At 34.8% G+C, this 72,089-nt stretch overlaps 2 protein-coding genes across 7 annotated transcripts; one reads left to right on the top strand and one right to left on the bottom strand.

Annotated features, from left to right (window-relative positions):
- The first annotated feature begins 31,820 nt into the window (after positions 1-31,820).
- LOC132303412 (sphingosine-1-phosphate lyase) lies at positions 31,821-39,250 on the top strand. 4 transcript variants are annotated; one of them, XM_059800647.1, is made up of 15 exons: positions 31,821-32,254; positions 32,393-32,438; positions 34,661-34,812; positions 34,923-34,982; positions 35,146-35,370; positions 35,465-35,606; positions 35,823-35,873; positions 35,956-36,047; positions 36,689-36,815; positions 37,566-37,581; positions 37,985-38,092; positions 38,213-38,267; positions 38,349-38,495; positions 38,687-38,765; positions 38,904-39,250. In XM_059800647.1, exons 1-15 carry the CDS (start codon positions 32,055-32,057, stop codon positions 39,024-39,026), a joined length of 1,623 nt encoding a protein of 540 aa, XP_059656630.1. In that variant the 5' UTR covers positions 31,821-32,054; the 3' UTR covers positions 39,027-39,250. The 4 variants fall into 4 exon arrangements, with proteins under 4 accessions (XP_059656630.1, XP_059656631.1, XP_059656633.1 ...); XM_059800648.1 differs by having other exon boundaries at positions 32,174-32,299; XM_059800650.1 differs by lacking the exons at positions 31,821-32,254; positions 34,661-34,812 and having other exon boundaries at positions 32,420-32,438.
- A 4,139-nt stretch (positions 39,251-43,389) lies between these two features.
- On the bottom strand, positions 43,390-47,105 carry LOC132303411 (protein LAZY 1-like). Of its 3 annotated transcripts, none has more exons than XM_059800645.1 (5): positions 46,892-47,076; positions 46,737-46,803; positions 45,687-46,459; positions 44,104-44,362; positions 43,390-43,561 (listed from the first exon to the last, which is right to left on the bottom strand). In XM_059800645.1, the coding sequence occupies exons 1-5, from the start codon at positions 46,895-46,897 to the stop codon at positions 43,542-43,544; spliced, it is 1,125 nt and encodes a 374-aa protein (XP_059656628.1). In that variant the 5' UTR covers positions 46,898-47,076; the 3' UTR covers positions 43,390-43,541. The 3 variants fall into 3 exon arrangements, with proteins under 3 accessions (XP_059656628.1, XP_059656627.1, XP_059656629.1); XM_059800644.1 differs by having other exon boundaries at positions 45,687-46,483; positions 46,892-47,072; XM_059800646.1 differs by lacking the exon at positions 43,390-43,561 and having other exon boundaries at positions 44,165-44,342; positions 45,687-46,483; positions 46,892-47,105.
- Positions 47,106-72,089: the final 24,984 nt, after the last annotated feature.

The following is a 72,089-nucleotide window of genomic DNA, read 5'->3' as shown; positions in this document are numbered from 1 at the left end:
AAATGTGCGAGACTTAATCCCTTGTAGGATATAAAGAAGCTCCCAATGCATGCCTTGCATACATGCTTCAACTGTAGAAATTTTAGACAAACGATCCTTGCAGTCAAGACTTAGAGCTCGCCAACGGTTGATGTAGTTAACCACGAGTTCACCCTTCATCTGTTTTGTATTTATAAGCTCTAATATACTTACAGTACGACGAGTGCTGTAGAAACGGTTGAGAAATTCTCGTTCCATCTGTTCCCAACTGTCAATACCTCTAGCTTTGAGGTCTGTGTACTAATCAAATGCACTCCCTTTGAGGGAACGAATGAATTGCTTGACAAGGAGATCTCCGTTTGTACCAGCATTGCCGCAAGTTTCTACAAAGTGTGCGATATGTTGCTTGGGATTGCCTTTTCCGTCAAATTGTTGAAGCTTTGGAGGTTGATACCCAACCGGCATTTTTAAGATGTCAATTCTTTATGTGTAAGGCTTTGAGTACATACGATCACTTTGAGGATCGCCACTGTATTGTTCTCTTATGCAATTTACTATCATATCTTGAAGTTGTTGGACAAAAAGTGAGATGACGAAGGCAGCATCAATTATTGGATTGGCGGACACGTCATTTTGATCATCAATTAGAGTGTTCTCTGGCATGGAATTAGAATGAGAAATTCGGCCTTTGCTTGACTCAGCATTATCGTCACACAATTTTAACTTTTTTGTCAGCGAGGCAATTTTCAGATCTTGCTCCTTGAGAGAATGTTGTAATCTTTCAATTGCATGGACCATAGTCGTCAATTGCTCTTCGTACGAGGTAGTACTCATCATCATGACTGGCATAGTGATGGAGTCAGAAAAAATCTTTTGCCTTGGGTGAACCAGCCTTGAACTTAAACTTGAACTTGTGGCTGGAACAACCTTTAAGGTTATAGGAACCTTCCTCCTTGCCCCCAACGAGGTGAAGGCAGTATGAGTTTGAGTTGTTACTTTGATAGAGTTAGCGGAATCGATTATCATTGCATCGTGCTGTCTTTTGGCAGGAAGGGATGATTTGACCATGCTCTACATCATTGAACTTGCAGAGTTGTTTGTACCACTTGACGAAGTTGCAACCTTCTTGCCACATTTTGTGGTGGTAATGATGTTATCTGTTATGACTGCGATGTCCTTGGTGGTTTTCTTGCTCTTCGTCTGAATCTTGTTAAAAGTTATAGAATATGATGATTAATTTGTTGAGGATTTGATGTAGGAGAAAAAGATGAGAGGCAGAGGATGTCCCACCGGGCGTGCCACAAATTTGTACACACAAATTTTATAGTCTGCAATAAAAACAAAATTGGGAGCAAATAGAATATTTTATTAATTTATAAAGATGGAGTACAATCCTCTGTAATAATATTCCAAACAATAAGGTCCTCTGATGCGATCTCCTTTTTGGTTGGTTGGATCCAAGGGCTGCACGAGCTTAATCTTGAATCACCGTGAAATTTGGATGAAAAACGGCACGTCTTTGGCTGTGCTTGTTATTGATCACCATGGAATTTGGAAGAAGAACGGCACGATTTGATGTGCTTGTTGTTCTTCGCCTTCAGAGAGGATTTGTTTAATTTGATAAAGAACGACAAGACTTTAGATGTGTTTGGTATTCTTCGCCTTTAGGTTTGCCCTCTGAATTTCTAGACTCTGAATTTGTGTTTGAATTTCTGAACTTCTGAATTCTGAATTTGTGTCTGAATTTCTGGACTTCTGAATTCTGAATTTGTGTCCTTTGTTGAATTTGAGGAAGAACGACACGTCTTTAGATGTGCTTGTTATTTTTCATCTTCAAAGAGGAGATAATGTGTCAAATTTGGTGAAGAACGGCACGACTTTAGATATACTTGGTGTTCTTCGCCTTCAGGTTTGCCCTCGGGATTTCTGGCCCTTTGGATTTCTAAGTCTCTGGATTTCTGGACTCTGAATTTTTGTATCCCTTCCTTCTTCCCCAGGTCTCTATTTATAGGCTTCTGAAATTGATAGGATGATGACACGTGTCATCTCCTGATAAGGATAAAATTATAACTGGCCGGGCCGGTTATATTATGATTATCTTTAAAAATAATTATTCTAAATATATTTTATTAGGAATAATTATCTTTTTTATTTAACCATCTGGGCTGGGCTAATTAAATAATTTAAATGGACCAAACTTGGGCCAATTAAATAACTTAATTAAACATTAGACCCGTATTTAATGGGTCCATTTATCAAAACCAAAGCCTACTAAATTTTAGTGTCTACAAAATCTAAATAATTATACTTTTGATTAATCATACTAGTGTAAAAAAGGAAAAAAAATTAATAATATTCCCACTAATTCTAAAAGTGTAAGAAATTTTTTAATATATATATATATATATATATATATATTTCCTAGCATAAAAAAAAAAAAATCATTAAAGCATAATAATTCATGCCTCATTAATAGTATAGATAATGATATATAAATGTATATATCATATATGACCTAATATTTTATGAAAAAAGTTGAGGAAGACCACAAGAACATGTTTTTTAATCTGATTAATTACACTATTTGATTGTTCAGATTCTTCAACATGTATATATTTAAACCATAATTTTTATATTAAAAGGATATTAAAATTATTTTTTAACTCAAATTAATTATACTTTTTATTCTTCATATTCTCACTATAAAAAAAGGGAAAAAAATTATAATATTCCCACTATTTAAAAACAAACCTGTTCCTTTCCAAAAATTTCCTGCCAAAAAATTGTAGAGCCTAATTCACATTATTCCCAAAAAAAAAGAAAAAAGAAATCGTCCTACCAACTTTGTTTAAAAAAATAAAAACACACCCACACACACACACACACACACACATACAAAAAAAAAACGTTAAAAGGAAAGAAAAAAATTGTACCATTTTTAGTTTTTAAAACACACGTCCACCCAACTTCAAAACACACGTCCACCCAACTTCAAACATTTTCTCTATTTCCACATATTTTTTCTTATTTTAAATTTAGAAAATTTATTAACATATATATCAACTATATATAATGGTTTATAATGCCTCTAGAAAGGTTAAAACAAAAAAGAAAATAAATGTAAAAGGCAAACAAAAAAAAGTACCATTTTTGTTTAAAAATAAAATAAAATACACGAAAAAAAAACAAAAAAGGAAAAAAAAAAAATGTACCATTTTTGTTTTTAAAACAGACATCCATCCAACTTCAGTTTCATAATGACTTCTATTTTCAATATAATATTCTTATCTATCTATACTACTTATAAAAAATTAATTATTTCAATACATTTTTAATACTATTTTAAAATTTAAAAAATATTATTAATAGTATTTTTAAATTATGTGATGGTTCACTGTCTACAAAGTTTTCTAACATTTATTTTTCTTAAATTATGTGACGGCTCATTACCACGAGGTGTGTCCCGTGACTTACTTGAACCTTCATGTTTTTGTTTATTTGGATATAAAATAATTTCACTAAATACTTTACATTAAATTTATTTTTGTTAATAATTATTATAATTGTATTAATTAACTGTTATACATTTACACTTATTGGAATTTCTAACTGTTCCATCATTATGAAAAATAATCAATATTTTTATTATAAAAGTGTAAGAAAATTTTTAATTTCTAAACATTGGTATTTCTTAACATTTTTAGATTTTTTAAAAATATAAAATAATTTCACTAAATACTTTACATTAAATTTATTTTTGTTAATAATTATTATAATTGTATTAATTAACCGTTATACATTTACACTTCTTGGAATTTCTAACTGTTCCATCATTATAAAAAAATAATCTATATTTTTATTATAAAAGTGTAAGCAAAATTTTAATTTCTAAACATTGTATACCAATTTATTTAAATTAAACACTAATTTATATTCATATTAATGTAATTGTGAACTTTACATCTTCCTCTAATAAAAAACTATTGTGAACTTAATCTTTTTAAATAAAGACTTTTTAATTTCCTTCTATCAATGTCAATGTTGTACAAAGAAGGGTAATAAACAACTTTCTCTCTATACTATAGTATTTCCCTATATCAATGCCAATGTTGTCAGTTTTGTACACACTAAAATCAAATTGAAATATACTTAAATCATCAAATAAACACCATTACGAAATATATGAAGTATAAATCGAAATTGAAACGAATTTCTTAACATTTTTAGATTTTTTAAAAATACGAAATAATTTTCATTAAATACTTTACATTATAATATATACTTATATACTATTTAGAATTTCAATAGCCACATATGATTAAATGAATCATCTCTAAATTCCATTAGTCACATATAATTAATGAGTGTATATATATTTTTGTTATTTTAATACAATTTCAACAAATTTGAATTAGAGTATTTATTTAATGGTTAAAATAAAGAGTTAATAGAAGTACTTTTTATAACTAAATACACACATGCCGGAATCAATATTCAGAAAAAAGAAAAATATTTTTCATCCCACTTCTTAAAAAGCAACCCATTTTCCATCCCAAAAATTCCATGCCCTAATCCACAATTTCTAAAAAAAAAAAAAAAAGTCCCATTTTTTTGTGTAAGAGTTTTCTTTTCTTTTTTTGGATAATTATACATAAGAATTTTTAGTAAATACAAAAATTAATTATTTTCAATAGTTTCCAAATACAATTATTATGTTGTTGGTCACGAATTACAATTCATTTTACTCCTTTTTGAGATCTTCACATATTTAATTAATAATTTCTTATACTATATTTAAAATTATTTTAACTATTTATTTACACTATCCATATAAGTGTAAGATTTTTTATTCCTTTTATATACTTTTCACTATTGATATTAATTGCAATTAATTATAGTTATTAAGATTATTTCCTTATCCTATACACTCCAACACCAACACTAAAGTTTCTTACGTTTATTGTGAACACTCCAAAGGACCCAAGGCTTTGGGCAAAATTAAATTATAGTTCTTATAATAATTGAGTGTATATATTTTTTATTATTTTTATATATTTTCAACAATTTTAAATTAAAGTATTTTTTTAAAGAGTAAAACAAATAGTTAATAGAAGTAGCTTTTATAACTAAATACACAAATACGGAATTAATATTCTGAATAAAGGAAAAAATGAAAAACATTTTTCGTATGCCCTAATCCACATTATTCCACAAAAAAAAAAAAAAAAAAAAAAAAAAAAAAAAAAAAATCCCATTTTTTGCGTAAGAGTTTTCAGTAAATACAAAAATCAATTATTTTTAATAGTTTCCAAATACAATTATTATTTTGTTGGCCATGAATTGCAATTCACTTTACTTCGTATTTAATTAATAATCTCCTATATTGTACTTAAATTTATTTTTATCTACTTATTTACATTATCCATAAACCTGTAAGATTTTTTTATTCTTTTATATACTTTTTCACTATTTATATAAATCGCAATTAATTATAGTTATTAATATTATTTCCTTATCATATACACTCCAAAGGACACCAATACTAAATTGTTTGTTGTGGACACTCCAAAGGACACAAGGCTTTGGGCAAAATTAAATTATAGTTACTAATATAATTTTATTCTCCTAAACCATCTTAATCCATAGACGTTTCCTCTCCTCCTTGAAGGATATCTTCAAAGGACACTAAACTTCTGCAAAACTAAATTATTGTTATTGATATATATATTTTATTTTTATAAACATATGGCAAAACAAGATGGACGTTGTTGGAAAAAAAAAAAAAAAACGGAAATTTGTCGGGGAGCGGTGTAACGTATGGTTTAGATGCAAATCAAAACAAGTACAGTACTATTATTATTATTTTTGGTCTTAATTGACAGTAAAGAAAAAGTAATATGATCCCTTCTCAATGATTAATTCTAAGACATTCAGCGCTAAAAGATAGATTCAATATATTATTCATTACTTTATCAATTTTTAATATTAATTTAAATTGTTTTAATTGTAGAGATTATTGTTATGAAAATTATAAAATCACTGAATTTTATATGGTGCTTGTTGGGGAAGAAATTCACACGGTTCGATACGACACCGTTTTTCTGCAAAGAAGAGAGTAGAAGATCGATGAATCTTGACGGCACTAGTGTGGTGCCTGCCAAGAGCTCTCCGATAATAAAGTCAATCACCAGAGGTCTAAAAGAAAGACAGGAATTTAGTGATCGTTTTTTGTCATACATTTATTGACTGGTAGGATCTTATTCTTATAGTTGCTTTCCCTCAGTTCATTTGGGGGATCAGAGGAGATCCACTTGTGCGAGATCAGAGGAGATCCGTTTGTTTCCGGATTTGTCGGGATATGATTTAACCCTTTTGACTTCCTCAAATTGTGTCAAGGTAATCCTTACCCTGTTGAACCACGTCATCTTTCATTATCCTTGATAATGAAATATTATCATTCTTATCCAATGGAAACATTATCGTTCGAAAGTTGAAGAAGTCTGGTGGCTGATCAACACTTAGTTGCCTTTATCGTTAGGTTAAGTTAGGTTAGGTTTATTTTTCCCTATCAGTTACCCCCATTCCCAAGCTTGCTCGTCTAGCTTTGGGAATGTGATTTTTTTTTTTGCCCTGGGCACTAGTCCCTCGGGAATAGTGCCCATGGGTACTGCTCACTGGAACAAATTTTTTTTTTTTTTTTTTTTTTTTTTTTTTTTTTTTTGCCATGGGCACTGTTCACTGGAACAGTAATATATTTTTTTTTTTTGGGCCTTGGGCACTGTTCCCTTGGGAATAGTGCTAAAGGGTACTGTTCACTTGAACGGTATTTTTTTTTTTTTTTTGGCCTTGGGCACTGTTCACTTGAACAGTAAATTTATTTATTTATTTATTTTTTACCTTTGGGTACTCTTCCCTTAGGCAATGTTCCCTTGGGTATTTTTCCTCTGAGTAATGTTTCCTTGGGTAATCTTCTCTTGGGTACTCTTCCCTTGGGTAATCTTTTCTTGGGCACTTTTCTCGCGGGTAAGTTTTTTTTTTTTTTTTTTAGTACCCTTGGGTACTCTTCCCTTGGGCACTCTTCCCGTGGGTAAGTTTTTTTTTTTTTTTTTTTTTTTTTTTTTTTTGTACCCTTAATTACTCTTCCCTTAGGTAATCTTCCCTTGGGTATTATGATACTCCTCGACTCCGAGACATAGGTTGATCCGGCCCAAGCCCAAACCTGAGGGAATACCAAACAATTAATATTTAAATGAACACGAAATACAAAATGAATTACTAAACAGATAGATAAAGGCTGAAAGAATTCTAAAATATAATCCTCAAAACTTAAACATTAAAATCCAATAGTCAAAACCTCCATAAATATCTTCCAATAAAACAATTCGGGAATCCATCTAATGGACCCCTAATAAAATCCCAAACTCAAAAGTAAACAACTGAAATAAAATCTAAAGCTAAACCATAAAGAGAAATCCTACGTCGTCGGAAGAATGAGTGATCATCTCTGCTAAACATAAACAAGCTCTAAGCCTGGAACTGACGAACACCTGAAAAATAAGAGTGGGTTAGGCCCACGAGGAAGTTCTATACTACTACAATCCAAACAGAGATCCGATACGCATGTACATCCTAAACAACTCAACAATAGCTATATAGTCCGTACATAGATATATCCACACTAAGGGACTCTCACTGGACTACAAAGGGGGTCTCAACCTGAATAAAATGCAACATGTAAAACGCCCCTGAGTGGGCATGAGTACCTAAGACTAACAGGGTATACCTCTACCATCATAGCCAACTACGCATTCTACTGCATATACGCTCCCTAACCGTCGATCCTGAGACTCAAGCTCATATCGAAGTACCATAATCATATATATATATATAAATGATATCCTATCCATCCATAAGAAATCCAGTAAGTCATTCAGCTTGTTCAGCTGATCTGACTTAAGTATAAATAGTAAGTAATCTAGTTAGTCATTCATCTTTGTTAAGCTGATCTGACTTAAATATAAGTAAGATTTATTTTATAATCTATTCCCTTATTCCAGAATATGTAGGACTTAACATTTTGAGCTAATCCATCCCTAGACATGCCCGTCCCATACCAGTGCATGAAATCCATAAATTCAACAGTTGATACTACAAATAATGAATGTAAACATCAATTGTTCCACACTAAGCATGATAGACAAATATAAATTAACATGCTTATTTGATACTATTCCGCAAAATCTAATGATTGACAATACTGATAATATAAGTAGACAGCAATCAATCCATAATAAGCACAGTAGGATTAAATAAATTAACATGCTTATTTAGCATCCCAGATACATAGCAAAACTATATCATACATAACTAAGTTGATAAAACACGGGTAACAAATTGAACCATCCACATCCAACAACAATATGCAATTTAATTAGGAAATTCATATTGCTCAAGATACTAATTCCAGGTGATTTATTATGTATTATCATGTCCTCTGAATTTTAATATAACTCTAGACATCATTTAAATCTCCTACTACAGACCTAATTACCCCTGGAACACCAAAAGTCCAACAACAGTAGACAAAACTCACCGAAAACATAAAAAAATAAAAAATTCAGCAAGGGAGCCGGCTCCCTAACAAAGGGAGCCGCCTCTACCCACATGGAGCCAGCTCCCTATACTAGGGAGCCGCCTCCCAAGACCCTAGAGCCGCCTCTACACAATGGGAGCCGGCTCTCTCCCTCCTCTACTTCATCTTCCACTCCTCCGGTGACTTTCCCACATCCAGTTCCTAATAGTCATAGCTAAGTCCCAGATAGTCCCAGCAAGTTTAATAGTCCATAATGTATCACTAAAATTTACTTTAAATAGAGAATCATGCAAGAAATCATGAATTCAAGCAATTTAAAAATTATTAGCACAACTACTGTTATGATCCGGTTATAACATGCATAACATATAAGTTATTTTTTTAACATACAATTAATCCTGGAATTATTTAGGCATGTAAAGAACACGAAGCCTAAGGGAGAGAGTTAGATATAAAACTTGCCTTTAGGTTTCAGTTCGAAACCTTTCACCGTCGTCTCTGAGTTTCCGGCAAATTCCTAGACTACCGTTCAACCCCTTTGTTGCTCTTGGTTCAACCCAGAAGCAATCCCTTCCTTCCTCCTTAAGCCTCTCTGTTTTTCTCTCAAACCCCTCTCTGTTTTCCTCTCAAGTCTCTCTCTGTACGTGACTAAGGTTTTGTTGATTTCTCAACCCTAAGCCGACGTCTAATGCTATATTTATATAGGCTTAAGGAAAACCTAATTCCAATTTTAAGAGGAGACAAAGTCGGCTAACCCGTGAAGAAAATAAAACCCTAAAATTAAATAAAACATTTAATTCATAATTAAAATAAGTCCACCTAAGCATAAAGGTAATTAAAACAAATAAACCAAATAATTCAATTAAACAAAAACAACAATTACACATTTAGGCAAATAATCAAATTAAATAAAAACCACAATTAAACATTTAGGTAAAAATAAAATAAAAAAATAAAATAATAATTAAAATGTCGAGACTATCCTTTTAAAATTAGAAGTATTACAGGTATTTTTCCCTTGTGTAATGTTCCCTTGGGTAATCTTCCCTTGGGTAATCTTCTCTTGGGTACCATTTTCTTGGGTAATCTTCCCTTAGGCACTCTTCCCACGGGTAAGTTTTTTTTTTTTTTTTTTTTTTGTACCCTTGGGTACTCTTCCCTTGGGTAATCTTCCCTTAGGCACTCTTCCCGCGGGTAAGTTTTTTTTTTTTTTTTTGGTACCCTTGGTCCCTTTAATGAAAAAACCTTTAGCAAGGTGTAGTCGGTCTCTCGTCCCTTTAATAAGGGAAGTAGATTAATACGAGTTTAATATTACCACATAGGTAAGTAACGGAAAACGTAATATTTTATTGTGTAAAAACTGAGGGTCATCTATCTCATTGGTGATGGTGACTTTATTGGAAAACAAAATAACACGTGAGGGAGCTACACTCCATTTAAAATGATAAACTGATATGCCCCCAGTCTTTATTTTGAATGACTTGATAAGGCTAATTCCAGCAGTGAGACAATTGTTAGTCGATATACTTATCTGAGTCCTTCTCTCGATATGTCTTATCGATTTGGTTGAAGAAGGATCTCTTATAGTTGCTATCATTTTCATCCCTGGTAAGAGGGGCTGACCTCTTCTTGTCCTCTCGTTCCTTTCCCTTCCGTGCATTCATGATGACTTCAACGTTCATGTGTTTTTGTGTTCTGTTCAACAACTCTGTTATGCTGTGTGATACCCCTTGATTCTAGAGCCACGGGTGATCAAGTCCGAGCACAGAATACACGAGATATCAAACAATTAATATTTGAACAAGCATTTGAATATAAAAAGAATAATAAATAAATAAATAAATAATAAGCTGAAGGGAACTAAATAATAAATTCTTATTTAAAAATCTCAAATAAAAATAATAATAATAAATCTCATAATAAAATCCTCCAATCCTCTGATACCAGTAATTAATTAAACTACAACTCGGGAATCCATACTGTGGATCCCTACTAATATCCCAACTGAAATAACTGAACTGAAACAAAACTAATAACTAAAACATAAAGAAGAGTCCTACGTAGAGTCAGAAGAATGAATGATTGTATCTGCTCGGCACGAACAATCTCTAAGACCAGAACTGACAAACACCTAAAAAATAATGGTGTATCAGGCACACAAATAAGTTCTAATCTACTACATCCCAAACAGAGACTCGATCCACGTACACATCCTAATTAATTCAACAATAACTAAATAGTTCATATATAGATATACACACACTAAAGGAACCTCACTAGACTATAGAGTTGTCTCAACTTGAATAGTAGGCAACATGCAAAATGCATATATAGTGGGTATGAGTACCTAGACCTACCAGGGTACACAATTACTATCTAGCTACACATCCCTGGCAATATACGCACCCTAACCACTGATCTTAAGACTCAAGCTCATATCACGACATATAATTATATATGTAAAATCCATCCTATCCAACCATCAAAATAAACTATCCAGTTATTATTTTAATAATATGTCATCCAACAATTCCGTTGACCTGACACGCATAAGTAGGACTTAACATTATGGTTAATCCGTTCCCTTATTAAAAATAGGTAGGAGTTAACTCTTAAGTTAATCCGTCCTTAATATGCCCCCATCCCATAATGGCGCGTTAATTCATTTCATAATCAAATAAAAGTTTCCAATCCCAGAATAATGTAAATAGTATTTACATCTAATAATCCAAATAAATATGATATAAATCATATACACATTCTTTGCATTTACTTGAGCAAAAATATTAATTCTAAGTAGCATGCATTTAATTTACATAAAAAAAAAATTTTTAACATGCATCTCAATTAATTATATTCCCCACAATCTGATTAAATTCATTTAAATTCAAATAATTGATTTAAATAATTTAACCCAATCCTATTTAATTAATTTAACCTTTTAAATTAAATTTCATATCAGTTAATATTTACAAACTAATGCAGACTGATCCAAACTGATATTAACCATACCAAAAAAAAAAAAAAAAAAAAAAAAAACCACACACCAAAACGAAATTTCATTTAATATTAATAACTGATGCAGCCTTTGGCTTTTGTTTTTCCTTCCTCGTTCGGCGTGCCTATGTGTTATCACATATACACCAAACTGATCCAAATATTATTAACCATATCAAGAAAAGAAAAAAAACAAAACAAAATTTCAATTAATATTAACAACTGATGCATGTTTATGAGAAATCCTCGTTCGACGTGCATGGAAGGAAACACCAGATTTCGTACATGCATATAACTTGTTCATACTAATTTGATTCATGCTAATGCTAAAAGAAATTCCTCGTTCCGCGTGCATAAGAAAACATAAATCTGATTTCATCTAAACCATATAAACTGTTTCCTGCTAAAAATAACACACTGAACTAAATTTAATTTCATCTAATTTATACAAACTATTTCATGCTAAACCCATAATATATTACAACACATGATTAAAACACAAAATATTACAACACATGAAAATTTAATTTATCAAAATATGAAAATTATCACAAACCCATTATTAAAACACATGAACTGAAATTTCCAAATAAATCCATGTAATTAGATTTAATTAATTTATTTTTTTAAAAAAACCTAGAATTAATCTAACATGCATAGGGTATGAATCAAAGGAGAAGAGAAGAATTAAAACTTATCTTTAGGGATTTGATAAAAACCCTAAACTCTTTCTTCATTTTTCTCTTCCTTCTTCTTCTCTCTAAAATATATTATGTGAATATTTTCTGACGACTTTACTAACCTATAGTTATATACTTATAGGCTAAATAAAATAACCTAATCATTTTCATAATCCAAGTCAAACTATTAAAAAAATAAATAAATAAAATTTAAATACTAAAAAGGTAACTAAAATATATGTTACGTATAATCTATGTATATTCTTTTTTATATATAAAATATTAATATACATCAGATTATTACTAAAGGACTTTTCTTATATATATATTTATATATATAAATATATATTTATTTATTTATTATATATACCTATACAATTATCCATGGGTAAATATCCGTACATATTAAACCCCTTAACCAAGTAGTGTATGGGACCCAATTGGTTTGTCCATTACTACTATTCATATCCAATTCTTTTTTAAAAAAATAAAAATAAAATAAGATAAAAATAAATATAAAATAATTAAATTCCGAAACAAATACAGACCCTCACATACAATTTAATTTAAACAAAGAAATTGAATACACGTTTTAGCACACAATTTTATTGAAACAAATAATTCAATTAATACATAAATAATTAAATCAATTAAACAAGTAAATCATTAGCCAAGAAATCAAATAAATAATTAAAATGCAATTAAAAATAACTAAAATAATATCGAGACTATCCTTTTAAAACCAGGGGTATTACATTCTTCCCCCCTAATAAAAGGTATTCCGTCCTCGAAATTCGCCCTTACCTTCTTCCATAGTATCTGAAAACTGTGAGCGAATGACACCTCTCATTCCCAAGTAGACTCAGTCTCATTATGGTGACTCCACTGGACACGTACTAACGATATGACCTTATTGCGAAGAACATGATCCTTACGGTCTATAATGCGACACGGTGGGTCCACATATGTTACATCCGGTTGCAACTCAATCTCACCCACACCTATATACTGATAACAATCCTCATCTCGCTAAAATTTCTGCAACATGGAAACATGAAAAACATTGTGGACTTAATGCAAGTGGTCCGGAAGTGCTAACCGATAAGCTACAGCTCCAATTCGATCCGTAATCATGAAAGGACCAACAAATCGTGGTGACAATTTCCCTTTCTTCCCAAAGCGTATTATTCCCTTTAGGGGAGACATTTTGAGTAAAAACTGATCTCTAATCTGAAACTCCAATGCACAAGTACGACGATCTGCATAACTCTTCTGCCTTCTCTGGGCAGTGCGCATACAATCCCTAATAATAGCGATATTTTCAGAGGTGTCCTTAATGAACTCAGAACCCAAAAATCTGCTCTCGTCAACCTCCATCTAACAACAGGAGATCTACATGGTCGACCATATAATACCTCAAACGGTGTCATACCAATAGTCTTTTGAAAGCTATTGTTATATGCGAACTCCACAAGTGGCAAATACTTCTCCCAGTTGCCCTTAAAGTCCAGGACACAAGAACGAAGAATATCCTCCATTATCTGATTAACCCTCTCGGTCTGTCCATCAGTTTGAGGATGATAAGCAGTGCTAAGATGTAACTCTATACCTAAGGCCTGCTGAAAAGTCTTCTAAAATCCTGACACAAAGCTTAAATCCTTATCCGATATAATAGATAACGGAATGCCATGCAACTTCACAATCTCTGTAATGTAAAGTCTCGCCAACTATTCCGAAGTGTAATCAGTGCAAATAGGCAAGAAATGAGCTGATTTTGTCAACCTATCAATGATGACCCAAATGGAATTGTGATTCTTAAATGAATTAGGCAATCCCTCCACAAAATCCATAGAAATACTCTCCCACTTCCACTCCGGTATAGGCAGTGGCTGTAGAGAACCTGGCGATCTCTGGTGATCGATCTTAACCATTTGGCAAGTACTACACTTAGAGACAAAGATAGCAATATCCTTCTTCATTTCTGCCCACCAAAACTGTCGTTTCATATCCTGATACATCTTGTCTCCTCCTGGATAAACGGAAAACTCAGAATGGTGAGTCTCAATCATCACATCCTTCCTCAAATCATTAGCAGAATGTACTATTAAACGCCCTTTATACCTCAAGCCTCCATCAGTCCCCACATGATAAAATGGAACCACCCCGGATGCTATCTCTGCAACCTTATCAATGCACTGCTGATCTGTGAGTTGTGCCTTCAGTACCTTGTGAATGATAGAAGGAATAACTACCATACAAGCCACAAAAGTATCAGACAACTCATCAACTGTCTTCAAAGCATCCCACTAAGTGGCAAATAATGCAGAAAGGCTAGCATAGGGTCGACGACTGAGTGCATTTGCCACCACATTCGCTTTTCCCTAAATGGTACTGTATAGAGAAATTATATTTTTTCACAAACTTTAACCATCGACGCTATCTCATATTCAACTCCCGCTGAGTGAACAAATACTGCAGACTCTTGTGATCACTAAATAATCTGAAAGACTCTCCCAACAGCTGGCAAAAATCACAGCTGCCAACTCCAAATCGTGTGTTGGATAATTAAGCTCATGAGGCTTAAGCTTACGAGATCTATATGAAATTGGGGGTTCCTCCTGCATCAAAACACACCCAAGACCTTACAAAGAAGCATCTGTGTAGACAAGAGACTCTATCCCGCTCTGTGGTATAGACAGAACTGGTGCAGAAGTCAACTTGCTCTAAAGCTCATCAAAAGCTTTCTGACAGTGTTCATCCCATACGAATCGTACACCCTTCTTAGTCAAATAAGTGAGTGGTCCTGCTATCTTCGAGAACCCCTGAATGAACCTACGATAGTATCTTGCCAATTCGAGGAAACTCCAAATCTCTGTAGGTGAAGTAGGCTGTCCCCACTCTATTCCTACTGAGACCTTGGCTGGATCTACCACTATCCTCTTCTCTGACATTACATAACCCAGAAACTTTACTTCTCGCTGCTAAAATTCACACTTCTCAAATTTAACGTATAACTGGTGTTCATGAAGCGTCTGCAACATTATGCGAAGATGTCGAGCATGATCGTCCTCCGACTTAGAATATATCAAAATATCATCAATGAATATGATAACAAATTGATCTAAGTAAGCCCTGAAGACTCTATTCAATAAATCCATAAAGACTACTGGTGCGTTATTCAATCCGAAAGGCATAACACGAAACTCATAAGAACCATATCTAGTGAGAAATACTGTTCTAGGAACATCTTGTTTCCTAACCTGAAGTTGATGATATCCAGAACACAGATCAATTTTAGAAAAATAGGTAGCTCCCTTCAATTGATCAAAAAGATCATCGATCCTGTGTAAAGGATACTTGTTACGAATAGTAACCTTGTTCAATTCCCTATAATCTATACACAGGCGAAGTGAACCATCATTCTTCTTCACAAACAAAACTGGCACTCCCCAAGGTGAAGTACTCCTACAAATAAAACCCTGACTGAGCAATTGCTGAATCTGATCCCCCAGCTCTCACATCTCCACTGGTGCCATCCTGTATGGTGTTCTAGAAATAGGCGTAGTGCCTGGAACTAAGTCAATCATAAAGTCTAACTCCCGACTAGGTGGCACCCTGGAATCTCTTGAAAAATATCCGAAAATTCCTGTACAATTGGTATGTTATTTAATGACACAGTAATCTCCTCCTCCATATAGAACAAGTAAGTGCTAATAACCCCATTAGAACGTGCCATAGCGATGACGTACATATCCTGACCAGGTATGGTGAATACAATAAATCTATCATAACAATTAACTTGGGCATGGTCATGAGATAACCAGTCCATCCCAAGTATCACATTATAAGTGTGCATGTCCAGGACCAATAGATTGGCTAGAAATCTGAGTTTACCAATATCTAGTGTCACAGGCTCATCACTCTCATGTAAAATGGTAGTATTACCTAAAGGTGTAGAAATACCATGAGGTCTATCGCATATTCGCGTCGTCATCCCAGATAATACAACAAATGATTTAGAGACAAATGAATGTGTAGCACCCGTATCAAAAAACACAAGACCTGTGTAGCATAAATAGGAAACATACCCTCAACAGCCTGAGGTACCTGAACATCCTGTGGCCTGGGGTTATACACCCTGCCATAATGCAACTATTGCTATGCCTGTCCTTGTGGCTGCGGCGGTGCTGGTAAAGCTGGTAAGGTCTGTCCCTAAATGCGCGGAATCTATGGAGCGGGTAAAGGTAATGGTGCCCTCTGTCCCTGTTGTACATTCTGACCCTGTCATGCTCTAGGACACTGCCTGGAAGTGTGTCTAAGCTCTCCACAAATATAGCAAGTATCCTTGAAACTACCAAACGGCCTCCTCTGCTAGTTAGCCTGTGGCTGAACCTGTATTGTCTGTGGTCCCCCATCCTGCTGCCTCTGAATAAGTGCCCTATTCCTGTGAGCATCTGAACTACCCTTGTGCTTCTTCCAAGGCTGTTGTCTCTGGAATTTGCCTTTATCATTGTGTCGGTGTCTATTGCCATTCCCTTTCTCAGCTGACTGATTAGCAGAGTTCATGTCACCCCGCTTCTCACCCCTAGCCTGTCTGAAATTCACAGTCAACTGATACTGCTGCAGAGTGGCGTCGACCACCTGAGCATAAGTAGTGTAGGCCGGACTACCTATAATAGCTCGCTTAATAGACCACATAAGTCCCTTAACAAAACTATTACGTTTCTTCATCTCTGTATCCACCTCTTCTGGAGCAAAAAAAGATAAACACGTGAACTGCTACTCATACTCTACCACTATCATGTTCCCCTGCTATAGATTAAGGAACTCTATCTTCATAACTGTCCTGACCGCATATGGAAAGTACTTCTCATTGAAGCGAGTACTAAACTGCTCATAGGTTAATGAAGTCCTCTTATCCGCGGTGGTAATTGACTCCCACCATTGGAGTGCATCACCGACCAGCTTGAAGGTAGCAAGCATCTGCTTCTGAACCTCTGTGCACTGAACCATGCGAAGTTATCGTTCGATGTCCTTCTTCTACTGGTGAGCTGATTTCGCATAGGTGGAGCTTGAGAACTCAGGTGGGCTCCCCTTTGTGAAAGAATTCCTAGCCTTTTACCAAGGATCAGTCTGAACCACTGGTGCTGATATAGGTACCGGTTGTACCTGATGCTGATTCCGAAGTGCAGCTGTTACTCCTACTTCTATAGCCCGAGCAATAAGGTCATTAAGATGAGGAGGATACTCTGGATCTCTAACCTGATCCTGAGCTTGCCGAACCGCCTCGTGTTCCACATGCAAGTGACCATCATTGTCCTGAAACCCAGGCAATTGCTGCTTTTCCACCATTTGCTGACGCCGTAGGAGATATTGCTGCCTACGTGCCGCTCTCATTTGCTTCCTATTTCCTTGCATGTTCTGTCCTCTTCTAGCGTCAACTATTCTGTTAACACAGAAAGACAGACATCAACACGATTTAAACTGAACTGTAAAGGAATACAATGAATCATAAACTTAAGCTCTAAATAAGAGAATACGCTACGCGGAAGTTTTAATACGATAGATCCCTAGAGACACTTGAACCCGGCTCTAATACCAACTGTGATACCCCTCGATTCTAGAGCCACGGATGATCAAGTCCGAGCACAGAATACAAGGGATATTAAATAATTAATATTTAAACAAGCATTTGAATACAAAAAGAATAATAAATAAATAATAAGCTGAAGGGAACTAAATAAAAAATCCTTATTTAAAAATCCTCAAATAAAAAAATGATTAAAAATCTCATAATAAAATCCTCTAATCCTCTGATACCAGTAATTAATTAAATTACAACTCGGGAATCCATACTATGGACCCCTACTAATATCCTAACTGAAATAACTGAACTGAAACAAAACTAATAACTAAAACATGAAGAAAAGTCCTACGTAGAGTTGGAAGAGTGAATGACTGTCTTTACTCGGCAAGAACAATCTCTAAGATTGGAACTGACGAACACCTGAAAAATAATGGTGGGTCAGGCCTACAAATAAGTTCTAATCTATTACATCTTAAACAGAGACCCAATACACGTACACATCCTAAATAATTCAACAATAACTAAATAATCCATATATAGATATACACACACTAAAGGAACCTCACTAGACTATATAGTTGTCTCAACCTGAATAGTAGGCAACATGCAAAACGCATATATAGTGGGCATGAGTACCTAAACCTACCAGGGTACACAACTACACTATATCTAGCTACACATCCTTTGCAATATACGTACCTTAACCACTGATCCTAAGACTCAAGCTCATATCATGGCATGTAATTATATATGTAAAATCTGTCCTATCCAACCATTAAAATAAACTATCCAATTATTATTTTAATAATATGTCATCCAATTATTTCGTTAACCTGACACAAATAAGTAGAACTTAACACTATGGTTAATCCGTTCCCTTATTAAAAATAGGTAGGACTTAACTCTTAAGTTAATCCGTCCCTAATATGCCCCCATCCCATAATGGTGCGTTAATCTATTTCATAATCAAATAAAAGTTTCCAATCCTAGAATAATGTAAATAATATTTACATCTAATAATCCAAATAAACACGATATAAATCATATACACATCATTTGCATTTACTTGAACAAAAATATCAATTCTAAGTAGCATACATTTAATTTACATCATAAAAAAAAATTAACATGCATCTCAATTAATTATACTCCTCCACAATCTGATTAAATTCAAATAATTGATTTAAATAATTTAACCCAATCCTATTTAATTAATTTAACCTTTTAAATTAAATTTCATATCAGTTAATATTTACAAACTGATGCAAACTGATATTAACCATATCAAAAAAAAAAAAATAACCAAAACGAAATTTCATTTAATATTAACAACTAATGCTGCCTTTGACTTTTGTTTTTCCTTTCTCGTTCGGCGTGCCTATGTGTTCTCACATATACACCAAACTGATCCAAATATTATTAACCATGTCAAGAAAAGAAAAATACAAAACAAAGTTTCAATTAATATTAACAACTGATGCATGTTTTTGGGAAATCCTCATTCGACGTGCATGGAAGGAAAAACACAGATTTCGTACATGCATATAACTGGTTCATACTAATTTGATTCATGCTAATGCTAAAAGAAATTTCTCGTTCTGCGTGCATAAGAAAATATAAATCTGATTTCATCTAATCCATATAAACTGCTTCCTGCTAAAAATAACACATTGAACTAAATTTAATTTAATCTAATTTATACAAACTATTTTATGCTAAATCCATAATATATTACAACACATGATTAAAACACAAAATATTACAACACATGAAAATTTAATTTATCAAAATATGAAAATTATCACAAACCCATTATTAAAACACATGAACTAAAATTTCTAAATAAATCCATGTAATTAGATTCAATTAATTTATTTTTTTTTAAAAATATGGAATTAATCTAGCATGCATAGGGTATGAATCAAAGGAGAAGAGAAGAATTAAAACTTGTCTTTAGGGATTTGATAAAAACCATATACTCTTTCTTCCTTTTTCTCTTCCTTCTTCCTCTCTCTAAAATATATTACTTGATTATTTTCTAACCCCTTTACTAACGTATAGTTATATATTTATAGGCTAAATAAAATAACTTAATCTTTTTCTCAATCCAAGTCAAACTATTAAAAAAATAAATAAATAAAATTTAAATACTAAAAAGGTAACTAAAATATGTGTTACGCATAATCTATGTATATTCCTTTTTATATATAAAATATAAATATATATCAGATTATTACTACAGGACTTTCATTATATATATATATATATATATACACAACTATTCATGGGTAATTATCCGTACCTATTAAACCCCTTAAACAAGTAGTCCATGAGACCCAATTGGTTAACCTATTACTACTATCTATATCTAATATTTTAAATAAAAATAAAAATATATAAAACTAAAATAGGATAAAAATAAAAATAAAATAATTAAATTCCTAAACAAATACAGACCCTCACATACAATTTAATTTAAATAAAGAAATCGAATACACGTTTTAGCACATAATTTTATTTAAACAAATAATTTAATTAACATATAAATAATTAAATCAATTAAATAAGAAAACCATTAGCTAAGAAATCAAATAAATAATTAAAATGCAATTAAAAATAACTAAAATAATACCGAGACTATCCTTTTAAAATCAGGGGCATTACATGCTAGTTAGAGGTTCTTTTGATAAGGCGAACAAGAATCTGGAGGTTAGGAGTCCTCCTATGAAAGCGGTCAAAGCCACCTTGATGTCCACCTCTTCTACCTGCAACATCTCTGTGTTGAATCGAGTGATGTATTCCCGGATCGACTCTCCCTTCTGTTGCCTCACAGTAAGCAGGTAGGTGGCCAGCCTCCTCTGCCTCTGACCTGCAATGAAGAGGTTCACAAATTGCTTACTCAATTCTACGAAAGTCTTGATGGTTCCTGACTTCAGCTTGTTGAACCAAACTCTTGCCGATCCCTTAAGTGTAGTGGGAAAAGCTCGGCACATGATTTTATCTGGCACGGCGTGTAAATGCATAAGAGCTTGAAAGGTTTTGGTGTGTCATCAACCCAATCCAAAGTTTGTGCAAAATAGAGTGTTGTTGGACTATGGTGAGTGTGGCTAAGTCTTACATTTATAATTTGCCACTACTACCTTTCACTAATAATATAGCTAGGGCGAGTCGGGATCATCCCAATGGATTAGTGGGTCATATTAGGTTGTGGAATTGAGATTAGGGTTAGTAGGTCGACTGATCAAAAGATTGGCTGGTGGTTGAATTACACTAAGATACAATTTAAACTAAAATAAACAATTAATTGTAATGGAGAGAAAATAAGAGAGAGATCTTGGGGTTTAGAGATCACCACTAAGCATAACTTTTCTACACCCTTAATGAATGATTAATGAGGAGGAAAACATGTATTGCAACATAGTGTGTGTGTATGTGGTTGTTTCAACAAGCATGGATGACAAATTAAGCATATATTGTTTAAGCAACATGGTGGATAGCACAATATATCAAACTAAGTGTGAAACCCCTCGGATCCGAGACATGGGTTGATCAGGCCCAGGCCCAAACCGAGGGAAATATCAAACAATTAATATGTAATACGATTACAGATGACAAAATGAATTTAAGAATTAAAGTTTAAGCTGAAAGAAACTAAAATAAAATCCTCAAATATAAAAGATGAATAATCCAACTTCAAAACCTCCAAGGGTACAACTCGGGAATCTATCTCTAGTGGACCCTTAATAAAAATCCCAAACTGAACGAAAATAAAGAACTGAAGATACAATCCAAATCTAATATCTGAAAAGAAGTCCTACGTCGTCGGTAGAATGGAAGATCGTCTCTGCTCAGCCCGAACAAGTCCTAAGACTAGAACCGTCCGATACCTAAAAAATGATAAGTGGGTCAGGCTCACTAGCAAGTTCTATACTACTACAACCTAAGCAGAGACCCAATACGCATGTACATCCTAACCAATCCAACAATAATTAAATAGTCCGTAGCTATATATATATATATATATATATATATATATATATATAATATTACACTACTAGACTCTTACTGGACTATAGGCCCGTCTCAACCTGACTAGTAGGCACCGTGCAAAACGCACCTGAGGTGGGCATGATTACCTAGACCTAGCAGGGTACACATCTAACCATCATAGCCAGCTATGCATCCCAATGCATATACGCTCCCTAGCCAACGACTCTGAGATTCAGGCTCATATCGTGGCACCATAAAAATATATTTAAATTCCGTTCCAAACCAAAAGTGTCACTCAACTATTTAGTGATCTGACACAACATACGGGTAGGACTTAACCTTTATAGTTAATCCATCCCTCAATCCAGAGTAGGTAGGACTTAGCATTTTTGAGCTAATCCCCCTAGTATGACCCCGTCCCATACCGGTGCATACAATCCATCCATCCAGTTGATAATATAAGTGACAGTAAATATCAACATATCCAATCTAAGCATAACAAGAATATTTAAATAGTATGCTTGTTTAATACATCCAGTATATGATTCCCTGACAAGTTTTAAATACAGAGAATAAATATAACCATCCTGTAACTCACAAGAAGCATAAAATAATGTTAACAGTAATTGCATGCTTCCTTGTAATACTTCACAACATCCCACAAGTTGACATAAACAATTCTTGGTCAACATCAACTAGTTTCTTATTAAGCATTAAGTGAAATTATATTAGTCGACAAGCTTAATCCCATATCACTGTTTCATGATTTAAACATAAACTTCTTAATTCAATTGCTAAGCTTAAAAACAAGCAACTTGAATTGTCTGTAACAAAGTCGTCACACAAATTTCCTTAAGCGTTGTAAACATCAATTAATTCCCCGTTAAGCATAACTGACATTATATAATTTGAGATGCTTAATCCAATACCACGGTCATATGATTTACACATAAAATTCCTAATTCAATTGCTACCTTTAAAATAAGCAACTTGAATTATCCGCATCACCGTAAAACTAATCACTTCCTAAGAGTCTCCGGCTGTTCCTTATTTAGCTTCTTATGGTATATTATGAGTTACCACGCCTTCTTAGAATTTATCAAGAGTTTATTCATTACAAAATACCCCTAGAACCATTCCTAAAACCTTCTGGAACTTCAAAATTCCAAATACAGTAGCCTAGATTTGTAGGGAAAACAAAGAAAAAAAAAAAACTGGAAACATTGGAGGAGCCGGCTCCACACAAAGTGGAGCAGCCTCCAAATAATGGTGGAGCCGCCTCCACTAAATCCTAGAGCCGGCTCCACTTAAGGTGGAGCCTGCTCTACGTTGTGGTGCACTTGTTCCTCCTCTGTGCGTCGTCTCCTTCCCCTCCAGCAGTATTAGACTGCTTTGTTCCACCAAACCAACCTCTCTACTGGTTAAAACTAAGTCCCAAGATGCTCTAAAGTTATTTAAATTTCATTACTTTCCAACCAAAAACAACTAGAACAAGAATTAACAAAAGTAGTCAAAAACAGAAGGGAAAACATATATAAGAACAGATACTGTTATGAAATAATATATTTGTGCAACCAAATTAATTTAACTTAAATTCTTCCTGGAACTGAATTAGGGATGCAAAGAACACAGGCCAAAGAGATTGAGTAAATATAAAACTTGCCTGTGAGATTCGGTTCAAAAATCTCAACATCCTTCCTCTAAGTGTTTCCAGAAATCCTTCAGTTTTGTCCCAGACTTCTCTCTATGTTTCTTGTTTCCAGTATGCCATGAATAGGGTTTTTAAAACCCTAGGCAGATGCTCATTACATATATTTATAGGTTTTCACAAAACCCTAATCCATGTCTAATTCGGTCCATAAGCAAATCTAGGATATACAATGTCGACTGCTTATGAAAAGTATAAACCCCATGAAAATATATTCAAGTTGCCAACTAACTAAAACCAACTAAATGTAATTTAACTAATCTAATTAAATTTAATTTTAACTTAACACAATTAAATCCATAAGTAAGACAATTAAATAAATTAACTCAATTACATGCAAGTAACCTAAACCAGTAATCAAATGCAACAATTAAATCCATCACCAATCTAATTAAATTAAAACAAAACAAATTTATTAAACAATTAAAGCCAAAATAAAAATCCAATTAATAAAGTCAAATAATACAAGTAATTCAAGTAAGTCAAATAAGTCAATAAAGAATTTCAAAATTCAATTAAAATAATAAATTAAATACCAAGACTATCCTTTTAAAATTATGGGTATTACACTAAGCCATTAATTCTTTCTTTAAGCTCATAATCCAAACACATCACAAGGTTAGAGACATATGCTACTTACTTTCATAAGTATGAAACATCAAACAACAAGCATGGATTGTCCTCCCATTTTAACATCTAAACTACAACTACACTACAATTAAGCTAATGACATGAAATTAAACTAAGTAAACTAAGGGAGAGGCACAATCCATCAAGAAATAAGTATGAACCATTAAATAAACCACAAGAGCATTCCATTAAGCACTATGTCTTGACAATCTCTAGATCTATAGTATTAATACACATAGACATGCATCAATAACACAAGAAATAGAGACAAACACATGAACATCTATTATAGCATACATAGACATATGGATAGAATGAAATGATCAATTGGAAGCATTAAACCACACAAATCATTGAATAAACAAGATCTATATATATAAAAGTGTCAAAACATGTATCACAATACAAATCTCCTAAAAAATACATAAATCAAGATGTATAAAGCATGCTTAGGGCTAACTCTAGCCCCAAGAGGATGTCTAGCCACTCATGGATGGTGTCCTCCAACCCTCAAGGGCTAACTCCATGGTAGAGATTGTTCCTCTTCTTGGTTGATGGAAGAATTCCAAGCTTGTGTCTCTAGCCTCCTCCTTTCTTTTCTTCCTCACTAAGAATATGTAAATTGTGTCTCTAGTGTATGTATCTAGTCTATGTCAAGAATGGTTCATATTCCTTATATAGGTAGGTTAAATGTCACCCCCAATGGGCTGGGCTCGTACACCAATATTCCTTCCAATGATTAGATATGAGACAACTTTTAATGAGCTGAAAATTGGATTTTCTCGGGCTTGAGGAAGTTCAATCGATTGAACTTGTGGTGAGATCGATTGAATATGGCTGAGATCTATCGAATTTAAGCTGGATCGATCCTCTATGGTGGCGCCTTTTTGGATAAAAATAAATCTGAGATATTTTGAAGATATTTTTGGGAAAGGTAGGGTGGTACAACTGGATAAGATGGAATCTTTTCGATCGATCGGAAGAAAGTTGGATCGATCGAACTTTGTGGGATCTTTGGATAAAGATAAAAGAGTTTGAATCCATCTTGAAATGCTGAGATCGATGAACTTTCAATCGATCGAATATTTTCTAAGATCGATCGAACTTTTTTCCACCACTTGCTTCCTTTTGCTCCCACTTTGCTCCTTTATTTGATTCATCTCAAGATTGCTTCAATTATTGTGATACCCCTCGGATCCGAGATACGGGTTGATCAGGCCCAGGCCCAAACCTGAGGGAATATCAAACAATTAATATTTTATAATGAACACGGAATACAAAATGAATTAAGAAATGAAATTAAAGCTGAAAGGAACTAAAAATAGAATCCGCAAAATATTGTAATTATTAAAATCTATCAAACCCAAACTCCAAAACTGCATCAATTTACAACTCGGGAATCCATCTCTAGTGGACCCCTATTAAACATCCAAACGGGAGATAAACCAACTGTAAAAAACATCCAGAAATAAAACTATGGAGAGAATCCTACATTGTTGGAAGAGTGAATAGAGACCTCTGCTCAGCACGAACATGTCTAAGCCTGGAACTGTCGTGTACCTGAAAAAAAAGAAGTGGGTCAGGCCCACGCGCAAGTTCTATACTACTACAATCCAAACAGAGGCCCGATACGCATGTACATCCTAAACAATTTAACAATAGCTAATAGTCCGTAAGTGTATATATATAGTCACACTAAAGGACTCTCACTGGACTACAGACCGATCTCAACCTGAATAGAGGTAACATGCTAAAAACGCACACGAAGTGGGCATGTGTACCTAAACCTAAACAGGATACACCTCTAACCATCGTATCCAGCTATGCATCCCAATGCATATATGCTCCCTAACCATCGATCCTGAGACTCAAGCTCATATCGAGGTACCATAATAGTAATATATTTAAAATTCATTCAAAATCCGATATAATACTAAGTTTAAATATTAATAGTATTCCACATCCAGTAGTTGATATCACAGACATTTGGGGTAAATATCAACAAGGTCCATGCTCCAAAAATTGATACTAGCAGTACTAATGAAAGCATCAAAACAAAACTTCAGCATATACATAGGCATGCTTAATCTTTAATGTTTCACACACTCAGTAGAGTGCTAAGTATGTTTAAATCTTAATATCACTCAACTCCAATGCATCCAAAACCAATATAATTCAGACACATGATCATGTTATATGGTGACACATGTAACAATTATATTATTTGTCTCTCAAGAATACAAAACATAAAGGATTAAACCAATCTAACTCTTCCGACTCCAACTACAGTGTTTTAAATTGTTTAAAACATATACTGTTCAAGTGACAACCATAGTTAGGTTATTAACATGCCCCCTGAAGTCTTAGAATTGTCTCCAAGTACCATCCATACACCTCACACACAGCCCTAAACCCAACTGGAACCACAGAGAACCTACCACTGCAACTAAAACTGCCTGAAAACGAAAAAAAAATTAAAAATTGCATAAAGGAGCCGGCTTCCTAAAGTTGGAGCAGCCTCCTTTAGCATTGGAGCCGGCTCTAAACTAAAAGGAGCCGCCTCCAACTAACAAAGAGCCGGCTCCCTCTTAGGGAGAGCCAACTCTCTCCCTCTCTACTTCGTCTTCTCCGATTCCAACATCCTTTGCACCTTCTGCACCCTACTGCTATGGTTTCCAGAAGTTATAACCCAATCCCAGAATGTTCCCAGTCCATGTTTAAGTCTTAATTAAATTCCATACATAGGTTTAGACAGAGAATTATGCAAGCAAAAATTACGTTTTAACAGTTTTAGCAAGCATGCAAACATATTGTTATAATTCAAGTTGTAGCATAAATAGATAACGTTTTCATTGCTTTAATCAATCCTAGAATTATTTAGGAATGTAAAGAACACGAAGCCTAAGGGAGAGAGTAAGGATAGAACTTGCCTCCCACCGACGTTCGTTTATATTTTTCGGTGAAACTCTCCTCTGTTTGCTCTCTGTTTTCCTACCGTCTCTAAAACTACCTCAGACTTACGATGTTGTAATCCTCTTCTTAAAACCCTAGGCAGACCCCTAAGTGAGTATTTATAGGCCACACAAATCCTAAGTTCCCTCAACCCTAATTGGATATGCTCGGCCCATAACAGAAGTTTCAAGTTTATACCATGACGGCTACTGTGTATACCTAATGGAACGATACAACAGTCACGGTTGTTTTTTTTTTTTTTTAAAAATAAATTAACCATTTTACTTTAATTACCAATTAGACTTTATACCAATTAACCAAATAAAACTAAGTAAAACATTTAACAAATAATTAAAAATTAAATAACACACGTAAGAAAATAAAATTAAACAAAGTCAACAACCAGGTCAAACTATCAACGAATTATAATTAAACCAATTAAACATTAAATAAAACAATAAATGAAATGAAAACAATTAATCAAAAAATACCGAGACTATCCTTTTGAAAATTAGGGGTATTACAATTATGCTCTTATTTAGCTGAGTTAGCTTATTTTGGGGATAAGTACCTGAAAATGGAAATAATACAAAATTAATCTAAAGCGAGAAAATAAGATAGATAAAGGTTCTAAAATACCTAAGCTTAAGGAGTAAAAATGCGCACTTTTCAGCGCTCATCAGGTTTCTAGGTGGTCAAGGGGATCTTTGGTCTTATCGAAGCTTTCGAACGAGGGCATCCTGAACTTCCTAGGCAGGGAGCATTTCATAACGGCGGGGCTATATGACAAATTGGCCCTCTACACCAGGTCATCTATGGTGGCAGGACCTTTCCCTTTCATAGCATGCATTACATCTTTTATTTTCTTCTTGATATCCTCGATCTGTAGGTCGAAATTGGTAACTTTCTCTGTTTTTTCCTTAACACAGAAGGTTGCGCCTGCTTGAGGCTGGAGATTCCGCGGAGGCGGGGAAGGAGGTTCTCTGTGTTAGTTTCCGACTTTGCTTTGTTCTGCCTCGAACTTGTGAGGAGGATCATTTTCTCTGTCTTCCTCATATTGTCCCCCATCATTCAGATTGGGAGGATATGGGTCGGATAATTCTTGTTGAGGTGGTGGTCCCGCTGGGATAAGATGTTGCAGGATCTCTGTATTTTGCTGGATCAACTGGTCCATACCCCGATTCAGAGTTTGGACCTGTGGTTCTAATGCTGCAAGCCGTTCCTGGTCATTCGAGACGTCTGGGTGTTCATCCGATCCTTCTCTTTGACTGGATCCCTACAACAATGTTTCTTTTCCAATTATCATACTGGATTGCAAGTGCATATACTCAACTGAGTAATTTATTGATTTAAGGGAATCGTAGTTTCCGACAGATAGCGCCAACTGTTAGGGGAGAAATCCACACGATCCGATACGACACCGTTTTCCTGCAAAGAAGAGAGTAGAAAATTGATGAATCTTGATGGCATTGGTGTGATGCCTGCCAAGAGCTCTCCGACGATCAAATCAGTCATCGGAGGTCTAAAAGAAAGACAGGGATTTAATAATCGTTTTTTGTGATTCCTAATTGACTGGTAGGATCTCATTCTTATAATCGCTCTCCCTCAGTTCATTTGCTGGATCAGAGGAGATCCGCTTGTGCGAGATCAGAGGAGATCCGCTTGTTGTTAGATTTGTCGGAGATATGATTTAACCCTTTTGACTTCCTCAAATTATGCCACGGTTATCCTTACCTTGTTAATCTACACCATCTTTCATTATCCTTGATAATGAAATATTATTATTCTTATCCAATGGAAACATCATCATTCGAAAGTCGAAGAGGTCTAGCAGCTGGTCAACACTTAGTTGCCTCTATCATTAGGTTAAGGTAGGTTAGGTTTATTTTTCCTTATTAGTGTTGATCCTGAGATTTTATTGCAATGCAAGGTAATCATATTTCTTTAATATTTAAATTGTAATGTTATTTGGTTTTTTCCCCCCACATTTCTCTAAATGTTCTACCAATTTAATAGAATTGTTCATATCTTATCAAATATTACACTTTACATGACTCATTCTCTTTTCGTTTGTGTATATATAATGTTATTTTTTTTTTTTTTGAAAGTTTATATATAATGTTGCTTCTATGCAAATTTATGATTATTTTTTCTTCTTTACTTTCAGGTTTTGTTGGTGATGTTCTGTCCTCCTTGCAAAGTCATAAACATACATGAATTTGAGTGGTAAATCTGTAAGTAACTCGTGTCTAATAAGCATATCCTAAATATGTTTTTTTTGATATAAAACTTAATTCATTTCTGATTATTTGTCACGTTGATTGTTAAATGTTAACTTATTGAGCTATATATATCTTATTCTTTTTTTAAGTTTTTGGCACTGTTTTTCTGGGTTACAAAAAATATATATTATTTTAACGGGAAGAGTTTCGATTGTTGTATAATTTTTAATTTTTTTTATATTTAAAATGTCATAAAAGGTGTACAAGGTAGCACTTGCAACCACTAAACGAAAAAATGAAGAACTAAAATAAAAATACAAATTATCAAGAACTCCACAAAAGAATCTATAGAAACCGTATCTCCCATTTAAAGCCAAAATAACAATAATTTAACATTAAATATATATATATTTTTTCGGAAAGGAAAGACAAAGAAAATAAATTTTATTTAAAAAAAGAATGTAAAAACATCAAAGGCCAATGGAAAATTAGTTGTGTCTAATAAAAAGTTCAAAGAGTGCAACACAACTAAAACAAATATTTGAATTAGTTCCAAGATAATTGAACAAGTATGTGTGTTATATATATATGTACACACATACATGGATACAAAATATGGTTTTTTTTTTTTTAGAAATTTAGAAATTGTTTGGTATTTCTCTTTTATTGTAGTAAATATTCTTAATTATTATAGTGTAATTGTTCGTGAATTAGTTCTTTTCTTTTTTTTTCCTTTGTTCATGAATAATTTTTCTCTCCTTCCTACGTAAATATTGTATATTTATCCTTTAATTAGTATTGATTATTTATACCAATTGTATTATTTTTTCACCACACACACAAGGTTGGAGTATATATTGAATTTGTTGGTTATGTGTGTTGCTTTTATTTATTAGTTAGATGTATTTATTTCTGTTTTTATTTATTATTATATTCCTATAGTTGGAGGCAAAGAATTAAACTTAATTAGTAAAGTATTACGTATATGTTTATAAAATATATATATTTAAAATACTTTACTAATTAAGTTTAGCTATATGTGACTTTTTTTTCACATCTCTTATCAAATATGTTTGTTTGGATTATAGTTTTTCTTATTTCTAAATACTTTATTATTTTAAAAAATAAAATATTAAAAAGATAACATAACATTTAATGGGGAAATTGAAGGAAACCCTAAATTAACTTCCCAATTTTAGCTTTTTATTTAGTTATTTATACATTTTTACTATTTTTTAAGTCAAAATAAAAAATTTAAAGAGATTATTTAATATGAAGTTTTAAAGATGGCACACACAATGATGAATGAACTTCTCAATTTCAGTTTTTTACCTTATCTTTAGAACCTTTTCATCTCCTTATATAAAAAGTGCTTTGAATTTATTATTGATTAATGTATTATTTGTATTTATTGATAGTTTGTTTCTTTGATGTTTACCAGGCTACGTATAATTTTTTTCTTAGAGAATTCATAATTTCTTGTTACCAACACTACATATGAAATTGTGACTAAATTCACAAAGGAATAGGTGCAGAGGATGAAATGTAAAAAAGGCGGTAAGACTTATGATAATTTAAGTTTGTATAATATAATTGGTCCGAACATCTTGGTAAGTACCTTAGGTGATAGTTGATTTTGCACCTTTGGAAATTTTTAACTGTAGAAAATGACAACGTTAATTGACGTGCATGTAATAAAATGAATGTCTATTAATCTTGATCTAAAAGCAGCCAATAATTGATATGGTATACAATATTTAAATTATACAAATATATTCTAATTGTTTATTTTGATAACATGGTTACCATTGTATTGAGTTAAATATCATTATGAAATAAATATTTACAAATGATAAGTGAATTGATTCATTTGTGTATTCTTCTAATTTTTGTTTTTGAATTCTTTTTTTATTTTTAAAAAATAAAATATCGAGTTTTATATAAAGTTTATTTATTATATAAAATGTCTTATTTCATTATGTGCATCGCACGTGAATTTTTCTAGTATATATATATATATATATTTCAAATTTCTTTTTTTATTTTTGTTTTTGGAGATTAGATAAATTATTATAATAATTAACAAATGCTTATCAAAGTAAAAAAGAAGAAGTAATAGACGAGTATAAAGAGCTGAAGTATCTCAATGGTCATAACAAAGATGCAATTTGAAATATAAAACAAATATATATATACATGGTGGTTAAAATTTTAATCGTTAATAAAAATATTAGATTAAGATAAATTTTTTAAAAAAATTATAACTTTTTAAATAATCAATTATCTTATATTTTCATTTGTCGGTGAAGACCCGTGATAAAACAAAATCGAGAATGGCTAATAATTGAGAATGGCTTATAGTCCTAACATTGTGAAGACTCGTGAAGAGATAAAATTGAAAAATTATGGAAATAAAATAAACAATAAAATAAACATCACCCCATCATTGCACTCTTGTTCTTTGTACCTGAACAATTACATCAAAAGCACACGCCATCGAGATCGTCTGATAGAGGGTGTGAACGCAAAAATGCATCAATCAGAAATCTGTCAACTCCATTGAACGCAACGCAAAACAAGCCCCAATAAAACAGACGTTTCCGTCACGCGATAACAAAAAGGCCAAAAGGCCAGCCAGACCCATCATTCTCTCTCTATATTAGTCTCTGTTTCTCTCTCTATACACGCAGTCACTGGAATATCCCATTCAAGTCTAATGGAGTCTTCGCTCATGTCTTCTCTGAATCGCTTCAGAGCTTCCGCGAATTCATTCCTGTCTCAGTATGAACCGCTCAATCTGCTTCTCGCCCCTCTTCTCTCTCTCATCTTCGCTTCGGTTCTTCAATCCTTCGTCCGTGTCGTTCACGACAAGGGACTCAAAGCAACGCTTCTAGGCTTATTCATGAGTTTCGTCAAGTAATTTATTCTCTATCTCTATATATATTATATATTCATGAGTAGGTATGTATATGTAGATTTAGATTTTTGTGCACAAACATTTGAAATAAGCAATTTATGGTTGACGGATTTGTCTAATTTTATTTTGATCTACAGGTTGGTACCTGCTGTGAAAAATTACATTGATTCCGAGAAACAAAAGGTTAGATATGATTATTATTTTTTTTTATATTTTTTTTTAATGATGAATTTTTTGAACATATTTAATTTCGTGTTACTGTGATTTTTGTTGGTGCTGTTGGTTTTTTGTTTGATGTGAAAATCTGAGAAAGTGCTTTTTGGGCAATAAAAAATGATATAAGTGCTGTGAAGAGTTGGTGGGTTTCGTAGAATTGCGCATTAACTGTATTCTGCAAGTTGGGCATTAAATGCTAGTGGTTTTTGGGTTGATTGGGTTTGGTACTGTGTTGGTATTTTCTGAACACCTAGGTTTGATCTTCCGAGTTTCAGTGGGACTTAGGGACTCCTTACCTCCAAGTGGGTAGATCTGTATTTAATTATTAGCTGCCAAAATTCTATGTTTTCTGTGAGTGAATTGAATGATGATGAACTTTTTCACTGGTGATGTGTATTAATGGTTGATACATGCCCTCTGGTGTACTGATATGACACAAAAAATGATCAATCATGGCTGTTTAATTGGTTGGTCCATGGCTTCTTTTATTGTATATAACCCAAACGCTGAGTCTTCACCTTGTGGCAATTATTCCAAGGAGAATTTGAGAGTTGTCTACCAGCAGTGGAAGTCAACCTTAGAAAACTTGGATTTGAGCAACGGACATGTCCCAGAGTGCTCTGTTTTCTCCTTTGTTATTGTTTTTCAACCTCAAGCCGTATCGAACTGCCATGGTTTCATAGGACCATACTTTTTTCGTCCTGTCACTTTTTGGAGATCTTATAATGTCTACCAACTTCATAGTGGTGGGCCTAGCGGCCAATCTACCAACACTGAATGATGACCTTTTTGTCGATGATTTTGACGGTCTTGTTATTAGTAAAGGAGGGAAGGAGGGTCGGGTGTTAAAAACTTAAAAATTAATTAATAATTATTAATGTTGTTTTACAAGAAAGTTGGGTTTAGTTGGGAAATGGATTTCCTTTGAAACTTGTCTCCAGATGTTGGGACGGATCCAAAAACTTTTGGAAGAACCTTTGGTAATGGTTTTAGGAATGTTTTTCAAATATCCTGCAGAAACTTGTAAGAAAGAAAGAAACTTGTAAGATATAAAGAAGCTTTTCAGAAAGATGCAGGGCATTGGGGAAATTCATGGGAAAAATGATCATCATAATGTTATGACCTTAAAAAAACGATTGTGTTATACGGCAATTGGTAAGAGCAAGAATGCTACAATCACCCAAAAAGAATATAAATTGGCTCATTTACTGAAATCCTACAATATTTGCTTCTAAGCAAATGCTAATGGGTATTATAAACATTTGGCCCCATTTCCGGTGCTAAGTTAAACAGTATGGATTACTATTATATTCAAGGAGCTTCTATCATATTTAATCAATCTCGACTGGTCTCGAGGCTCAGAGAGGTCATCATTAGACTTATATATCATGCATGATCTACAATTTCTGACCTGTTCAAGGGTTCTTTATGAATGCTCCCTACATGTTAGTGGGCACTGAATTAACTCATTCCAATGCTAAATTGTGCCAATAACTTGAACTTCTATTTGTTTATTTAAATCCTTCCGGCATAGAAACAATACCATCTCTTAAATCGTTTCCGATAAGTGCTTCAAATCTTTTTTCTATGCATTGAAAGGCAATTTTGAGTTTTCAACTACCTTAATAGAAATGTGTGCCAGCAAAGGAGATAAAAGAAAGGGAAGAAAATGGAAGGGCATATCTCCTTATTATTAGTGCAGCAGGGTGATCCCTTATCATTCTATGGGGGACCTAAATTTTTCTTTCATATTATTCATTCCAACATTAGTTCAGAAACTTTAGATTTGTTCTCTCTTACGTATGAATATTGGCAGAGATGCATACCAATATGCAAAAAAGTTGGAGCCCAGATATGCGTGTTGTAAGCCTGTTCTTGTGGAGCGTACGCTGCGTACCTTAATTGGTCTTGGAGCTGTGCTCTTGCTTATGGGCCCTTGGGGCAATAGTTTTATTGTTTTAATATATGATATGGGTTTTGTTGTGAATCTCAAAATTAATATGGGAAATATATATAAGTAACAGAAAGGTGAGTTCTGTTGGTAAGAGTTACTATTGCAGATGCTTAATCTATATAGTTTGTGTGCCTTTTCGCATGATTCTCTTGATCTTTTTTTCTCCAACATAAATTTTCTATTTCTGAATCGGGCAATGGTATTATATCATTGTTTTGATTCCTTGACTATTTAGGTAGTAGATAAGTTGCAATCTGGTGGTAAGTCCAAAAGGGATGGTTGGAGGGCAGAGTTGCCGAGGGCAGGCCTAGGAGTAGGAGTCATAGAGAAAATGAAAGACGACAAAGGAAAGGATGTGGTTTGGCAAGGAAAATGTTCTGGTACAGTGTATGTTTGTTATTATTGGATAAAAAGCTACATACATGTTTTCGTACATTAGTTTCTGTTTAATATTATGCTTAAGCCAGTTTACTCATTGGATCATGATTTTTGTGCAGCTACATTGGAGGAAGTGAGTCTGAAGGGCATTTTTCTTTGATAAATGAGGCCTGTTCAATGTTAGTAAGATGGCATATTAATGTTTATACTAGATGTTGCTGCGTATATCCTGATTCTGTGTACCTAGCACCTTTGGTTATGCACATATGAAATTGCAGAGAAGTAACTTTCTAATTAAATTATTAGCGCTTTCTGAAGACCCATGTTTGAATTGATTTTCAGGTTTGCACATACCAATCCACTGCATCTGGATGTATTCCAGAGTGTTGTGCGATTTGAAACAGAAGTAGTCGCAATGACAGCTGCGCTACTTGGAAGTAAAGAAAAGGCTTCTGGAGGACAAGTATGTGGAAACATGACATCAGGAGGAACTGAAAGTATATTATTAGCTGTGAAATCGTCACGTGACTATATGAAAGCTAAGAAAAGAATAACAAGACCAGAAATGTACATTTATTTTGATAATATGCTGTTTATTTTGCTGCAATTCTATTCAGTATCTGAGAATCAATTATATACATCTTTCTCTTTCCAAACACAGGATAATACCTGAATCTGCACACTCTGCATATGACAAGGCTGCACAATATTTCAACATCAAGCTATGGCGTGTGCCAGTAAACAAAGAATTTCAAGCAGATGTCAGAGCGATTAAACGGTTTATCAACAGAAATACCATATTGGTATGCATATCTTGACTATGCTTCCTGATTTTATTCCAATTTCCTTACATTTTTTCCCAAGATATTGTGAGAGTGCATTTCAATTCACTAACTTTCCAGTTTTGGCCACTCGTGAATTTTTAGTCAATTCCCTTCCAACTTAAGATTTATGTTTATCTTTTTGGTGAGGTGACTTGTGTTTATAAGTTCAACTAACTTAAATTCATAAATCTGCAGATTGTTGGGTCAGCACCTGGCTTCCCACATGGCATCATCGATCCTATTGAGGTATGTGACACTATCTTTTATATGAAGTTCAACATAATTCTTTTGGCTTTTCAGTTAAAGAACATTGCAATTCCATTTGTAGGAGCTTGGTGAATTAGCTTTTGGCTTCGGAATCTGTTTCCATGTTGACCTTTGTCTTGGTGGCTTCGTATTGCCTTTCGCTCGCAAACTTGGGTATGTCTGGCTTGAAATTGTGTATTAAGATGTTTCTTTAAGTAATTTGTTTCTTTTAATCAAGCTATTCTGGACTTCAATTTCCTATTTATAAGGCGCTTTCTTTTTGTTTCGTCAGTTGGTCTTAATTTTTACTCCAGTGTGGCTCCCCTAGTGCACTGAAGAGCTGCAACTGGACACCACATCCATCACAAGATCAAAGTTTTTGTTTTGAGCCTTCTTTTCTTGTTATTCATTTTTTCGTGATGGCAGCCGTGTCTTTATTCAGCCACAGTTATATTGACCTACTGAAGTATCAGATTGCCTGTCTATCATTGATAGATCCGCTTGTCAACTATATCCATCATTTGAACAGTATTTTTTGTTGACATATTTCCATTGCATGGATTACTGTTGCTTTTAATTCAAAATGTCATTAAGTGCACATAAGAGCCTCTTAATGTCTCTATAATGTGGATCTCCTAACTGTGTGCCCATCTTTATATTTGATATTGAGACTTAGAACAAGTCCCTATGAAAAATATGTTGTGCAGTATCCCATAAGTTGTTAGCTACTGTCTAGTCTGTCTGGCCATTACTGGTATCTCCATTTACCTGAGGATGTCATTTTTTGCTGTTAATAATAAACCTTCACTTTTTAGGTATCCTATTCCACCTTTTGATTTTTCAGTCGAAGGAGTAACCTCGATATCAGTGGATGTGCACAAATATGGGTTGGCTCCCAAAGGAACAAGTGTAGTTCTATACAGAAATCATGACATTCGAAAGGTAAGTGATCCATCAGTTGTTTCCTTTTCTTTTACATTTTACTTTTTCCGTTTTTTAGTTTTGGCCTTTTGGGGGAGTAGGGAGGTTAAGGGAAAGGAAGGGGGGAAGATCTTAGAACGATGAAATTTTGTTTCAGTAATCACCTATAAACATGTATATCTTTCTTGAAAGATGAAACACCATATCCAATATTTTCTTCATTTGCTGATCCTATTTATGAGATCAAGACAGGATAAGCCTGGAGTATCACATGTTTTCTGTATCATTTCATTATAGTCCGTTCCTGTACACAATGAAATTAATGATCAATTCCTGGAAAACATTTACATATCAGATTACTGAAAAGAGTTTGATCATATCTTGTTCCCAGCGGAGGACTGTCTAATGACATGACTTTCTTCACTCTAATATGCCACCATTCAAGAAAAGTGTTAAATTTATGACATTTACCTAATAAATGGACTTTAAATTATATATAATAACAGATTATTGTTGTCTTATTGTAAGATAATAATAATGTCTCTCATGGATAGCTTATTAATGATGTTATGAAATTGATTTAGACATTTTTCTTGAACTGTACATGTCATTCAATCTTCATATAATAAAAAAAAAGTAGATATTATTCATTGATAACGTTATTGTTTCCTGGTTCTGTATCAACTCTTTCTTGTTCACTTGTCATTGCATATTTGTTGGCGGGGTACTAATGATCTGTGTGCTGCATGACTATTGGGCTTCATTAAACAGCATCAATTTGTTGCCGGTAAGTTGCTTTCCTCTTAAACAAACTTTTGGCTTTTAATTATGTCAAAACACTCCTGTTTCTTTGTGGAAAACTTGAACGATTTGTGTTGCAATAGACATAGAGAAATGAGGTTTGATTAGACCACTGTGGAAAGCACAACACTCGGACCGTATGCTTCCTTTGCATGATACTAGGAAACAATCTTTGTATCAAAAAAAAATCACAAGGAAACAATCTCTGAAAGCATAGAAGGCACCCTAGTAAATTTACAGTTATTTCTTGCCACTTTATACTCATCGGCAGACAAGATTTGTCATTATTTATTTTGTTGTTAGTCGTTGAAAGAAACACGTTCTGCCTGGTTGTTGAAATGAATTTCTCATGGATCTGTGTATCCTCTTCTGCTTATATCTTACTGCAGTTACTGAGTGGTCTGGTGGGCTTTATGTATCTCCAACAATTGCTGGAAGCAGGCCTGGGGGTCTAATTGCTGGGGCTTGGGCAGCAATGATGTCTTTAGGATTAGAAGGTGATAGACATTACTTGATAAGTTGCAAGATCCCGTAGTTACTGTGCGCTTTCTCTAATTGCTTACGTCTTCTGGCAAGTGTTTGATTTGTAAGTGATTTTTGTTTGTTACCTTTTATAGGTTACTTGGAGAAGACGAGAGAGATTATGGAAGCGTCTAAGAGATTGCAAAAAGGGTGTGTTTCTTCATTACATAAAATTTTGAATGGTATTTCAGAAAATAAGACTGCTAGAAGCTAATGTTACTTGGTTTGCAGAATAAAGGAGATTGCCGAGTTGTTTATAATTGGAAGGCCAGACATGACTATTGTGGCTTTTGGATCTAATGTTATAGACATATTCGAAGTTAATGACATTATGTCATCTAAAGGCTGGCATTTGAATGCATTGCAGAGGCCTAATAGGTGTGTTTTTCACTCAAGAAAATCTGAAACTGGGAATATTTATTGTAATAGTCATCTGCGCTGTTGGCAGCAAGAATGGTTTATACAATACTCCGTATTTTCCAATTATCGTCACTTATAAATTTTAAATCGTACCTATCAAGGGGTGAAGTACATTTTTATTCTGAAAAATCGACTCTGCTTTTTATCAGCATTCATATCTGCATAACCCTTCAACACGTATTAGTCGTGGAGGACTTCCTGGAGGATCTGAGGAATTCTGTGCAAACTGTAAGTTACTTGTTAATGATTAAAATTCCAGTAGCCATTTGATCAGAATGTTGTGATTGCCAACAGATATGATGATTTAACCTTTTTGTATATAGTTTATGTGCGTCGGTTTTATAAGTTTAATACTTTATATTTCAGGTGAAAGAAAACCCGGGTCCAATTAAGGGAGGGCTTGCTCCAATATATGGTGCTGCTGGAAAGATGCCAGATAGAGATATGGTTCAGGACTTGTTGATTGATTTCATGGACAGTTCATGCTAATGGCATACATTGTTGTACTCTCAATTATGTTTAGTGTTTCATTTTTTTCTTCTGTTGTTGCATAATTCTTCATTACAGCGTGTAGAGAACGGAATTTGCTGCACTTCACATTCATCAATGTTCTTGCGATTCCAGTCATTTTTTTTTGGGGGCACCATTGGATATGTTATGTTGTGATCGAACAAGTATCAAAGAAAATTTCAATTTACAATTAGCGCGTAAAATTCATCTCTCTCTTGTTTAAGTTTTACTAAACAATTTAATCTTCTAATAATGGGACATGATAGACCCCTTTATGGCGGTGTTGGTGTTGTGCAAGTTGTAAAGGGTTATGTTTTTAGGTTCGAATCTCCTTATTTTTTTAATCCAACTAATTCCTAACTCTATCCAATGTCGTTGGACCTAGGCCATTGTAGTCTTATTTTATTGAATTTAAGCTAGGTGAAGTTAATATTATGAAGTTTCTTCCCATTTTGGGGACAACAAAATAATGTTGAGGTTGGTGAATCCCTCATTTTCTCTCTAAAAGCAATAAAAATAAAAAAATACCTCCTTTTCTCTCTATAAACAATAGAAATAAAAAAACTTTTTTTTGTAATTGATATTCACACACGTTTTAAAAGAATTGTTTGTATTTTAAAAGTAGTCGAAGTTTAGACCTGAATAAAAAACCTTTTACCCCCTCCATTTCCCTTCATAATTTTGTGATAAACATAAGGTCAGTCCTCGTTTATTGTTCTTTTATTCTATTCTATTTCCCAAACCGGACCGGCTCGCTAGTGCCGTGTTGCTTGAGTAATGGGGTTGTTTTGTGGGGTTGTTCTTTGTGTCCGGAGTTGTGTTTGAGCCTTGCATACTCTTCCTCTCATTTAACAACAAACTTCTAACATTTCTACTATGAAAAAAAAAAAAAAAAATTGGTTGGGTTGTTTTTTGTGTCTAGGAGTCGTGTTTGAGCCTTACATCCTCTTCCTCTCATCTAACGACTAATTTCTAATATTCTTGCAACGAGGAAAAAAAAAAAAAAAATTAGCGGACTGGCCTATAATTTGAAAACTATGATAAGGATTAACATGTGAATGCATGTAATAGATATGTTTTGGGAGTAGTTGGTTTGTAAATTATCTTCATTTTGTACTGAAAAATAATTTTACAAAATGATTTTTTTTTTAATCTTACTTGACCAATATATATATATATTTTTATAATGGGTAAGATGTTTATATTCTCTTCAATTCCAACATGCAATGCTCTCTTTGCGGTTGTATTATCTTGCTTACTCGAAACTCGAATACTTTTACCATGCGCACTTAGCATGATATCAAATAAAAAATTGAGCCTATGTCTAATATTAACTATAATAGATCAGATACTCTTTTTATAATATAAAAATTAAATAATTAGTGATCTTTACCTTTTAACTCAAAAATTAAAATAATTGAATAGTCCGATGTACCAATTTTTTCACTTTCCACCGGATCCACTTGGCAGGAGTCTTTCTAACCAACTGTACCAAAAGAAAAAGGGAAATTACCTTTAAACACCTAAGAAAATTTCATTTTGAAGAACTATTTTGAAAATCCAAACGAAAAACGCCACATACTTTCGTCTGAAGTTAGATTATTCCCTTGCCTTATGGTGGGACCGGGTCCCACAAAAATCTGTGGTTGAGAATTCTCGAACCTTCGATCACCGGCATGCCACTCCCAAAATCAATCACCGCCAGGCAAGTCCGATGAACCAATTTTTTTTTTCTGTTTATGTGCCGAGTATTGAATCTTGATTCTTGTGGTCGCTATTCTTTTGTTTTTCGAGGGAAAACACACACACACAGAGCTCAATTGAGCCACATGGCATTCTAAAGCTCGTGCGAATGAATGATTTTTTTTTGGTTTGTCCTCCAAACTTTCTTTTATTTCTCCGTATTTTCTCAGAAACCAAACGAAAAATGTGGTTCTTTATTTTGTTTGTGTGTTGCTCAAAAGTTGATTTTGCAGTTGGGCTGTATGAAAATTTTTATACAAGTTGAATGATCGATATTCAAGACATTTTGAATGATGGATAGCACTGAAATCAGAATAGGTTATTCATGAATGTTCTAAGATGATGGGGGGTTTTGGTGCAATGATGAAGTTGCTCCGGGTTTGAAACCGAAATAACTTCTTTATATGCGGAGGCAAGACTATAAATTTGACCCTCTTTTGACAATGACGGAGTCTTATACACTGAATTAGCCATTTTTAATTTTATATTTATCTATGAATGCTCAACCTGATTCATGGACTAATTGCACTCTTGTCCTATTCAGTATTAACTCAATAGGTGGCCCTATCAGTTCACTTAATTCAGTTATCCTTGGTGTGCACAATAAAACAGTGACATGACATTTGACATTTATTTCAGGTGTGGTTCAGATTGCTATTGTCTTAATACTTATTATTTCGTGATATAGTTTTATTGCTGAATCGTTGATATTGTGTAGATATTGTCTGCTTTACACACTTCCCCTTTTTAGTATCGGGAACTTCTCCACCCAGGCGACGTGGAATGTCAAAAGGCTTTTCTTCGGATGCATTTAAGTGGAATCCATTTGGACTTCACCAGAGTGCATCAAGGGGAGCCTTGTTCGGTTGTGAGATGAAGGTAGTACACGTAGGATGACAGGAATTTCCCAGTGGAGAGAGAGAGAGAGCTGCAGTGATATGTGGTGAATATATTTCGGAAGGAATGTGGTGTCTATCTCTGTAAAATGGTCAGAGACCAGTGCTGGATATGGCCAAACCAATAGGACATGGTGGGAGACATGTATGGCTGGGGAGATGGTGTTTCTTGTCCCACGTGTTGAGGTTTAACTTTGTGAGATTTACAGTTTGCACCTAGAGATTTATAATTTTCCTCTTAAATAAAGAGAACTTTATCATTCCTCAGTATCTTTTGAGATCATACTCAATAGGTTCAACTATCTTTAATTCAAATTTGGAGCTTTATCAGTTTCAAAGTGAAATTTCTTGGATAATTTTATGCAGTGGTACTTACTTCTCCCCTTGTGATGGTATGAAATTAACTTGGCAGACAAGTTCTATTATAGATGACCGGTGTTCAAATACATGAACTTTTTATTTTTTGAGAAGTAGGATTTTATAAAAAGTGCTTAAAAGGAGAGTGCACCCAAATAGAAGAACCATTATTTGTACTATAATGCTTCGTAAGGAAGAAAATTGGATGGAAGGGAGAGATGAAGAGATAAATGACACATCTCTAAAGAAGAGATTATGTTATTCCCTCTTTTTGTTCGGTAAACTGACAATTTACTTTGATTGGTAAGATAAAGGAAATAGAGATTTTTAAGTTGTTTTTACCATTAAACCCATCACTTACTTTATTCATGGGATATATTAAATATTTATGAAGGATGATGCAGTAATTTAGAGCTTATATAATAGGCCCATTTGTTTTCTCTCATCTCTTTAGAGCTTATATAATAGGCCCATTTGTCGTCTCTCCTCTCTTCCACCCATATTTGGACGGATGAAAATTTCTGAAGGAGGAAGGATAACTCAGACATCCTATTATCCTTTCTTTCCTTATATCATCTCTATCAAACGAAGGAAGTTTGTTCATTTCTTCCTATTTTCCTTCCACCCCTCTTCATTCCTTCCTACCGAACAAAACATAACTATTAATAAATCATTTTACTCTTTTTTCCCCCTTTTTATTTAACCATAGTGTCTCCACTTCGTGCTGAGATTAGTTCTTATTGATGCACATATTTATTAGGGGAAATGGCATGTAATAGAAAATATTGAAGAGAGAGAATTCATGTGGCCGACCCCATTCATATGGGATTAAGGCAAGGGGGATGACGACGATGATGATGAATTATTAGGGCATCAACTTGGAAATTGGGCAGGTTGAGGGAGGAGTCATCCCATGTTCAAGCTGAGGGATAGAATCCTTGTTGCAAGTTGAAGCCCAAGTAGCCTCCAACCCGAAGAGCATAACTCAAAGCCAAATGAAGCTTATCTTTTGAGCGTAGGTTAAACTCGGATTATTCTTGGGTTAGAATGATTTCCCCCGCAAGATACATCTTAATGTTTCAACTTGAAACATACACTTGTTTCAAAATGGTCAACACCTTTCAGCGCTGTTTCAGAAAGTAACTTTTGTTGAGACTATAACAAATAATTACTTGGCTAGATTCGCTAGAAGATCTGCATATACCCTTTTGGTTGTGTAGTCTAAATTAGTTTATATGGCTATAAAAGAAATAACTGGCAGCTCATTAGAAACTCAGGGATAATACTGATACATCACACTTTATTTTCAGATAAATGCATCATGTCTGATACATGGACTACTCATGGATAATAAGAGAGGGACCTCTTTTATTCTATTGTTCTTTTCAAGCTTCTTATAACATAGTCACTCAGATACTGATGGCAAATCTTACACACATAGTAAAAGTTCTTACTATTCAAAATCCATAAATCAAACCACACTGCTTTTTCCTGCCTTCTAGAGCTCCAGCACCAAGTCTACAACACAAACAATGGAATCAAGTCAGCTAGTTGGGTCAAATACTAAGCGCCTGTTTGGTTCAGTTTTCTTTTTTCAAAGAATTGAAAATCAGAAAACTATATAGAAACCAACTTGGTTCAGTTTTTTGAAAATAATTTTCTGTTTTCTGAGAACTGAAAATCAGAAAACTGTACAGAAAACTGTTTAGTTAACAGTTTCTGAAAACAGTTAAAAAAATATCTGTTTTTAAACAACTGTCTTTTATAGTTTTCTGAAAACAGTTTTATGAGTGTCAAACCAAGCAGGCCTCTTTTAGGTCGCAGTTTTCTGAAAAGTGTTTTATGAAAATATGAGGTCTTTGCTTTGTGCAAAGCAAGAGCAAACATGGCAGATTTACATCTCCATCAATTGGAAAGTGATGTAATAAATGCCAATATGGATTACAACTCAGGTTCTGCACAATCTGCACATTCAGATTATAATCATGATAAGTTATGAAAAATCCAAGGAGGATATTTAGAATGAATTATGGGTATGTGGTGCACGTAGGTATACTTACAGTCTGCATCTGTTTTAATCCAGTTTTCCCTGTTTCCATTTGAATCACTTCCGCTGAGTTTTTCTTGAGGTGGGTTAGACTGGCTCTTGAAGAAGCGTGGATATATTATGTGATCTTCATCTGATGAAATCCGGTATCCATTGTTATACCCTGTTTCATAGGATATGCTGTTCTTGATCTCTTCTTTATGGGGCTTTCCAGATTTTTGTGTCGCTGTTGAATTTGCAGGATGAACTTTCCTGTGGAACATATGTAAGATCTGCATGCCACTCATTACAGAATTAGGAAATTCAACTGAAAATTAATAACCTTGACATGTAAGTGCATCCTGTAGAATTCAAATTAAGTAAATTACTTTGAAAGAATGTGGGATTTGTGTTGCTTTTGTACAAATGGAATGACAACAATCGATACAGTCAACCACACTATGTCAATTTAGTTTATGTAAATTGGCTGTGTCCTGGGTAGAATTGATGTTTGTCTCTTGCTTTTAATGGTTTGTGATCCTCTTGGTAAATTCTCTTCTTTGGTTGGTTGGTGTTGGGCAGTCGAACGAGTCCCACATCGGCTGGTGAAGAAGGAAATCTTGGACTTATATGGTGTAAAGGTCACTCCACGATGGCCGGTGACGTTCTATCTGCCGGAGAGCCTCATCCGAGGGGGGATTGTTGGGCAGTCGAACGAGTCCCACATCGGTTGGTGAAAGGAAATCTAGGATTTTTATGGAGTAAAGGTCACTCCACGATGGCCAGTGACGTTCTATCCACTGGAGAGCCTCGTTCGAGTGGGGGGTTGTTGGGCAGTTGAACGAGTTCCACATCGATTGGTGAAGAAGGAAATCTGGGACTTTTATGGAGCAAAGGTCACTCCACCTAATTGGTTAACCTTTTGGGTTTGATACCCCCCATCCCAACAACAGCTGGTAAGACATGAACGAAGTCACACTCATCAAGAGTAAATACTTTAGCATTAGGCTCTGTCTAGAGGATTAATTGCACCATTCCGTATAAATGCCCACAGTTGGGAATATCAATTTTTGGAAATTTCATGGGTTGGTCAAACTGATGACAATAGTAATTAGAGATATTTGGTTATAAGCAATGTTTTATTTTAAGAGAGAACACTGAAAAACCGAGATAGAGAGTGAGAGAGCCACAGAAGGGTGTACCGGAATTAGGACATGAGAGACTTGTAATCTCCTTTCATCTTTGCATAGTGAAAACACTTTACTGATCTTGACTGTGAAGGTGTGAACGTTGGCCATTAGCCGAACCACGTTAATCTTTGTGTTTTGTGTGGTGTGTGATTTTCGTTTTCTGTCAATTCTTGATTGTGTTTGTGCTTTGCCGTGGGTTTGTTGTGATAGACAAGAAGTGTATGCAGAAACTGGAGATCCGTTTGTTAGTGTTTATATCAACAATCAGGTGTCTATGAACCACAAACTGGTTTATTCACAGTGTATTCTTTGTAATCATAATACAGATGATTTCATAATGATCCCCTAGAACTTATGCAAAATATGCTGTATTTAGAGTTCAACGTTGATTATCTAGTGTCCAACGCTAGTAGACAGTTAGACATACCTTATGCAGTTTTGTCTCCGTTGAACCAGAATCAACATTTCCCGCAGTAGCTACATTGGAGCCCCGAGAAGCATTGAGAAGTCTTCTCTTCAGCTTCTTTTTCATATAATACACAGCAGATTTATCTTCCTTCTCTGCTTGCTTTTCCTCCCTCGTGTATTTAGCTTCTGAAAAGTACTCCTCTGCTGTTTTGGTCCTCTGAAACAGCTCGCCAAGCGATACTCGATGTTCCTTCTTTGCTACTGTCGTGGTTTCTGGCAACTCAACTGCGGAACCAAAGAGATAGCCCTGTAGTGGACAGACTGTCGTACCATTCCCATTTGCCTCCACACCTTCTATTGGCTTCCCGCTAAGTGTAATGGTGCTGCCGTGACTGCTTCTCCCAGTGCTAACAAGACTGCTTCTCCCAGATGACTCATTGCAACCATCGTCAGCTGCCAACACTCTCTCCAGCTCGTCGTTAATTAGCTTCAGTTCATTCTCTGTTACTTCAGTTTCTTTTTCGGTTATGGTCTCAACGGAGATGGCAAATGTTGGTGTTGATGCATCAGTGATGGCTGCATCTGAACCGAGGGTACCAATAGTAAGGAAACCATGGAAGAGCTCAGAAAGTGCAGCTGATGATTCTTCTTCAAAGTCATCATCTTCTCCTCTCGCTGTTTCCACACTGGCAAATGATTTTCGAAGGTAATCATCTCTGTGTGCTTTGCCTAAGGACTTAGTGCCATAGTTTGATTTGGAGTAGTATTGTTGTTCATCTAGTGATGGCTGCCCTGAAAGACACGTGCAAGAATTCCCTGACAAAACAAATGTTAGAAGGCAATTGAAATGATTTTACCCTTGTACTTAACAGCAGTCAGGAGTGTCACTTTGAATATTTTGTTTCTAATGCGTCTCAAAACAAATGATGGATCTTATAGTTTGATGTTAAATTTTTTATATGGTACATACGTCATGGTTCATGGGTTTTTCAATTCTGCTTGTTATGTGATTCATATTATGTTCATATCGAATTTTTTTTCCAGCTATAAGAATAAAGCGACCACTTACCAATGCCAAAATCTTTGAATGGTTCATTGCTATTTTGCTTGAACTTACGATGCATCCAACCAAGTAACTGCAATGAAGATATGCAAGGATGAAATGAGAAAGTATTGAAGGCAGCTTAATTTGATCTATCCAAGCTCAATAAAATTTGGACTTACCTTCATTTTCTCTTGATGTTTCTTCACAGATGAAGCTTGTTGTATGATCACTCTGGTAGTAATGAGAGGGTGAGAAAGTTGAGCCTTTCATAATTAGCCAAGTGACTTTAATATGCCAAACAGGTCCAGGAAGCATCTAAGGGCCTGAGACAGAAGCAGGTGGAGAGAAACATGGAGAAAGTTACAATATTTGGCTGGCTATTAATTGTCAAGATCAAATCATGTGACCAAGTGGGAAGTGGTAGCAGGACCCCCTCCCACCAAGCTGGTGATTCTCTCTCACCATGCAATTATGTTCTTGTGCAATATTGGTTGTGTGTGTGTTTTTTTTTAATTACACTTTCTATATGAGGGTGAGCCTTGGTGTGACGGTAAGGTTGCTCCATTGTGACCTGAAGGTCACGGATTTGAAACGGAAAAAGCCTCTCCACATGCGAGGTAAGGCTGCGTACCCTCTCCAGACCCCGCATTGGCGGGAGCCTTGTGCACTAGGATCGCCCTTATTACACTTTCTATAGGGTTAATGGTTCTGTTACTACATCTGTCAACACTTGGAGGCATAACTTACATCGTATGCATGCACCTTAAATGGAGTAATGTACTTGTGTTTCAAGTTGCATGTAAACAAGTTCTGTTGTGAAGGCTTGCCTTGTTGCAAATATGCAAGTGGCCCACCACATTTGACTTTTTTTGCGCATGAACTTTCTTCATGTGGTAACAATTATTTTCCATTTCCATAATTACAATTATATTTTACTAGGTATTTGGTTAGCAGACCCCACACAAACAGGAGGGAGTACAGAGAATGAAATGTTTTGTTGACCCTGTTGTATCCAAACACATATGACAAGGAAGAAGATCTTTTTTAATAGGGCCCCAAAAAGTTCAATTCCTAATGCCCTTGTAAGGTATTTCTAACTGAAAGGACCTCATATCTCTTTCTTTCTTTCTTGTTTTTTCCTTTTTCTTTTTCCCTTTGTTTTAAGAGTCTTCAATGGACCCTTATCTGATACGCTATTATACTTCTAATAAATATTTATATATATATATATATATATATATATATATATATTTTCTGCTTCACTTTAATATTAACTTTTTCATGTGTTTCTTTTTTGCTGGTAACTTATACTTTACTGTGTTTTAAACAGGCCATGATCTTGTTGCATTTGGTAGTTTAATGCAGGTATGTCAAAACGTTAAATCTCAACTTAACAATTGTGCTGATTTCCATTTTACAGTGCTTGGTTTTACTCTTCTTGATTGGTGAAAATGCATTGGGTAATTCTTCTGTTTACATTCTCACATGTGGTGTCAATGGTATGTGTTTAATCAGAAAGGTTTGTGATTTGAACTTTGAACTTTTGACATTGATACTATGTTAAGAATGAGTTGTCCTAATAGTTTAAACTGATAAAGAGGCACAAATGACTTTAAGATTGTATTTTTTTTTGATAAGTAACTTTAAGATTGTATTTAGCACATTATTTAATTAAAATTTGAAAGTATTTCATTAAGAGGAAAAAGAAAAGAAATATACTACTGCAAGAATCACATTTTTTCGTTCTTGATACATACATATATGATATATATGCCTAGATCATATTTGTGCAGTGCCAGGCCAGAGATTCTCCTCAGGGTGATTCCAATTATTTTTTTTTATTTTTTTATTTGCCTTTGGGGGACCTATATTGAATTTTAATGTGGTTTATAAATTCTATCATCTTTCTCAATCTTGGTATTAGGATCTCCTAAGCTCATTGTTGAGTGTAAAAAAAAAATTATTTGTCCACTACCTCCTGACTCTGCTTGATTGTTGAAATACAAGTGAAACCCAGTAGCCATAAGTTATTGTCTAGAGTATTAAACTATTGAACTTTGGGTCTCCAAAATACTTTCATCTAGATCTGAAGATGAAACTCAGAAACAGGTAGAGAGAGAGGGCAAACCTGCAAATTGTAATTATGTGAAAATTTTCTTATAATTGTCTTTAATTTCCAATGTAAATGTGTTTATTATGGATTAATTATGAAATTCATAATATAGTCACAAATTTCTCTAACCATTTTCCAGTACTTTCTCAAATATGTCCTGATAACTGTTGCAAAAATCAAACAAAAAAACAGATCAAACACACACCAATAGCACACAAATTTAGCGTGGTTCACCCAAAAACTAGGGCTATGTCCACGGATTGCAGGGATTTCACTATGTTCATAAAAGCGGCACACAATCCAGAGAGTTCAGAACGAAATAAATACCCTCGGACTAGGGCAATATAACAAGTGCGGAATATACCAAAATACCCTCCAAGTATTTATTAGGCTCCACACTACCCATCAATGACGAACAAAATAAATCTGATTCCATCTCATATGTCCAACTGTGTTGACCTAATGTCTAGAATACTACAAGCAAGCCATGAAAATTAGGGTTGGGATTTTCTATCTTGTATGTTCTCTTAGCCTCAAGTTTTTCCCCTTTCTTGAATAATTTACTGTATAATTCTTGAGATCCCAAAGTTGTGGTTGGATGGGAAGGACCTGTTCTTTTACACCTGACTTGTAGAGACAAGCTCTTCAACATCTTATCCTTCATGACATTGTTTCACTGACCAATGACCCTTTACAATCCCAACTGTGTCAGGGCAGAAATTATTCAAAGAATGTCCTCTGATTAATTATTCTATTATAATGACGAGTGAAATCAATCCCAAATAATTGTCCTTCTGATCAAGTATGAAATCTCAGTGTCTTGGATAGATCTAAGCAGATTGTGACGCATACGCATATACTATGTACTTTATGAAGATAATCATGATATGGATATTGTTTCCTCATAGGATAGCATGTCAAATCAAGCTTCGGAAAATAATTTTGATGATGTTGAAGCATGCAATGTGCTGCTGCCTTCTCATGATCCCTTGAAATATTTTTTGTTTGTGATAGAAATAATTCATTTCACTACCTGGATTATCGGAAGGAGACAAGGAAGGAAATGGGAAAAAGATGGTTTCAGAATTGCATTTCATTCCTATACAATAATCTGAGTTGGATTTGCCCGGTGGTTGATTATTTTGTACAAAGTGGTTACTCTCAAATTTGAATATATTTTCCTAGCTTTTATATTGAGCTTGTACCGTTGCCCATCCTAATTTATTATTATTTTTTTAATGGAACATAGAAATTTGTTCTTTGTACTACAAAATTGCAGTCTCTCTCTTTACAAGCATGTGGTCTGCTTTGCTGAAGAAAATGTGTACAAAACATGTGGTCTCTATGCTGAAGAAATGTGTGCTTTTACAACTGTAGGTGATTCAATTTAAAAATTAAAAGGACCTCTTTCACCACTTGGTCACTAGCCCAGTTGATATGATCTATCCTCTCCAAAGTAGAGGTTGAGAGTTCGAGTTTGAGCCCCCCCTATGTGGGTATGTGCGTTTGCTTTAATTTCCGGGGAAAAAAAAGGTAATAGGATCCCTTTCAGGGATGTTAAAAAGCTGGGAAAGGCACCATTGTTGTAGATTAATGATATAACTATCTTGATCTATTCATAAACAGTTTTTCCATCTGATATGATTATGCATGGCTCTTTATATTGTTTTCTTTTTAGAGGTCTTCTAATTGGAGGACCCCCACCCGTACCAGCCCCATGACACAGGTGAGATTTAAGTTGCAGACTTGTGTAGCGGAGGAGATTCGAATCCACACTGGTACACTGGATATGGTTCGTCCAGCACCGAAAGTACGTCCTACCATACAACTGCGCTACGCTCGTGGGGCATTTCTTTATATTGTTCTTAGCACATAACGTTGCAGAGCCTATAGTTTAATGCATTCTTCAGTATCCATAAATGTTCCTTGAATACATTTGATAAAGATACTAATTACTAAACAATGATTGTTTTATGCTGTTTTGTTGTCAACTGTATATTTATTGGCCACAGTTTGGCTTAAGCATTAAGATTGATTTTCATATTGTTTTGAGTCGGCACACGTGCTCCATGAAGTATCAAGATTGTGTTTTTCGCATCATTTCGTTAATCTCATCTCTTTAGGTGTTGTATGTCTGGCCATACAGATACATTGTTTCTATAAGACAGGACAATTTGTTAGGTATTGATGTTCAAAATGGCCATCCTCTTGGGAGTGGTATACAGGGTAAAGCATCACTTCTTGCCTGAATGCTGTGATTCTTGAGCATTAGATATGAAGGACTTGTTTGGTTCAGTTTTATGTAAATATACAGAAAATGGTTTTCAAAAAACGGTTTAGTTTTCTACTACCAGAGAATTGAAAATTTACAGACTCTCGTTTAGTTGTCAATTATCTAAAAGTTGTTTTTCCAAAGCCCGGTTTAAAAAATATTTGTTTTCAGACTAAGGAGAATTGTTTTATGAAAATTGAACCAAGCAAGCCCTTACTTATTCGAAATTAGGCATTTTCTTAATTGAGTTTAGAATTCTCAAAAAATTCGCTTTTATGAAATATACAGAGAATGGTTTTTAAAAAAAATGAGAAAGATATTTCAAAAAGTTATGAATCTGTTTGGTTTAGTTTTCTGCTTACAAAAATTTTTAGATTCTCGTTTGATTGTCAATTTTTTAAAAATTATTTTTTCAAAACTCAATTAAAAAAATATATACTACATATTTGTTTTTAGAGAACTGTTTACAAAAATTGAATCAAATTCTTAATCAAGTTCCAAATTCTCAAAACACCACCTAGAACAGAAAAATGTCTTTAGAAAAATTAAACCAAATAAGCTCAAATTCTTCTAGATCAGTGATCAAACACATTTGCAGAGACTTTTTGAGTGGTGGGTATACCAACTTCTGAGTTAGATATAAAGTAATAAAATAAAATACAGAAGTGGGGTTAGATTAATTAGTGTGGCATCAAATTAATTTATGTGCCATCTTCTTTTTGGGAAGCCTACATAAAGCTAGAGACCAAATTGGTGGTCAATCCTGTAGGAGACATTAAAAAGGTTTATATACAAATGGTCACTTAGTCTCTGATTGTCATTGAAGTCCGAAAGGTACAGCCCTCCCACTTAAACCATTTACAAAGATGATTAGCAATAGTTGAAAACAACCACACAACACTCGACAGACTCTCTTAGTGTTGGTTTTCAACCAATCACCAAGAAGACTGACTGGCAACTGTTGTTAGTATTAATCTTTCTTCAAATTATCATTTACATTTTACGAACCTCATCAATATGAAACACACAAAAAGTCGTCCGATTCGATTTCAATCACATTACATCATGTTAACATGTATTAGACTGTCCATTACATCACATGAAAGTGGATCTACTGCGATGATAAAAATCTTCTAAGGTTCTAAAAAATATACAAAATATTTTAGGTAGCAAGCAATAATCAAATCATCAAATCATCAAATCATGAATTTTGTTTTTAGAAATGCTTGATTTGATTTTACTTATCAGCCTTTCTACAGATTGAGGTTATATGCATGAAAGACTTGTCCACTATTAATCCTTTTCTATTGTTTCATATTATGCAGTGGACAATGGACATGCTATTCTTTCCTGTATGGTTCTGGTTCTATCAAAATGCTAGTCTTATATATATCTATTACACAAGGCTTGTGATATTTATATAAATTAGGAAAGGGTGGACTCAAACATGAATATACTTTGCTCGGAAGTTCACTGTAACGTATTCACAATTTCAATAATGAATAGTAAAAAGGGTGATTGGTTAAAACATTTTCCAAATCCGAGTTCAAAGCTGACACCAACCAGCATCAGAGTCACATCTACATGTGTGCCTTAATTTGGTCAGATTCACATGCACTCACTAGAAAGAAGGCATTGACGCACAGTTACACACATATAACTCCACCACAAAAAGGGACAAAGCCATGGAGCTAAATGACTAACCTCTTTCTATTTGTATCCTTTCTTTGATTTCCATATTTTCCCTAAAAAATTTGAGATATGATCACACCTTCCAATGGGTGGGCCCATATCTTTAGGTGGACAGTTTCATTACCATTCATGTGAATGGTCCATACTTTCGCATATTTTTCTTAATTAGATGTGACAAGATTGGAGTTATTTTTATTTTTTATCGGCTAACATATAAATGATTAAGATAATGATACTCAGGCGGAGTTGTCCAACTGAAAGAGCTAACCGATTCATAGGCATTCCTTAGACGAAATGCATTGGCACCCATATGGATCTTTGCATCCAATGAATGTACATCCATCAGCCAGCCCATTGCCACCCACATGGATCTCGTTACATTGCATCCAACGAATATACGTGCATCAGCTAGCCGAAAATCGGCTCATCAATTCACTTTTTGTATTGTCTTTCAAATGATTAATATATATGAAAAGTATATCGGTTTGTGTCGTAATAATGTTCCATTGTAACTTGAAAACTCACAAATTCAAAATGAAAAATAATTTTACCACATGCAGAGGTAAAATTACATGCATAATAATAATAAACTGTTAGATTACACATTGGTGGGTTGAATGAATGACCCTAATACCTTCTGTTTTGAAAAATATGGCCATAATCAAGGGGATTTTGGTAATTTTGTACATTAGTGATATTTGTATAATTTTTGTTTGGTATACAAGTTGGTAAGATCTTTAGTTACGGGTTACATCGAATCTCTCTCTTGTTTGTAGTAGTGGTTAAGCCTTAATTGATTTAGTCGACCATATATATATATATATATATATATATATTAATAGTCCCTATATTGGAGTTTCTATTTTGTATTACCTATGCTTTATCATAAGCTAGCCTTTGAAAAGTTTTGCCTAATAAAAAATTTTCCCCCCCTTTATTCTTGGGGATCAACTTCGATCTAATCAAATACGACACAGACTAAAATATAAATATACACGCTAATGCATTGACATATAATTAGTATTTTGTATCATATAACACTACTATCATTTATTTATTTTATAAAGTTGATCCCCAAACCCTACAATAGTAATAGTTCGTATACTAGATTAGTTCTTTCTTCTGTCGTCCGATTAAATAATGCGCACCTATACCACCCTTTGTTTCTGGCCTCAAAGGTAACATCAAAGACTTGTCATGTGCCCTAGTTTTGGGTTGAACCCTTACTAGGTACATATCTTAAAATTAGGTCGGAGGTGTGGGTCGATGGGAATTTTATTATGGAGAGTAATGCTCAAAATATAATTTGAGAAATTTGTGGTTTGTGGAGGTCCATGCATGTACAGAGGGAGAGTTGTCGTGTTGGAAGATGTTTTCCACTATTTCAGCAATATTTCCATTCTTATATGCTCCAAGAGAATGCAATTCTTTGGCTCATTGCTTATGTCACCTTGCTTTGTGGCACCAAGTCCGCTCCATACAATTGGAGGCCTAAGGCAACCGATTATAAAGGATGCTTTCTACACCACAACTTTCTTTATTTCCTTCGTACTATTGACCATTAACGTCACAATATCGAGATTTTTTAGCTTTAAAAGTTTCGACCCCAATTATTTGCAGTTGCATATTGGACACATTGCATGCGCTTTTATTACACTAGCACATATTATATATAGTTTATCACTCCATCGATATATTTGCACATGTACGCTTAAATAAAATAGTTCTCACTTCGATCTAACCAAATACGACACACACTAAAATATAAGCATACACAATAATGCATGGACATATGACACTACTATCATTTATTTATTTATTTATTTTTCTTAAGGATAATGGGAAGTATATGGAATATTTATTTCAATAAGTAGGGATAAAAGCAAGGTTTGGTGGTTGTATTTTATGGTTGTGTGTGTAAACATAACAAAAATTTGAGTATTTCGTGCTTTCAAATCAATCAACTCTAGTTATTAAGTAAGATGTTATATGAATAGGAAAAAAAGCGTGGGAGAGATATAATAGAGACCATCTCTTTCTGTTAAAATGACCAATGTAAAAATTAGAGAGTATATATTCAAAAAAAAAAAAAATTATAGAGAGACTTACATTAGAATAATAGTTACTTGGAAAAAAAAAAAACAAAAGACTTTGGAAGTTTTTCTTTTCAAAACAGACCGTTTGATATGAATTTTCATGAAGGGCTTTTATGTGTGGCCAGAGGGCAAACCCTAGCCCAGTAACTGAACGGACAAGCAGTAACAAGGCCTAGTTTCTCCAAAATAAACAGCAGCCCATATCTCTATATGGGATACCACTTCTTGTAGCCCATTTCTACTGTGCTTCTATCAGCTCAGTTTGTTTTATTTTTATTTTAGTATGACAAAAAACATATTCACACCCGCATTTGTTTCTGGTGGGATTTGAACCCTTGATTTTTTGTTTTGGAAGGGCAAAGAATACAAATAGGTATAGCCTTTGTTGGTTCGGCTCACCTCGGCTTGGCTCATTTGTTGCTCTACATAATATTAGATTTGCCCGGCACTTTTGGGCGTTTAGGATTCTGAATGACTCTCGTGAGTCATGAGCGCACTACTTAGCGATGGTTTTCTCCATATTACATGAATTAGTGCTGCAAATTGAGTAGGACAATTCAACTTCAATGCAAATTCACCTTAATTTTTTTATTGGCATGAACGATATATTTGGAGTTCGGAGTAGGTTTGGATTACAAAATTCCAACCCAACTAAATTCAAATTGAGCTTAAATTAAGTCGTGTGCAATTCAAATTGAGATTTCATAGTAGTTGTTACCATGTAAGTATGTAACTAGATGTGTATGCAGAAACTGGAGACCTATTTCTTAGTGTTAATATCAGCAATCAAGTAATATTTATGAACCATCAGTGTTGATTACTATTTTTTTTTAACCTTGCAAACAGCAACAACATCAGCAACTAGCAAGACATACAATCCTTAGCTGCCAAGTCAAGAATATCCCCAGGAAGATCAGCAAGAGCCATATCCTGAGGAATGAAATCTCTGGAAAGCTTCGCAATAATGTGAGCAACTTCATTGCCATTTCTATGAACATGGCTAAGTTGAGATAATGAAATCTCTAAAGCGCTATTTGAATATCAAAGGCAAGTGAATGAATTTTTGTCAGCCTAGGAGCATCACCCATCACTGCTTGAACCACAACCTTAGAATCACATTCAAACCAAACCTGAGAAACTGAACATGAACTTGCCCAAAGGATAGCTTTGCGCAGACAAATAGCCTCAGCTAAGGTTGCAGAAGCAGCAGGAAAAGGAGAAAACACTACGGCTTGCAAAATATTGCCAAAAGAATCACGAAAAACAGCTCCACCACCCCCAATATGAGAAGAGGCCAAAAATGACGCATCCACATTACATTTAATCACACCATCTCCTGGAGATAACCATCATGAAGAAGAAAAAGAAGAATGCGGAGAAGGGCGAGAAGCAGATAAACCAGGGGACAAGCGGTCACTAGAAGATGAAGATGCATTCTTAAATTCCCAAAACTGAGAACAAGCCATCAAAGCAACCCTATGAGCATCCCATTAATTTGGATATGATAAATATTTGGCTAAGATAATTGAACTTTAATTAATTGGTTAAATGACTACACTTAAATAATTAGTGGTATGAGAAACCAGAAAGCAGACAGACATATATACTTGCATAAAATTGTGGTGTGGTTAAATGGTAAAAGGGCTAGGCCTAGAGTGCCCCCACCCTATTAATCCTAGGTTCGAATCCCTTTTACCCCAACTAGCTACTAATCATTGCCAAAAAAAAAAAAAAAACACATTAATGCTTAAAAACATTGCTTTTTCTACTGTATTATAAATGGGAGAATTGGAAAGAAAACAATGAGGAAGTCTGTGATTTTTTTTTCATTTATTTAATTTAATAAAAAAATGTGGTCCTATTTTTATCCTTTTCTCTGGTCATACAGTCATACCTTAAGCCTCAAATTCTTTTGATTTATTTTCACTGTTTTGTTATTTTTCTAAATAAAAAGAATTTTTCCAAAATAATTCTATGCTTTTTTGAGGACTCAAAACACGGACATACCCGCTCAGGGAGTTGGGCACTCTACCAACTAAGCCACTAGGGCATGATCGAAAAATTCCTATGTTTGGTTCAACATGTGAGATATATCATTTGTAATTGGCGAATTTTGTTGTCAAAACAAGTCCGGTCAAGTTGTAATTTTAAGTTCAAAGTTCAAGTTCAAGATCGAAAGCGGAATTGAAGAGTTGTTCGTGATCAATAGCTTGATGACTTTGAAAAAGATAAGAACAACACTTTAGGAAGTTTAGTTAGAAGATAAGAACACTTGCATGTATTGCATGTTTTCAGAATTAAAGCGTTGCCAAAAATTTTCTAAGTGTTAAAAGCCTTTCACTTCAGGTCTGGCCAACTTGAACTGGTTCAAAGGCAGCTGAACCAGTTTAAGAGTTAAAGCTTTGCTTTAGAAAAAAAAAACACTGACTAACTTGAATCGGTTCAAGGGCAGCTGAACCGATTCAAGGCTTGTAGCGATTTTCGATAACTTAGTTTCCTACTCTGTTTTAACTTCTCATTTTGCATAGACTTCTTTCTAAAAACCCATGCATGAAATTGACTTGTTTTCCAAGTACCATTAGGGTTTCTAAAGTCTGTAAAAACATATTTTTCTTACTTAGGGTGTGTGGCTCTTTGCATTAAAAATCTGATTTTCATTGTGAGCATTTTTATGAGATTTTTTAAGAACATACACACTATATACACACGAGTGAATTAGAGTGTTGTTCAATTCTTGATCGAGACTGAGCTATTGAAGATTACATCTGCAACGATCAGAGAAGAAGATTTCATTATTCTTCATCAAATTTAGAACTGAAGAAAATGGGTGTTTCGATCACACTTTGAAGGGATCAAGGCACTTACAGAGTGTTGTTAATCTACCAATAATCCTTCTACAAGGTTCGAAGCATAAGTCTGAAGTCTAGAGCTATTGGATGGGAGGTCAAAAAGCTAGTGGCATTCAACGGATTAAGTCTTGGTAGAGTTAAAGGGTGTGAGCCTAAGTCAAAATTCAGTGTACTTTTACTCTGGATGGATCATTTATAAGGTTTTTCCCACAAACGATTGGTCTCTTCTGCTAATCAGGGTTTCCTCGCTAAAAATCCTGGTGTCATCTTTCTAACTCTACTTATTTATTGTGACGGCCCAGATTTTTTAAGCCAGTGCATCCTGTGATGAACCGAAGATTGACCCAATAACGGATACAGATGCGGAAGTAAGAAACAAGATAACAGTTTTCCAAGGCACAACACACCTATAAGACCCTAAGATGACCTTTCATGAGGTCACAGAACCCGAAAGAATAAAGTGCGGAAGCAAAAGATCAGAAAAATAACAATTAAGCCCCCAGGGGCAAAATAGTTAAATCTGAAAATATGGATTCGGATGCCACGGAGCACACCGCTGGAAAGACAATGAAAAACTAATCAAGATAGACTCAATAATCGCATGATTCGGAATCCGGACGAAGGAAAAACAACAAGATGAAGAAAAATGAGCACTTAAGGCTAAAAGGATAAACTGGTAATTATCCAGGAATATCCGGGTGCAACTGAGCATACCGTTGGATAGACGACGAAAAATTAGTCAAGTTCAAAAAAAAAAAATTCATCTCATTTGGAGTCCGGACGAAGGAGAACGAGCGAAAACAAAAATCAAAGTTAGGACGTCGAGACGGGACACCATGGGCGCCCACGAGCACCCCCACGAGCATCTCCACGAGCATCCTGACAAGCACCCGGACATGTTTGAAAAAAAAAAAAGAAAAAAAAAAAGGTTTTCTAGAACTGAGGCTTGAAACGGAGGCCGAAACAAATTTTTCTAGAAAAACACGAAGAAGAAACCCCCCCTAAAATTAAGTTTTCTACCCGACTATGTAAAAGAAAATGAAAAAAACACACTGTGAAATACCCAGAATGCCCCTAGATCAGAAAATGGCAAAAACTCAGAAAATGCAACTTTGCACCAAGTATGCATTTGACCCTAAATGCATTTGTAGGTTGAAACGAATGTGCACGCAAGCATAATAAATGATTTCAAGTGCGCGAGAATGGTCTGCGACTCCCTAGAAGACCCGATGCAAAATTCGTCCCCCCGACGGCCAAACAAGGCGAAAATGCATATGAAAAGGGAATTTTGAAACTTAAAACTATAAAATGGTTTCAAATTACCGTTGGACCCTTGGCCACACTTCATGCATGATTAATGAGACCCTATGGAAGAATAAAAATGGAATTCTCACACCCGATGCAAACATGGTGAAACAATGACTTGGCATTTTTTTAATATTTTCATAATATTTCATGAAGTTAAAAGTTACATAGGATACAAGATACATGTTATTGGCCTCCGGCCTCATCTCATACATGTCAAATACATCGTAAAAGGTGTACTTATGTACACGTTATATATATGGAATCAAAGATACAAGTTTTGACATATAAGGCTAAAAAAAATGACATTTCATGCTAACATTTGTGACGACTCTGGTTTTTAGGACAGTGCGTCCTGTGATGAACTGAACGTAGATCCAATAACGAATCCAGAATGCGAAAGCAAAAAAAAAAGAACTAAATTCTCTAGAGATACAATACGTCTCTAAGAAACCAAAGTGACCTTCAAAGACGCCACGAAACTCAACGAGAACTAACGCAGAAGAAAAAGATAAAAAATAGACCAAGTATGCCTCCAAGGGCAAAATAGTCTTTTCACATGAAATGAAAGTCTAAAGAGATGTATGTCATCCTTAAGACACGAAAGTGGCTTCCCGATGAGTCCCGAGACTCAAAGGAAGCAAGAAGGGAACAAGGTTTTCAAAAACCTACAAGAAATGAACCAAGAGTAAAATAGTCATTTTACCGAGGAATGGGTTCTACCATGCACACCATTGGAAAGACAACAAAAAATTAATCAAGATGGACTTGAGAATCGCATGATTCGGAGTCCGGACGGAGGAGAAACGACAAGACGAAGAAAACGAGCACTTAAGGCTAAAAGGGTAAATTGGTAATTATTCATAAATATTTGGGTGCAACCGAGCACACTGTTGGATAGATGACAAAAAATTAGTCAAGTTCAAAAAAAATTTCACTCAATTTGGAGTCTGGATGACAAAGTTATGATCAAATGAAGAAACATGGTCAAAAGATGCAAATCAGGACCATCTAATCGATTAGATGATCTATCTAATTGATGCCAAAACAGAATGCTGGAAATCCCACGGAAGACCATCTAATCGATTAGATGGCTCATCTAATCGATTAGATGAGACTGACAGCAAGCAAATTTTTTTCTACCAGAAAACTGAATTTGAAATGGGGTTTTCGTGTCCGAGACGACGTTTTTTGGAAAAATACAAAGAAGAAACCCCCCTCCCCCCCAAAAATCACGTTTTCTATATGATCATGTCAAGAAAAGTTTTTATTTTTCAAGTGAAATACCCAAAATACCCTTAAACCGGATTATGTAATAAAAATACAAAATGAGTCAATAGGAAGCTCAAATCACCAAGGATGAGGTTTTTCTTGAAAACGATCATGCACGCAAATGTAACTTACCTATTAGGACGTACTATAATGGTCCATGGCTTAAAAATACCACCGATGCAAAATCTGACCCCTCGACGGCCAAAAAGACAAAAATGAACGAGGAATTTGAAATTTGAAAACCAAAATTAACAAATGATTTCAAATTACCGTTAAGCCCTTGGCCACACTTTATACATAATAAATGAGACCCTATGAAAGAATAAAAATGGAATTCCCACACCCGATGCAAACATGGCGAAATAATGACTTGGCATTTTTCAATATTTTCATAATATTTCATGAAGTTAAAAGTCATACATGTCAAATACATTGTAAAAGGTGTACTCATGTACACATTACGTATATGGAATCAAGGATATAAGTTTTGACATATAAGGCTACAAGTGGCATTTCAAGCCAACCTTTACAAGAATTAAAACCTTCAAGTCTACAATCATCCAAGCAATGATGAACATCACGAACCAAGTCTTCGTACCTGAACAAAACCCCCAGTAACTTCGGGGTAAGTAAACAAGTTTACTCGTAGGGAATGAGCATGCACAGACTCGATTTCTTCTCAGATTTTTACATTAACTTGAAACAATTTAAAAGGATCATGCCACCTAACGTCTATGTCAAAGTGAGACTCAGGAATCGTCCTAAGCTACTTATGCAATTGAAATGAACTACCTCATACAAGTATACATGCTCCAATATGCTAAACAATGTCAAAACATGTTATATGACATTCAAGCATACATTTTCAAGTATACTAAACCATATTAAAACAAGTTATGCAACGTCCAAGCATATCTACTCAAGTATACATTTAATATGGAAAACTCGTAAATCAAGTACACAAACACAAGTACACTAAACTAAAAGGATTGCATATGTGACAAGTATACATAGCACAAGTATACTAAATGAAATTTAAACTCATGGAGCAAGTATACAAGTTCAAGTATACTAAATAGGATTCAAATACAAAAAATAAGTATCAATTCTCAAGATACAAGTAATCCATGATTAACAATTTGAAATTAAATGCGAAAACAAATAGTGGAAAGAGTAGGACATTCGGTCGCTAGACCAATCAAGTATTTTCGGGTAATTACGACCCACAAGGTACCACCTAGTGCGCACTTATGACTTAGAAGACTCTTGTCTCGTACTAGAGCCAAACCCTAGCCATCAAATAAATTATGTCCTCACAAGCTTTCCAAAATCAATAAGTTCAAAACTTATACAAACTCAAATGCAAGTTACCACATTCCATGCACAAGTAAGGTTGAATCCACACAAACCATGTCCTAGAGTTCAAGTCTAAATAGCATATGACATGTCATGTCCTCAATATGCAATTTATATACAAAGTAAGAATATTTTACAATAATTGAGCCACATTACCATCCTAAGCCACAAGTACTAAATAAGCTTCAATTTAGTAATTAGCTTCCAAGGTAAACAATTGTAATATTCTAACAAGTTATATATCTACACAAGATATATTTAAACAAGTTATGCAAGTCAATGATATTCTATATCATGCTAAGTCCAATTACCATTTCACGATGCCACAAGTACTAATTCTACATCTAATTAGTAATATTCTCACAAGGTAATTGAACAAACTACATTTCAAGAGATTATCAACCTAATATGAAAAGTCTATAGATTTCACATTAATTCCAAATAACCTCAAATTAATATATGTTAAACAACATAGCATACTCATTACATATATCAAATCAAAAGAGCAAAATTAGCAAGACATCATCATGTAGATTTTAATTAATTTAAATTAATTAAATCTCTAATTTTTTAAAAGTTGTTCAAATGATCCCAAATAAATATATAACAAGGACTAAGTCATGGCCATGCCATATATCAATTCAAAAATGGAATACAAGCAAGGTACAATTAGGGATGGCAAAATCCCCATCCCCGCCGGGGCCCCGCCTTGCCCTGCCTCGTTTATGGCGGGGATAGGGATCCTTTTAACAAGATGGGGATGAGGATGGGGACAAAGTAAGAATCCCGGCTTGGGCCGGGGCCGGGGATGGGGTAAACCCCCCCCGCCCCTCCCCGATTAAGTGTAAAGTTACTAAAATACTCTTACCTATGTTATTATAATTACCAAATTAGCCTATACTATATATATACCATAAAATGTTGAAACCCTCAAACCTTGTCCTAATAACCCAAGCGGTGGCCTCCTCCTTCCTTTATCGTCTTCTCTCGTTCTTCTCCTAAGAATCGACAACATCGGCTCTTCCGCTTCCTTCCCAATCTGTCTTCGACATCGTGTCTTCCCCTTCACCGACGTCGGCTTTTCCCCGTCTGATTCTATATCTAAGTTTGTTCATCTGCATATGCAAGTGTGTTCATCTGTATGTATATGTTGATTTTGCTCTAGATTCTTTCTGTAATCCAGATCTGACTGAGGATAAGCATGTCTCCTTTTTGATTGAAGAAATTCTTGTTCTTGTTCTTGTTTTGATTTGATCAGATCTATTATATATATATATATATACACACACACACGCACGCACACACATATCTATTTTTTTTTTTTGAAAGTGGTTGAAGAAATTCTTGTTCAACCTGTGTGTGTGTGTGTGTGTGTGTGTGTGTGTAATAGATCAAACCACTTTGTTTTTTATTTAACCGAGATTTTTATTTTTATTTTTTTACAATTTGAACTGAGATTTTTTTTTTTCTTTCTAACAATTGGAACTGAGATTGTTTTTTTTTCTAACAATTGGAACTGTGATTTTTTCTTTCCTGTATATGTGTGATATTGAGAAGCTGGAAAACTTAATCGGGGGCGGGGCGTGGCGGGGATGGGGGCGGGGATGATGGTGGCGGGGATGGGAGCAGGGATGGGGGTGGAATTAAAATTTTTAACGGGTATGGGGGCGGGGATGGGGGTAAAAATTTTGGCCGGGTATGGGGATGGGGAATGGGATCCCCGCCCCACCCCGTCCCATTGCCATCCTTAGGTATAATTTAGTATAATTTAAATCAATTCAAATTCATTAAATTTCTATATTTGAAAACTCATTTAAATCACCCCAAATTAATATACAACAAAGATCAAGTCATGGCCATGCCATATATCAAGTCTAAAGTGAGTTATATGTAAGTTACAATAAATCATTTATTTCTCAAATTGATATAAAACATGCATACAACTTGTATTTCACCACAAAAGTAATTAAAACCACTTAGAAAGTAAACTATAACACCCCCTACCTCACAAGAGGATTGTTCCCCTTGAATCAAAGGCAAATCAACACTAAATGGCAAACCCTTCAAGGATTATGTAGAGGAGGATGAGGAGAACAAAAAGTATTCCCAAGGTTAAGCTTGGAAATCATGGAAGGTTATCAAAAATCAAAGTCAAGGCCTAAGCATCAAGCTTCTCTTATGGTGGCTAGGGTTTGTGGTGAGGAAGATAATGACATAATATGAAGAAATATGAGTGGAGGAAATAGAAATCCTTCACCCACTATATGATCCTACACCATGGTCAACACACACATCTATGGTCAATCACACAAAAACCCTTCTTTAAAACCATAATCCCAAAGTGGCCCAAAAATAATTGCAAGACTTAATTTGGATCATACACTTGTCACTCATCCAAGCCAACAAGTGGTTTAATCCTAGGCCAACAAATGGGTGAATCTCCACCCTCCATGTGTCAAGAGATTAAACTTTCAAGTGGTTCCACCAAAATATTAACAAGTGGTTCCATAGGAGTGTGACACTTGGCACACTTTTCAAAAATTGCAAAAAGGTCCTTTTCCAAAATATCGTCTAAATTAAATTGAAAAATGGTCCCTAAGATAAAAAATAATTACTTTATGTAATTACACTAAAATCCCACAAGTTAACATACTCTTAACATACTTTTCTAAGAAAGAAACATACTCATGGCATGAAATTTAAATATCGTGGATGCATGCAAAAATCAGAATCAAATCCGAACATGAAAAGTGAGGTTGTGCCAACAAAGTGATGAACGGGAAAAAGACGAAAAGTGAATAGTGTCCAAAAAGTGAAAATGTAAAAATGACTCGGTCCTTAAGGGAAGTTGTCAATCCAAGGGAAAGAGTCTTAGAAACCATTTTCGAGCACTCAAGATGATACTAAATTATGAGAAACCGAACTCAGAAAAGAAATTTCAACGAAAAAAATTTATCCGTAAAATATGAGGAAAAAGGAAAGAAAGGAAATGACCGGGTCATTACAACATTTGCATGAAATGTAAACTTAAAAGTTACAAGTCATCCAAGGAATGATGAATATCACGAACCAAGTCTTCATACCTGAAACAGGTCGCATGCAGCGAGGGGTGAGTATTATGTGGTACTCGTAGGGAATGAGCAACATAGACCTAGCATTTTATAATATCATCACTTTAAGGTGAAATGTGTTAAAGGGGCTTATGCCACCTAACATTTATGTCAAAGTAAGACTCAGGGATCATCCTAAGTTACATAGGTGATTGAAATTTAATACACAACATACAAGCATACTGGGTACAAGTGTACTAAACGAAATTGAAAACATACAAGGCAAGTATAAAAAACACAAGTATACTAAACGGGATCAGAAACACACAAAGCAAGTATACAAGACACGAATATACTAAATGGAATCTAGATACAAGAAGCAAGTGCACAGTTTCAAGTATGCTAAATGAGATCCAAGTACACGAAGTAAGCATAATGTCTATGCAATTAAATAAGGTAGGAAATACTCCATATAACACGATAAGGTTCTTAGATCTTCAAGAGATAACACTTGAAATCTAAGGGTTTAAAGATTTTGCATGTTGATATAAATTAGTACATGTGATCCATGCCACCTAGAATCTAAGTCAAGTTACATGTATAGGATCATTACTAAGTCATGCTAGCATAAAGTAACATGAAACGAGATAACTAAGAAAATTAACAAGATTGAAACAATTCAATTAACACGACAAGGATAAGGCGTGAAATCAATGATACTGCATAATATCTATGCAATTAACAAGATAGGAACATTCCATATAATACGACAAGATTCTTAGAACTTCAAGGAATACACTTGAAATCTAAGGGTTTAAATCAAACAATGTGGATACTCGGATATTACCCGGATTAAAACTGTACTCTTGGAATCTCTAATTTTAAAAGGATAGTCTCGGCATTGTTAATAAGTATTTTATTGCATTTTTGTGTGATTAATTGAGTATTTGCTAAATTGTTAATTGTTTTAAATATTTGTTTTTATTTAAGTGTTTAATTGTGTATTTCATTACATTTGTTGTTTAATTGAAATAATGGTATTTTTATTGTCTTTAATTGACTAATTGTATTTTGTTGGAAGTTACTTGTTTTACTTGGATTAAACTAGGGTTTATGTTATAATGTTTCACATTAGGTTTTTTTTAGAAATCACGTATTGGTAGCCGACATAGATTATAAATTAGGTTGTATTATATGGGTTGATTAGGGTTGAATTAGGGTTTCTGTCTTAGGTTAAAAATTGGACTTAGGGTTGATTTGTGCCTATAAGTACTGTTATAACTCTACTAAAAGGGTTAGAAAAACCCCTATTCACGTACCAAAGATATAGAGAGAAACAGAGAGAGATTTTGAGAAAACATAACATGTTCGGTGAGGACTGACGGCTGTGGCTTAAAGGTCGGACTTAGGAGGAGGGAAGGATGGGCAGTAGGAGGTTGAGTTGACAGTAAACGGACATCGTCGGAAAGCTTAGGAAGACGGCGACAAGGTTTTGATTCTAAAACCACACAGGCAAGTTCTTTTCTTTCTCTCTCCCGTTGGCCTGTGTTATGTGCATACCTAGATAGTCTCTATGAGTTTAATTGAATGTTAATTGAATCTTGCATGTGTAATATATGTTAACTTGATCATCTGTATGTATTTTAAATTTGTCTGAAACAATTCTTGCAAGTTTGGTGTTCGTCGTATGTTTTAAAACATACAAACTGGTACTGTTTTAATTATTGTATTAATTCTCACTGTTATAAACAAAGGGCTGGGATGATACTGGACATATATCAGACTGCTAAAATAATTTTTAAGGAAGAACAGAGGGGTAGGAAGAGGCGGGAGACAAAGCAAATGATCAGAAACGGAGCTGAAAGGGGATCAGTGCTCTCAAAGAGGGAGAGAGCTGGTTCCAGGAGGTTGGGAGCTGGCTCCCCTTTTCACAGAGCTGGCTCCAAGGGCTAGGGAGCCGGCTTCATGGTGCATTGAGCCTGCTCTGTGGTTTTGAGAGCAGGCTCCCTTGTGTTGATGCGTTCCGAAACTGTTTTAGCAACTGTTTTGGACGTGTTTGGTATTTTGGATTGTTTCAAGGACTGAACTGAGGATTTTAAAAGTAATTTCAAGGGGTTTTAAAATCTCTAATTGCATAGTTTAATCCATAGTGCAAATAGAATGAACAGTATAAAAATAAGTAACTTTGCACGCTGTTAACGGATAGGAAGGATTTAATTGTTTAATATTGTGTTAACAATTTAACGGACTGTAGCATGGACTCTAAACATGATATTATGCTGGATTAGAACCTACAATGCATAATTTATCTTTATATGCTAATGGTATTCACAGTGTGGAAGTTTTAAGCAATGTCGCACACTGTTGACGGATACAAAGTATTTAGTTGGTTAAACTTGTTTTAGCAACTTAGATGACTGGAGTAGGATTTTTAAATTTGTTTTGGATGCATAATAGGGTCTTATACATATTAGATTTTGTTATGCTTCTCTCAGATTTTTATCGAAGAATATTAAAATATATTCCAGTCAATTACATGGAATTAGGTGTTGGATTATAATTGCTGAATTATTAGACTAAATTCTGTCAATTATCTGGATTTATGTGTTGGATTATAAATGCTGAATTATTATATTAAATTCTGTCAATTAGCTGAATTTATGTGTTGGATTATAATTGCTGAATTATTATATTAAATTCGGTCAATTATCTGGATGTTGTGGTTTGTATACACCGGTATGGGACGGTGGCATATTAGGGATGGTTTAGCTCAAAACGCTAAGACCTACCCTATTGGAATAAGGGAATGGATTGTAAAAATTGAATCCTACTTATATTTAGGTCAGATCAACTGAGTAATTTGAGTGACTATATGGATTAACTAGTGTTTGGAGTTATGTCAGATCAACTGAATAAGTTAAGTGACTAACTGGATTATAAATGGTATGTCAGATCAATGAACAATTGAATGACATACTCTAAATTTGGACGGACTTTAAATATATGGTTATGGTATCACGAGATGAGCTTGAATCTCAGGCTCGTTGGGTACGGCGCGTATATGTAGTAGATGCGTAGTTGGTTATGATAGGTTGAGGTGTACCATGTTAGGTCTAGGTACTCATGCCCACCTTTGGGTGCGTTTTTGCATGTTGCCTTATATTCAGGTTGAGACCCCCTTTTTAATCCAGTGAATATTCCTTAGTGTGGATATATATATATATACTTATGGACTAGATAATATTGTGAGATATCTAGGATATATCTGCGTATTGGGTCATTGTATGGATTGCAGTTAGAATAGAATTTGTTCGTGGGCCTGACCCACTCTTATATTTTTCAGGTATCGGACGGTTCCAGTCTTAGGGCTTGTTCGGGCTGAGCAGAGACGGTCATTCACTCTACCGACGACGTAGGATTTCATTCCATGTTTTAGATTCGGATTTGTTTTTCCAGTTGTTTATGTTCAGTTGGGATTTTGTTTAGGGATCCACTAGATGGATTCCCGAGTTGTACTCTTTGAGGTTTTGGAGAGTTGTAATATTTTAATCTTTATTATTTGAGGATTTTATATTTAGAATTCTTCCAGCTTTATTATTTTTCTTCTTAAATCTTTTATATTCTGTGTTCATTTATATATTAATTGTCTGATATTCCCTCGGGTTTAGGCTTGGGCCTAATCAACCCATGTCTCTAATTCGAGGGGTATCACAGTTGGTTTCAGAGAACTCCAGGTTCAAGTGTCTCTAGGGTGTTTTGTATTAAGACTTCCGCGTAGCATTTTCTCTTGATTAGAGCTTAAGTTTGTTGTATTCCTTTACGGTTCGTTTAGAAAGTACTGATGTCAATCTTATTCTATAATTTCAGAATGTTTGGCACTAAGAAAAGGATGTGGTCCATGATGAAAGAAAAGAAGGACCCAAGGAAGAAGAAGGTTACTTCGATGATTCCCTGCGAAGGCCGACCAAGAAGGCAGAATTGGAAACCACGGAATTGGTTCGAATAGGTGTTGCTTCAGAGTATAAAGCAAGGAAGGTTTCAGGTGTGTGAGATTGGCCACCATACTGTGGACCTAACACAACTTCGGTGGTGCTTGAAGCTAAGCCAAGCGGAGAGGAAGACCCCGAAGAAGATCAGGATGGAGGAGATACCGGAGCATCCGAGATGGAGGGCACCGGTGTTCAAGGAGGAATACTCTTTTAAGAGTAATTTTAATTACTAGTACTAGTGGACATATTAGTAAAGGTGTAGTATGGATTTAAACACGTACACTAGTAGTATATTGAAGAATATTTAACAATTATTCTTTTGGAGGTTTATGATTTAAAGAAGTTCTTAATAAAGTGAACTAGCGGTTTTGGCTATCTTTATTATGTTTTATGATAGCATTTTTGTGATTTATACAAATATGGTTTTATTAAACTGTATTGGAATGTGTATGTTGTGATAATAAATGATTATCACAGTGGGGTGATTGGTTTTTTGACAAGCAAACAAATGTTGGCTTGTAAGTACATTGTGTTGAGACGGGACGATTACCAAGGAGTTTATAAAAGAACTTGTGTAAATCAATATGGTAGGTTTGATTTCGAATGAGGAATTCCCAAACTAGAACGATAATCTAAAAGTGGATAAATTTCGGAGTATTTTGTTTACTTTATGTGTTTTGCTCTATAGAGTATTTGGAAATATTGGATTTTATAGTTTGATTGGTGACACACGTATGCAATAGACCTCAGGGTATTTTTACACCGTTAGGCAATATTGCCATGATTCATGAGAGTGATGGGCTTGTGACACTAGATATTGGTAGACTCAGATTTCTAGCCAATCTTTTGGTCCTGGACATGCACGCTTATGATGTGATACTTGGGATGGATTGGTTATCTCACTACTATGCCCAAGTTAATTGTTATGATAGGTCTATTGTTTTTACCATACCTAGTCAGGATATATACGTATCGTTATGCCACATTTTAACGGGGTCACTAGCACTTATTTATTCCATATGTAGGAGGAAACGGAGCGATTACTATATCTTTGGATAGCATACCAATTGTATAGGATTTTCCGAATGTGTTTCAAGAGATTCCAGGGTTTCCACCTAGTCGCGAGATCGACTTTGTGATTGACTTAGCTCCAGGCACTACGCTTATTGCTTGGGCACCATACAGGATGGCACCAGTAGAGATGCGAGAGCTGAGGGATCAGATTCAATAATTACTCAGCCAGGGTTTTATTCATAAGAGTACTTCACCCTGGGGAGCGCGGGTTTTTATTTGTGAAGAAGAAAGATGATTCGCTTCGCCTGTGTATAGATTACAGGGAGTTGAACAAGGTTACTATCCGTAACAAGTACCATTTGCACAGGATTGATGATCTTTTTGATCAGTTGAAGGGAGCTACATACTTCTCTAAGATTTATCTACGTTTTGGATACCATCAACTTCCGGTCAGGGAGCAGGATGTTCCAAGGACAGCGTTTCTCACTAGATATAGGTCTTATGAGTTTCGGGTTATGCCTTTCGGATTGACTAACACCCCAGTGGTTTTCATGGATTTAATGAACAGAGTCTTCAGGGCTTATTTAAATCAGTATGTCATTATCTTTATTGATGACATTTTGATTTATTCAAAGTCAGAGGACGATCATACGAGGCATCTTCGCATAGTCTTGTAGACGCTTCGTGAACACCAGTTGTATGCCAAGTTCTAGAAGAGTGAATTTTGGCAGCGGGAAGTGAAGTTTTTGGGTCACATGATGTCAGAAAGAGGAATAGCGGTAGATCCGGCCAAGGTTTCAGCAGTGGTTGAATGGGGACAACCTACTTCACATACCAAGATTCAGAGTTTTCTTGGTTTGGTAGGATATTATCGTAGGTTCATCCAGGGGTTTTCAAAGATAACGGGACCACTCATTCATTTGACTAAAAAGGGTGTATAGTTCGTATGGGATGAACATTGTCAGAAAGCTTTTGACAAGCTAAAGACTAAGTTGACTTCTGCACTGGTTCTGTCTACTCCACAGAGCAGGATAGAGTATCTTGTGTACACAGATGCTTCTTTGCAGGGTCTTGGATGTGTTTTGATGCAGGAGGAGCGACCGATTTCGTATGGATCTCGAAAGCTTAAGCCTCATGAGCTTAATTATCCAACGCATGATTTGGAGGTGGCAGTTGTGGTCTTTACCTTACGCATTTGGAGGCATTATCTGTTGGGAGAATCCTTCAGATTATTTAGTGATCACAAGAGTCTGTAGTATTTATTCACTCAACGGGAGCTGAATATGAGACAGCGCAGATGGTTAGAGTTTATGAAAGACTATAATTTCTCTATACAGTACCATCCAGGGAAAGCGAATATGGTGGTGGATGCACTTAGTCACCGACCTGTTGCTAGTCTTTCTGCTCTATTCACTACTGAATGGAATGCTTTGAAGACGGTGGATGAATTATCGGATGCTTTCATGGCTTGTATGGTAGTTAAACCTTCGATTATTCACAAAGTTTTAAAGGCACAACTCACAAATCAGCAGTGCATTGACAGAGTTGTGGAGATAACTTCTGGGGAGGTCTCATTTTACCATGTTGGGACTGATGGAGGTTTGAGGTACAAAGGCTGTTTAATGGTACCTTCTGCTGACGATTTGAGGAAGGATGTGATGACTGAGACTCACCACTTTGAGTTTTCTATTCATCCAGGAGGAGACAAGATGTATAAGGATATGAAGCGGCAGTTTTGGTGGGCAGGTATGAAAAAGGACGTAGCTATTTTTGTCTCTCGGTGTAGTACTTGTCAGATGGTCAAGATTGATCATCAGAGGCCGCCAGGAGCTCTACAGCCACTACCGATACTGGAGTGAAAATGGGGGAGCATTTCTATGGATTTTGTGGAGGGATTGCCTAATTCCCTTAAGGATCACAATTCCATTTGGGTCATCATGGATCGATTAACTAAATCAACTCATTTCTTGCCTATTTGCACTAACTTCACTTCTGAGTAGTTGGCGAGACTTTACATTACAGAAATTATGAAGCTACATGGCATTCCGTTGTCTATTATATCGGACTGGGATTCAAGCTTTGTGTCAGGATTTTGGAAGAGTTTTCAGCAGGCTTTCGGTACAGAGTTACATCTTAGCACTGTTTATCATCCTCAAACTGATGGACAGACTAAGAAGGTTAATCAGATCATGGAGGATATGTTTCAATCGTGTGTTCTTGATTTATGGGGCCACTGGGAGGATTAATTGCCACTGGTGGAGTTTGCATATAACAATAGTTTCCAGAAGACTATTGGTAAGGCACCATTTGAGGCATTATACGGCCGACCATGTCGATCTCCTGTTTGTTGGATGAAGGTTGGCGAGAGC

This window comes from Cornus florida, unplaced genomic scaffold (assembly GCF_030987335.1).
Source record: "Cornus florida cultivar Cherokee Brave unplaced genomic scaffold, ASM3098733v1 CherokeeBrave_3.0.0_Hap2_Chr04, whole genome shotgun sequence".
NCBI lineage: Eukaryota > Viridiplantae > Streptophyta > Magnoliopsida > Cornales > Cornaceae > Cornus > Cornus florida.
Note: the sequence above shows the minus strand (reverse complement) of the source record. Positions and strands in the feature narration are given on the sequence as shown.

Coding starts and splice junctions, on each gene's coding strand:
- LOC132303412 (XM_059800647.1), top strand. CDS start 32,055: ATGGAGTCTTCGCTCATGTCTTCTCTGAATCGCTTCAGAGCTTCCGCG. Junction 38,093..38,212: donor GATGTCTTTAGGATTAGAAG/GTGATAGACATT, acceptor TACCTTTTATAG/GTTACTTGGAGAAGACGAGA. Junction 38,268..38,348: donor TCTAAGAGATTGCAAAAAGG/GTGTGTTTCTTC, acceptor CTTGGTTTGCAG/AATAAAGGAGATTGCCGAGT.
- LOC132303411 (XM_059800644.1), bottom strand. Junction 44,363..45,686: donor CGGAGACAAAACTGCATAAG/GTATGTCTAACT, acceptor AGTGGCATGCAG/ATCTTACATATGTTCCACAG. Junction 43,562..44,103: donor GATTAAAACAGATGCAGACT/GTAAGTATACCT, acceptor TTTGTGTTGTAG/ACTTGGTGCTGGAGCTCTAG.